The sequence below is a fragment of the Andrographis paniculata genome, unplaced genomic scaffold (genome assembly GCF_009805555.1).
Source record: "Andrographis paniculata isolate CXL003 unplaced genomic scaffold, ASM980555v1 Contig55END, whole genome shotgun sequence".
Classification (NCBI taxonomy): Eukaryota; Viridiplantae; Streptophyta; class Magnoliopsida; order Lamiales; family Acanthaceae; genus Andrographis; species Andrographis paniculata.
Window position 1 is genome coordinate 1,129,976 of NW_026137590.1, and position 69,463 is coordinate 1,199,438.

General features: G+C 34.3%; 10 protein-coding genes and 1 long non-coding RNA gene across 22 annotated transcripts; 5 read left to right on the forward strand and 6 right to left on the reverse strand.

The window, feature by feature from the left end:
- The first annotated feature begins 1,178 nt into the window (after positions 1-1,178).
- Positions 1,179-5,122, forward strand: LOC127256050 (homeobox-leucine zipper protein ROC5-like). The gene is made up of 9 exons (XM_051281881.1): positions 1,179-1,406; positions 1,514-1,713; positions 1,824-1,941; positions 2,049-2,759; positions 2,853-2,954; positions 3,040-3,252; positions 4,011-4,176; positions 4,263-4,618; positions 4,769-5,122. Exons 1-9 carry the CDS (start codon positions 1,179-1,181, stop codon positions 5,120-5,122), a joined length of 2,448 nt encoding a protein of 815 aa, XP_051137838.1.
- A 6,437-nt stretch (positions 5,123-11,559) lies between these two features.
- Positions 11,560-14,837, forward strand: LOC127256316 (E3 ubiquitin-protein ligase XBAT33-like). The gene is made up of 11 exons (XM_051282276.1): positions 11,560-11,775; positions 11,847-12,089; positions 12,188-12,247; positions 12,418-12,489; positions 12,637-12,809; positions 12,934-13,094; positions 13,188-13,246; positions 13,444-13,490; positions 13,582-13,725; positions 13,821-13,912; positions 13,992-14,837. The coding sequence occupies exons 2-11, from the start codon at positions 11,913-11,915 to the stop codon at positions 14,531-14,533; spliced, it is 1,527 nt and encodes a 508-aa protein (XP_051138233.1). The 5' UTR covers positions 11,560-11,775; positions 11,847-11,912; the 3' UTR covers positions 14,534-14,837.
- A 32-nt stretch (positions 14,838-14,869) lies between these two features.
- Positions 14,870-16,962, reverse strand: LOC127256317 (CEN-like protein 1). Its single transcript, XM_051282277.1, has 4 exons — positions 16,690-16,962; positions 16,540-16,601; positions 16,416-16,456; positions 14,870-15,221 (listed from the first exon to the last, which is right to left on the reverse strand). The coding sequence occupies exons 1-4, from the start codon at positions 16,876-16,878 to the stop codon at positions 15,004-15,006; spliced, it is 510 nt and encodes a 169-aa protein (XP_051138234.1). The 5' UTR covers positions 16,879-16,962; the 3' UTR covers positions 14,870-15,003.
- Positions 16,963-25,158: 8,196 nt separating this feature from the next.
- On the forward strand, positions 25,159-29,367 carry LOC127256385 (leucine-rich repeat receptor protein kinase EMS1). The gene has a single exon (XM_051282373.1). The coding sequence runs from the start codon at positions 25,223-25,225 to the stop codon at positions 29,210-29,212; it is 3,990 nt and encodes a 1,329-aa protein (XP_051138330.1). The 5' UTR covers positions 25,159-25,222; the 3' UTR covers positions 29,213-29,367.
- A 1,108-nt stretch (positions 29,368-30,475) lies between these two features.
- LOC127256375 (heat stress transcription factor B-2b-like) lies at positions 30,476-31,878 on the reverse strand. Its single transcript, XM_051282353.1, has 2 exons — positions 31,624-31,878; positions 30,476-31,533 (listed from the first exon to the last, which is right to left on the reverse strand). The coding sequence occupies exons 1-2, from the start codon at positions 31,876-31,878 to the stop codon at positions 30,757-30,759; spliced, it is 1,032 nt and encodes a 343-aa protein (XP_051138310.1). The 3' UTR covers positions 30,476-30,756.
- Positions 31,367-32,458, forward strand: LOC127256376 (uncharacterized). The gene is made up of 2 exons (XR_007839843.1): positions 31,367-31,514; positions 31,604-32,458. It is a non-coding gene; the product is annotated as an uncharacterized LOC127256376 (long non-coding RNA).
- Positions 32,459-41,240: 8,782 nt separating this feature from the next.
- Positions 41,241-44,349, forward strand: LOC127256480 (uncharacterized). 2 transcript variants are annotated; one of them, XM_051282510.1, is made up of 3 exons: positions 41,241-41,621; positions 43,503-43,567; positions 44,130-44,349. In XM_051282510.1, exons 1-3 carry the CDS (start codon positions 41,318-41,320, stop codon positions 44,205-44,207), a joined length of 447 nt encoding a protein of 148 aa, XP_051138467.1. In that variant the 5' UTR covers positions 41,241-41,317; the 3' UTR covers positions 44,208-44,349. The 2 variants fall into 2 exon arrangements, with proteins under 2 accessions (XP_051138467.1, XP_051138466.1); XM_051282509.1 differs by having other exon boundaries at positions 41,242-41,621; positions 43,494-43,567.
- Positions 44,350-44,860: 511 nt separating this feature from the next.
- LOC127256479 (protein phosphatase inhibitor 2) lies at positions 44,861-48,527 on the reverse strand. Of its 3 annotated transcripts, none has more exons than XM_051282506.1 (5): positions 48,443-48,527; positions 47,884-47,963; positions 47,090-47,211; positions 46,291-46,458; positions 44,861-45,407 (listed from the first exon to the last, which is right to left on the reverse strand). In XM_051282506.1, the coding sequence occupies exons 2-5, from the start codon at positions 47,889-47,891 to the stop codon at positions 45,118-45,120; spliced, it is 588 nt and encodes a 195-aa protein (XP_051138463.1). In that variant the 5' UTR covers positions 47,892-47,963; positions 48,443-48,527; the 3' UTR covers positions 44,861-45,117. The 3 variants fall into 3 exon arrangements, with proteins under 3 accessions (XP_051138463.1, XP_051138464.1, XP_051138465.1); XM_051282507.1 differs by having other exon boundaries at positions 47,884-48,000; positions 48,443-48,524; XM_051282508.1 differs by having other exon boundaries at positions 47,884-47,958; positions 48,443-48,502.
- A 1,566-nt stretch (positions 48,528-50,093) lies between these two features.
- LOC127256341 (uncharacterized) lies at positions 50,094-50,822 on the reverse strand. The gene is made up of 3 exons (XM_051282314.1): positions 50,673-50,822; positions 50,345-50,552; positions 50,094-50,239 (listed from the first exon to the last, which is right to left on the reverse strand). The coding sequence occupies exons 1-3, from the start codon at positions 50,820-50,822 to the stop codon at positions 50,178-50,180; spliced, it is 420 nt and encodes a 139-aa protein (XP_051138271.1). The 3' UTR covers positions 50,094-50,177.
- Positions 50,823-51,378: 556 nt separating this feature from the next.
- On the reverse strand, positions 51,379-60,319 carry LOC127256391 (uncharacterized). Of its 7 annotated transcripts, none has more exons than XM_051282378.1 (7): positions 59,910-60,319; positions 54,112-54,683; positions 53,334-53,438; positions 52,997-53,078; positions 52,800-52,913; positions 52,367-52,474; positions 51,379-52,247 (listed from the first exon to the last, which is right to left on the reverse strand). In XM_051282378.1, exons 2-7 carry the CDS (start codon positions 54,190-54,192, stop codon positions 51,583-51,585), a joined length of 1,155 nt encoding a protein of 384 aa, XP_051138335.1. In that variant the 5' UTR covers positions 54,193-54,683; positions 59,910-60,319; the 3' UTR covers positions 51,379-51,582. The 7 variants fall into 7 exon arrangements, with proteins under 7 accessions (XP_051138335.1, XP_051138342.1, XP_051138340.1 ...); XM_051282385.1 differs by having other exon boundaries at positions 52,818-52,913; positions 59,910-60,318; XM_051282383.1 differs by having other exon boundaries at positions 54,112-54,216; positions 60,029-60,046.
- LOC127256392 (uncharacterized) lies at positions 56,466-64,624 on the reverse strand. 3 transcript variants are annotated; one of them, XM_051282386.1, is made up of 6 exons: positions 63,655-64,624; positions 62,921-63,025; positions 62,614-62,677; positions 57,907-58,020; positions 57,420-57,527; positions 56,466-57,310 (listed from the first exon to the last, which is right to left on the reverse strand). In XM_051282386.1, exons 1-6 carry the CDS (start codon positions 63,733-63,735, stop codon positions 56,655-56,657), a joined length of 1,128 nt encoding a protein of 375 aa, XP_051138343.1. In that variant the 5' UTR covers positions 63,736-64,624; the 3' UTR covers positions 56,466-56,654. The 3 variants fall into 3 exon arrangements, with proteins under 3 accessions (XP_051138343.1, XP_051138345.1, XP_051138344.1); XM_051282388.1 differs by lacking the exons at positions 62,614-62,677; positions 62,921-63,025; positions 63,655-64,624 and adding exons at positions 58,105-58,159; positions 58,409-58,513; positions 59,349-59,914; XM_051282387.1 differs by lacking the exons at positions 56,466-57,310; positions 57,420-57,527; positions 57,907-58,020 and adding exons at positions 61,027-61,831; positions 61,942-62,049; positions 62,429-62,542 and having other exon boundaries at positions 63,655-64,623.
- Positions 64,625-69,463: the final 4,839 nt, after the last annotated feature.

The window sequence follows — 69,463 nt, forward strand, 5'->3', positions numbered from 1 at the left end:
TTTTTTCAAATAAAAATATTAATTTATATTTTGACTGTAGATTAAAAAACAATAATATTTTATTGATTAATAAAATTATATAAATATATTTTAACAATTTTTTTTTTATGTTTTGTGTATGTGTGTAATAATATATTTGTAATTTAAGTAAATATTAAATTTATTTAAATATTAGTGTATGATATTATAATAAAGAATATATACTTTTGATTATGACAAACAAAAATAGTAAAAATGATATTTTCAATTAAATCCAATCAACTCTATTCTAATATGAAATATTTTTTTAATTATTTTTGTCCGTCTTACTAAAAACTAATTATTTTCTATTTTAATTACATATCATTAATTTTTATCTCAATTATAAATATACATTTACACGTTACAATTAATTTATATATAAAATCAAAGAGTAAAAAGTCAAAATATTTTACCCATTTCTACTTACCAATAAAATATTATTCTATCTCTCTAACTCAATAATATCTCTTTTCTATTTATAAAAAATAATTATACACTAATACTAAGATATGATTTTATATTTATCTAAATTACAAACGTACTATTATTACTTTATACATAAAGTCAAATGACAAAAATATCAAAACCTTTTATATATTTTTATTAACCAATAAAATTATATTATTTCTTAATTTACTATCAAAATTTCTATTTCAATTGAGATAGAAAAAAATATTATTTTTTAATTTATTACAAAAATATTTTTTTTAAAAAAAACTAAAGAATATTAATTTTCACACAAATTATTATATCAAAAAATTATTTAAATCAAAATTCAAAAACAATAATTCTCAATTGTATAGGAAATATCGAAGAACAGTGAATTTTTACTGTTGCCGTGACGGGTTTAAACCTTTGCGTGTGTTCTCACTGCTCTTCCTCTCTCACTCTACCGGTTTCTCTCTCGGGGTGTTTTCCTCTTATTTATTACATCATAAATTTCGTATCTGGAGCGAGAGAGGGCTTTGTCAGGGCAGTTGAGGAAGGATAGAAAGAGAAAATTTTAGAGAGAGAAACTTTAGAGAGAGAGAGAAACCCTCCATTTGCATATATAAATAAGTAGGCGACGACATTTGGGAGAGTCAAGGGTTTGTTTGTTTGATTTTCCGCTCTCTCACTCTACCCCTCTCTCTCTCTAGCTATTTTCCGACGCGACCATGGACTTCGGAGAGTTCGCCGGCGGAGAAATGTCGACAGATGATCTGCTCAATTCTTACCTCCAAAACGATAATATCGACATCTTCAACGACAACAGCGTTGTCAATCTCATGACCGCCGCCGTCACCGCCGGCACCAGCGGCGGCGGCGGGGTTTTATCTCTGCCCCCGCCTCCGCCGCCGCCGCCGGTCCATTCTGCGCCGCTCCCTCTCCCTCCTCCTCCTCCTGTACGATGATTTTTCCCTCTCTCTTTCTAGATTTTTAATTTATCTGGTTTTTGCCACTAATCTGCGCCTGTTTGTTTGTTTGTTTTTTTTTTTTTTTTCTGAAACAGCCGATGATGGAGAATTTCGTCGGGATGAGCTACGCCGGAGAGAATTTCAGCCTTGGCAACCACTTCGACCCCTCCGCCTCCTCCTCCGCCGCCGCCGCCGTATTTTGTGACGATTCGAACGACAACGCCGCCGATACCAGATCCTCGAAACGGAAAAAATATAATCGTCATACGGGCATCCAAATCCAGGAATTGGAAGCGTAAGCTATACATACACCTATACATACATATATGCATACCACACGTGTATATATCTATCTGTACGGTCAGTTACCAATTAAAAAAAATTAATAAAAAATAATCTCCCCAGGGCTTTCAAGGAAAATCCCCACCCCGACGAGAAAACGAGGATCGAACTTGGCCAGAGATTAAGCCTGGAAGTTCGTCAGGTCAAGTTTTGGTTTCAGAACAGAAGAACACAGATGAAGGTAATTTTTAATTTTATTTATTTATTTATTTTTTTTTTAATTTTAATAATCTCTGTCAGTAACAAACCCTAATCTGAGAATTCCGACGAATATTTGAACCAATTCAGACACAGATAGAGCGCCATGAAAATTCAATTCTGAAGCAGGAGAACGACAAGCTCCGCCTGGAGAATCTAGCGATGAAGGAAGCCATGAGAAATCCGGTCTGCCAGACCTGCGGCGGTCCGGCGATTCTCGGCGACGTCCCGGCGGAGCACCACCAGCTTCTGATCGAAAACGCCCGCCTGAAGGACGAGCTGAGCCGCCTCGGCCTACTCGCCGGAAACTTCTTAAACAAGAGAGGCAGCACCTCCGCCTCCCAAAACTTCAATTCTCCGGCGGCCGGACTTCTACAGGCGGTGGTTCCGGCGGCCGGAATTCAACCGGAGATGGTTCCGGACGGCGGCGTGAACCCTACGCTTCCGCAATTGCCTCTCGAGTACGGCGACATTTCTACCGACGATTACTTTCAAGTCTTCACACCGGAAATTGGGCCAGCAGCGGCGCCGCCGCCGAATGTCGCCAGCAATTTTGACAAAACGTTGTTCTTGGAGCTTGCACTGACCGCCATGGATGAGTTATTGAAGCTGTCCGAAATGCACAACCTCTGGTATGATAGCTTCGAATTAAACGGCGAAACCTTAAACATCGACGAATATGTTAAGGCATTCACCCCCTGCATCGGCGCGAAGCCGGGGCATTTTGTGACGGATGGGACGAGAGGCACGTGTATGTCGATCTTCAAAGGCAGCGTGATTGCGAAGACTTTGATGGACTTGGTAATAAAATCCGATTCGATCTTTCTAAGGTTACTGCTCTGTTTTTTTCTAACGCTCGATTTAGTAATATGATCGACTCGATTGTTTTTGCAGAAGCAATGGACTCAAATGTTTCCTTGTACTATCGGGACAAACTCGGTTTTGGATGTGATCTCCCATGGAAATGGGGGCAACCTAGACGGCGCGCTGCAATTGGTACGTTAGATTCTTACACGGCGCGATCGATCATTCGATTGGATATGATTGTTGTTACTTAGGAAAGTTTGTCTTTTGTTGTTAGATTCAAGCTGAGTTTCAGGCGCTTTCGCCGATGATTCCTTTGCGACCAATGAAGTTTATTCGATTCTGTAAGAGATACCGAACTGACACATGGGCAATCGTCGATGTCTCCGTGGATACATTGTTTCATGACATGAGAGGAAACACGGCTCTCGTTTGTCGAAGGCTCCCTTCGGGCTGCATCGTGCAAGATATGCCAGATGGCGATTCTAAGGTAATTTCGACGCTGAAAACATTGGAAAGATTCGTGTTTGTTAATGTTGTCTTAACTTTCCACGCCTTTTATCCAACTTTTGCGACTTTAATTGATCGATTTCAATGCTTTGTCGTCGCTGTTGCCGTTTTTGCCGTTGTCTTTTTTGAGTAAGTTTGTCTTGAGAATCTGTGATCTGTGTCCTTTCCTTCTGGTATCGCCTTTTCGAACATTCATACTTGTTAGCGAACTTTAAGGTTCGACGCTGTTCCTTTTTTATTCGCAGTGTCTACACGTGTGTCTTTGTCTTTATGCAGCGTATAGAGTAAATGTTGCGTGTGCCTTGGTTTCGTATCGCCTTTTTGAACATTCATACTTGTTAGCGAACTTTAAGGTTCGACGTTGTTCTTTTTTTATTCGCGCTGTCTACACGTGTGTGTTTGTCTTTATGCGGCGTATAGAGTAAATGTTGCGTGTGCCTTTGTCTCGTATCGCCTTTTCTAAGATTCATACATGTTAGCAAACTTTAAGGTTCGATATTATTCCTTCCTTTTTCGCGAACTTTAAGGTTCTACGTTGTTCCTTCCTTTTTTCGCGCTATCTACACGTGTGTCTTTGTCTTGTATCGATCTTTTTGCTCTATTGGATCCCTCTCCTTCGCAGTCGCTGGTAAGAATTTATATCCAGAGTTAGTTACTGCATATCTTAACAGCGCAATCACTCTTTTTAAGGATTCTACATTCAAACATAAATGTAATAACAAACTTTCGTCGTATCAGGTAACCTGGATCGAGCACACAGAATACGACGAGGGGATCATCCATCATTTATTTCGACCGTTTGTCCGGTCAGGACTGGCCTTCGGCGCGCAAAAATGGGTGTCTTATCTCCAACGGCAATGCGAACAATTCAACGCCCTCATGTTCCCTATCGAAACTCCCCCAGGTACGAGGTTTCGGTTTCTACACACGATGCTACGTTTCTTACACAAAAACTGATCTAATTCCGCGCAAAATTCCCCGTTCTTGCAGCGTTCCCAGCAGACGGAAAAAAGAACATCATCAAGCTGGCACAGCGCATTGTCCGAAGCTTCTCCACGAGCGTCTGTGCCACCGGACATCCGTGGGAAGTGATCGAAATCTCGGACAGCGTCAAGCTGCTTGCTCGAGCGAGCCACGGGATCGACGGAGACCCACTAGGCGTAATCGTCTCCGCAACGACGACGGTTTGGCTACCCGTCGTGAACGAAACGCTCCTCGAGTTCTTACTAAAGGAAGAAACTCGCGAGCAATGGGACGTGCTAGCGCAAGACGGCCCAATGGAGCGGATCTTCCAATTCCCGAAGAGCTGCAAGCCCGGGAACTCCCTCGCCCTCCACCGAACTGCAGTAAGTTAAAATTACCGCGCACGAAAAATAAATCCCGCCGTCAATTAACACTACAAAAAATATCATTTTCATAACAATTTTTTTTTTTTAGCTACGTGAACTTTAGGGACATAATTACGTTACAAATATATATTTTCGATCGTCGTGCAGGTCCCCGCCGGCAACCCGAATCGCAAGGCCATGGTGGTTTTACAAGACATGTACACCGACGGGACGGGGTCGGTGATAGTCCACTCTGCTATCGAGGAGGATCGTGTAGTTGAGGTGATGGCGGGCGCGGATTCCTCCGCTATGGGGATTTTGCCGTCGGGATTTGCGATCATGCCCGATTGCATGAACCGTGCGGGGTCCGATGTGGAGTCGGGTACGTTTATGACGGTCGGGTTCCAAATTCTTGTGAACAACGTGCCTACGGGGGTCGTGCCGCCGCAGTCGATAGCCACCGTGAAGAATCTCATTGCACGGACGCTTCAGGGCGTGCGGAACGGGATTAATTGCCGTTGATGATTGGGCAGATCGGGAAGGGACGGGCGCGATTTTGCCGGAATTCGAGTCAAGAGCGAACCTATATATATTTTTTAGCTGAACGGAATGACGGCGGTTCGGGTATTGACTTGGATGAATGAGCCTTTAAGAGAGGTTTGGTCTCGTCTCTTCCTTTATATGATTGGATATGTTGTCTGAAGAATGAACAGTGTTTGGTTTTCTTTATATTATTTTACATGTGATTTGAACAATGAACAATCGTATTTTTCGAGACAAACTGTTTGCTTCTATTTCGAATGATATTTGAACCATTGTGATTTGAGAAGAATATATGTTTGTTGGATTTGCTTGATGTTTGTTTCTTTCGATAATTTGATCTTATGTCTTTATATTGTTTTATTTTGTTTATTTTTATCTTTTTATTGCATATCAATTTATGATCGTTATTTTTTTTAATGTTTATCTAGAAAAATTTTAAAAATACAACTATGTTGGTTTGATAAATCACATAGTATAAGTCTTGAATGACATATTCCATTGATAAAGCATGATAGAGTTAAGAGTTCTAGTAAATTTGAAAATTTTATTAATATATTTTAAATTCTTTTTATTTAGTTATTTTGAAGTTTTAGTTGTTTCAATATATATATATAAAAAAATAGTGAAAAATATATTCAAAAAAATTGTAGTAGATTTAAAATTTTCTTATTACTTTTTAAAATTAGGATAATTATTTTGAACTTTTATATGCTAATATAGAGCAAATTTTATTGTTGGTCATATTAATTCTTTTTTTCCTTTTCCATAGAAATTTTCTTTATCAAAATTAGGCCATTTAGATTTTTTTATTTTTTTAATCATCATTTTTAGTTGTTCCATTAACACCGTAATAAAACTTGCTGATATAAATGTAATGGAAGTAGATTAGACAATAGACTTGGATTGAACATGGACATGTAAATTAAAATATTTTCATGTCGGCGGGACTATTATTTGTGGTCTATGTTAGAACATGCCGGTATTCGTAATACAATACGCTAGTGTTAAAGTTGTGCCAAATAAAGATTTCTTTTTATGTCTACCGTATGTATGTGTTCTAAGTTACACATTTTGTATTTCTATATTTGTATTTTTTATTTTTTTTTCGCACTTTTAGTTTTATTACTAGTGTTTATATACTTGTATCTATATGTTTATTGAAAACATATCGGATATGTTTTTTGGTTGTGTTCATGTATTCCCAAACTTGTTCTTTTACAAAAATTAAAATATTGGACAGGAATTTAAAGAAAGTAATACAACTATCAACAATTTCCGTCTTCTTATTCATGGTCAAACTCTTCTTCATCATGTACATTTAAAATAAGGATAGACTATTTTTATTTTTTTTAATTTCTGCACCTGACTCTATTATTATTTTAGAATTTTAAATGGATCAGGTCTCAAAACTATTTTTTTTTGCACAAATGATCCTCCATCACCCGAATCGTCATGTTGTCGCTGCATAGGCTCGTCGGTGCTAATTTGGTATTGACACGGTTGATCTATTAACACCATATGGGCGACAAGTGGATTTTTTTAATTTATTTTTATCTTTTATGCAATTCTTTTTTAAAAAAATCATTTGTCGCCTTAAAAAAAATTCACTTGTCACCCACATTGCGTTGACAAATCAACCAAGTCATTGTCAAATCAGCACTAGCAAACCTACTTAACGACAACGTGGCGATTTCGGTGACGGAAGACCATTTGTGTGAAGTTTTTTTTTGTTATGAGATAATTTACATACAAGGTCCATTTAGAATTCTAAAATGATAATAGATGTCACGTACGAGACTAAAAAAATAATTTATCCTTAAAATAATTATTTATTTGTTGATGTTGGTTAGGTCTTTACTTAGTCTTTAGTAATCAATTGTTGCACGTTCTTTATTTTCTTACATTTTATTTACAGGTCGATTTTCTTTAAAATTGAATCAATTTGTCGAAGCAAATATTCGCTTTTTGTTCTTTCGTCCAATACTTTGTCTACATCAATTTTGAGTTATCAATGGTAACAAAGTCCACACTTCCTTATTTTGCTATGTATGGAGCATTACATAACTTTGTTCAACCAGCCATCCATAAATTTGATCAATATTATGGCCACATGAGTATGTTGGCGAGAAAATGAAAGACATGATTGTCATTGGAAAAATTCTTACAATCAATGACATAGAGTTTAATTTTGTAATGTGCTCAATCAAAAAATAAAAATACTTAGGCACTCTATCCCTTAATAATTTACAAAGTTCATTTTTTGTTCACGAGAAAAAAATTACTCATCTAAAGAAAGAAAAACATATCTTGAAAATATCCATATGTAACTGCACCAATATATTCTATCAAGGATTTGAAGATCTTGCCATCAAGATTTGCAATCATGCCCGACTTTATGAACCACTCGGCAAGCGATATGTAGTCGGGTTTGTTGATGATTGTCGGGTTTCAAATTCTTGTGAACAACGTGCCTATTGGGATGATGTCGTTGTGATACTTTTAGAGTTGGGCCGGTGCTAGGTCAACTCATGTGTATGGAAGAGCTCGTATTAGACCATCCGAGAGTGAATAGAAATTAAGTGGATTTAATAGATTACTCATGTCAACAATGTGCATATTTCTTTTCGGAAGCACTATTAAAAAAACTATAGAGTTAAACGTTCTTACCCTACAGAATTTGATGATGGGTAACCCTCTAGAAAGTCTCTGAGAGTGCGTATGAGTGAGAAAAAAAAAAGTGCACTCGAAAGACTTGTGTTAACTTGCGGGACCGGTCTACGATCTCGACACGTTCAATTTTGCGTGACTTGCGAGTCAGGATGTCACAGTCACTGCATTCGACAGCCACCGTGAAGAATCTTGTTGTTCGCACTCTTCACGGCACGTAAACCGGACTTAAGTGCCACTAATGGTGATAACTCCAAATAGGAGCATATTCTTAGCTTGACAAAACTGTATATTACTCGAATTTTTGTATAAAAACCATCACAATGAATCATCAATGGCATACATTATTGATATATATCGCTTGGCATGATCCAGAATTCGTTGTTGAGATTATTAACGATTTTTGCCTTTTTAAGCGGTAATCTGGTGCCAGAAAAGCTAAGGCAGATGTCGCAAGCGACAGCCACCTCCGCTCACAAGCGCCCAGAATACATCATGAAAATAGTAAGGCATGAGAGGCAAGCGACAGCCACCCGCAAGCGACAGCCTCTCCCGCTTGCAAGCGACAACCCAGACACCCACCGCTGCAGATTATCACCAGATTCCAATTAAGTGTTCCAACTGCAGCGGTATAGTCATTCTATTTACAGCCAGCACAAGCGAGCCTAGCTGCGCTGATGCCCTCCAGCCCTTCGGCAAGCGTGGAATATCTGCGCCCCTACAGTTCAGTGCAATCAAAGCAAGCACCCTGGGAGTTATGGTCAGCAACTGCATCAACAGAATAACTACCAGTAACCGCCTAACTGCCTAGCGGTTGGAACTGCCCAACAACTCCCGTTTCACCTGCTATAAATAGGGTCAGATATCTTTATGTAAAGGAGATCAATACTTCGATTGAAACACTCTTAGCAAGTACTTCTCAGCAATTCGTCTTCTTGTTTTAGATAGCTCCAACCTTGTAAGAGAGTTCTCCACGTGAATGGTCAAGGGGGTAGGAGTTTTCCTTCTCCCTTGGCCAAGTCTTTACAGCTTTCTTAGATTAGAATTACTGCTTTCGTTTACAGCTTTGTAGCGTTAGTCTTTTTCATGCTTTCGTAGTAGATAATGAAATATCATTCAGTTATTCATCCTAAATTCTTCCACCAATTTTACACACTTATATAAAGTTTGAATTTGGAGAATTTCATTTCACTGGTTTAGAGCTAAAGAGAATTGATTATTTGAGCATTGTTACGCGCCAAAAGCAGTCTCAAGGTAGTTCAATGTAGTTAAGTACGCGGGAGCCCTGTCGACCTGCTTAACTGCTGTTCTGAATTCAATTTTGATTAAAAAGAGGTAACAGAAGGGTAAAGCCACTAATAAGGCAGATTTTGGGAAAATTAATTGGACATAGGCGGTGGTCTATTAGGTCGCAGAGATTTCTAGTAACAGTAGGGTTTCTTTCTTATAATATCTTGAATTTGGGTGTCATTGAAGTCTTTTTGTAAATCCCCTTGAGGTCAAAAATTCCAGTGTTATGAATTCTTTATATTCAATTTATATAATTACACTACTTCATTCTCACCGCTTCTGTAAAATACATATATTTCCGATAACACAAATGCATCGCTCGTTCATTGCCTCAAGGGAAATCTATCCATTTAGTAACGCACAGTTCAGACACAACATCTCTCTTTCACTCTCGGTCGCTCATTTAGATATATATATGTATACATATAATGTGCCGCTCGCTCATGTCCCGTTCACTCGGTAACCGCCATTCATCCATGTCCCGTTCATCTGGTTCCCATTTCTGCGCATGTCCCGATCATCTGATTACCGCTGGCACTTCATCTTCCGCCTTCGCTTCGTTCACTCCTGCTCACTCCATCTTTATCGCTTTACTTACCGCTTTTTATAGTCTAGCTATTGGATCCGCCGTAAGCGGATCCCTTCTTGTATTTTCGTCGTTTTTTTCAAGATCTTCACCGTTGAAATTCATGACTTAAAATCCTTGTGTTCGACCTAGAAACTCACCAGTAAAAAGAGTATAAATAATTGTGATGACTACTCAGGGTCTACAACCACAAAAATTGCTATATCCGGTCGTTTTCTATAACTTCAACTCACTCATTTTCAAATATAAATTCCCTGTGAATTGTGTAAACACGCGCACATTCTTAGCCGTCATCAAATGGCCAGGAAAAGACAAGGCGCAATTTTTTCGAGATTTAAGTCACGAGCAGACCTGTGTATATTTATTAAGCTGAGGAGAACGGCGGTGGTTTAGGCTTGGATAAATGTATCGTTATTTTATATTACTCAATATATATTGCATTTTTTTATTTATAGAGTCGTACCATTTAAAATAAATTTGATGAACGAACCCTTTTGTTTGTATAATTTTTACTATTTCTAAATGTTTTTTCCTAGCTGATAGAGTTTGTTTGTTTTGTGTTTTGATTGGAAAGAATTTTTTTTTTTTCTATATGAGATATAAAAATTGTATAAATAATATAAAAATAACGAATCCGTATAATATATTATTTTTAAAAAAAAAGTATAATATTTTTTACAAAACAAACACAGCCCTATAATCGAATATTTCTTTAAAATTTTATATATTATACTAAAACTAGTTTAAATTAAAAATATTAATCAACATCAATTTATATAAGGTGAATTAAATAATACTATATACATATTTTTTATAAATGTATAAATTATTTTCTTTTTATTTATTTCATAAAATCTTTTTTATATTATGCAAAAAAATAATACTAAAATCGTTTAAATATTATCTTTGAATAAAATAAATAAAAAATTAATCAGCATTTCATTTCACAACTCATACAAATAAAGTTAATATTTATTTTACACACAGTGAGAAGAAAATTAACTATTAATTAATTATTTATTTAATTCAAATAATAATATTTAAGATATTTTATTTAATTTATTTACATAATGCTTGATATGTATTTATAAAAAGAGTTAGCTTTTGGAGAGAAAAAAACATTTTATGCTCCTTATTTTTATATAACACAAGTAAAATTTATGTAATAAATAAAAATTAAAATACTCCTTCCTTCCTGCGCAACATTGTAGTTTACTTTTTTTTTAATATTAATATTATAATAGATTGTAGTAAAAAAGACAAAAATATCCTATTACTATTGTGTAATATAAAAGTAATATAATGTAATATATTATTTTATGTAACCTTTGTGTAATATAAGTGTAAGTTGGAAAGATATTTATTATGTTATATAGATAGTACAATTACTAAATTAGAAAATACTCCCTCTGTCCCAAACACCTGCAACATTTCCTTTTTGGTATGTCCCAAATAGCCTGCAACATTTCTAAAATAGGAAATAATTAATTATACTTAATTTCTACTCCACACTTTATCCGCTCACATCATCCAAATAAAAAAAACAAAATATATATTTGTCTGTCCATCACATCACTTAATTTCTAAATTATCCTACTTAATACTACCTCACTTAAAAACTCGTGCAAAAAACAAATGTTGCATTTTATTTGGAACAGAGAGAGTAATAATTTTATTTTTGAAAGGGGAGAAAATAGAAAATGACAAGTTTTCTACCGGAACGAGGAAGTATTTTATATATTTATAGTAAAAATATATCATAATACAATTTACTCATTTATATATTAAATAATTGTTGTAATTTAAAATTTAATATATTATTTAAAAACGTAGCCAAAGCCAAAATTAAAGCCCCCAACCCCGACCCTACTTGAACATACTCCTAAAGGAATTTGGACAACAAATTCCCAATGCAGGAAGCCCAATTCTTGGGATTTTCAATTGTATGTTTTTGCGATTTGAAGAGTGCTGCTGTTGATTCGATTGGGTGATTTGATTGGGAAATGCTTCGATTAAGATATTTACCATTGTTGGAAATTCTTGCTTCCCGACTGTTGACCTAATTTCGTTTTCTTCCCCTTTTTTTATGGTGTGTGATAGATACTTCCCGACTTGCATTTCACGCGCAATCCAATCATATATATATTTGTTTACGGTCAGGTCTGGGCAATGATTTAGAGTGAGAAAAAAAAGCAGGAGAAAATTGAAGAAATTCTGTTCGAGAAAATGGGGAATTCGTTTGGATGCTCTGCGTCGGGTGAGAGATTGGTATCGGCTGCAAGAGATGGTGATTTTGTTGAGGCAAAGATGCTGTTGGACTGCAATCCCTGCCTTGCGAAGTACTCTACTTTTGGTGGATTGAATTCTCCTCTTCACTTCGCCGCTGCTAAAGGCCACAATGAGGTATTGGGAAAACGAAATAAACCCTAATTTTTCTTCATATTCGAAAAAAATTGTGCGTTTTTTGCTTTTTGATGATTTCTGGAAATTCTGAGTTTTAGATTGTGGCATTGTTGCTGGAGAATGGAGCTGATGTGAATTCAAGGAATTACTGTGGGCAGGTACAGGAAAATTGGAAATTTTAGGGTTTGAAGTTTGTGTTCTTTGGGGAATGTTGTATCAGTCTTGTTCTCTGTTTGTTTACTTTGAATTCCTTTGTTAATAATTCCCCAATTTTCCGGGAAGATCGGATTGAGTTTTGATTTGAATTTGTGCATATTAACCTTTGCAGACAGCGTTGATGCAAGCTTGTCGATATGGCCATTGGGAAGTTGTTCAGACACTTCTCCTATTCAGATGCAATGTACGTTTATGGTTTCATCTTTCTTGTTTGAATTCGATACGAATCTTGTTTAGAACATGATTTAGTTTTAGATCTTCTCTTGGATTGTTCTTGACCTGTTATAGGTTCAAATATGTGTTCGAAAGCCATGTTCTTGTTATGTTTCAGGTTACCAGAGCTGATTATCTTAACGGGAGGACTGCTCTTCATTTTGCTGCCGTCCATGGACACATCCGTTGTATGAGATTAGTCGTTGCAGATTTTGTTTTGTGTGTGCCAAACGAATCTATAAATTCCCAAACATCGAGTGACAGAAATGATGGATCTCAATCTAAAGCAAGGTAAAACTTGTACCAAATTTGTGTTCTAATTGGGATTTTAAATGAGGATCTTATGCAAAAAGCTTTCTGCCGAAGTTTCAATTTCTTTATCATTTGTTTAATTGTAAATTTCCTTCGACTACAGCGCACTCTCCAAGCTCATAAACAAGGCTGCCGATGGTGGAATTACTGCCCTTCACATGGCTGCGTTGAACGGATACTTCGACTGCGTGCAGCTCCTGCTTGACCTTAAGGCAAATGTATCAGTTGCCACATTCCATTACGGAACATCCATGGATTTGATAGGTTCTTCAGTTAAATTAACTACAGATTATACATCTTCAAGATTCCTTTCATTTATTTATTGCTTAAGCTATCCCGGTTTTTATTCTCTTGCAGGTGCCGGAAGTAACCCTTTGCATTATGCTGCTTGTGGAGGAAATTTAAAGTGCTGCCAGGTCAGGTTTATTTCATGCTCATGGGATTTTATACTCCATCCGCAAGGAATAGATGCATTTATTTACGTGATTGTTTGTAGGCTCCCTAGATAGCAAACTATGTCTATTGTTAGCGGATGGATGGAATTTTTTTTACATATTCTGTGTGTTTTTCATTATCCGGAATCTATAATAACACCTCTTTCCCGCATCTGCAGATCCTTCTTGCAAGAGGTGCTAGTCGTTTGGCATTGAACTGCAATGGGTAAAAAATGCTCTATACCTATATTTCTTTGAAGTTTCGATTGCCTTACATGCCTTTGTATTACGTATGACTAATTTGTGCATTGCGTTAGATGGCTTCCGGTTGATGTTGCAAGGATGTGGGGTCGTCATTGGCTTGAGCCCTTATTGGATCCAAATTCAAATTTATCCATTCCAACATTTCCACTCTCTAATTATCTATCGTTGCCGCTCATAAGTGTGCTAAACATCGCACGGTAGTACATTAAATTCCGTCACCTTTCTATATCTATCTATCTATATATATATATATATTGCTTGAGTATTGGTCATTTACGGTGCTTTGCTGCAGAGAGTGTGGATTGCAGCATACACCTAGCGCGCCGGATGATGCTGAAATCTGTGCTGTATGTTTGGAAAGAGTATGCACAGTAGCTGCGGAAGGTGTGCCATCTCATTCGTATCGAATTACTATTTCCCGAGATCTTATTGTACTAATTCTGCTACATAATTCGGCACACAGGGTGTTCACATGAACTCTGCGTCAGGTGCGCTCTCTACCTATGCTCGACTAGCAGCATCCCGTCAGAATCATCAATCCCGCCTGGCTCCATTCCTTGTCCACTCTGTCGACATGGGATTACATCTTTTACCAAATTGCCCGGGTCCTCATCAAAGGAGATGAAACTACCTTTATCTCTTAGCTTATGCACACCGTGCGTTCTCCACCCGAGAGAACAGGATACATCTGAAGCTGCAGGTTCTCCCGATATGAGAAAGAGACACGTCAGTTCTGTATCGTCGGATATTTTCTGCCCCATCACCTGCACACCATTTCCTTCCATGACCATCCCGTTGTGCACGTGCAACGAAGGCCCGTGCCCTAAATTTGATTCTGGAGAAGCCGATCCCAATGAAGAGTCCCCTCAGCACTCACAAACTTTGCCGGATGAACATGAAAAGATGGAAGCGATGAGATTGGAGAAAACCACCTGTTCGAATATGTTTTGGGGTCGAAGAAGCTGCAGCAGAGAGAATCAGTGCAATGCCGAAATCAACACATGAGCCGGCACAAGAAAGGTCAAAATTTCACTCTTTCTTTTTTTTTTTTCCCTTGGCACGGTATCAATTCTAGATTAGTCGAGATTTTAGGGTTTTCGATTTGGTATCTGTGTGCCTTGGAATTGGATTTGCTTGCTTCTGCTTTCTTACACTGTAGTTTGATACGTATACATCTGCTCGATTGATTACATCATTCTGTACGTGAAGAAAATGATCTATTATATCCGAACACTATCTTCATGTCGAACTTGTGTTCCACTGTAATCGATTTGTTTTACAATGAGAGTAGTAGCATTCTTCCCCTGTTTCTCTAAATTGTAAGCTATGCTTTTAGTGATCTTGCGAAAGAAAATGCCATGTTATTACATCGAATTTAGTCTCAGTTACATTTACCATCATGAGACAAATCGAATATGAAAAGATAACATTAAACATCTTGAAAGGCATGCTGTTTCTGCACATCTCGTTTTCTCTTATCTTCTTCTGCAGGCAGTCTCTCTTTGTGCATTAAAGTACATCGCAGCCACCGGAAGCCCTAATCCATTCTCCTCCGCAAATCTCCTGGTTTCGAAATGATCCCGCGAAGCAGGTGCCGTCACAGTATGCCTCGACCGCTGCTTGAACAATACAAAAACGTATCTATGGATACCGATCACTGGCTTCGGAGGCTCGTAGCTTGCAATCTCCCTCCCTGATTCAGGTAACTTATCTTCAATCAATTGCTCCATATTTTTTATAAATTTTCGAATACGTGTGTTTAGATATGGTTTAGAAGTATTTCGAGATTTTGAGTAGGTTTGGTAACAGTAAAAATTGAATAGAAGATACGGTTATAGTTAATATGTCCTAGAAGTGTTTTAGAGTTTTCGAGAGTTATGAGCTAGTAAAAAGGTTGAATAAATAATAGATATTTGATGTGATATAAGATTTTAAATGAAACATAGTTATATGATATGCTTCTTTTTTTTCCGAGAAAGCGGACTATTGATAAACAGTAGAGCTGTAGACGAGCCGAACAGAACCAAGCTTGTCATGTTTGAGTTCGGCTCGTTAAGGATTCGAGCTCGGCCCGTGTTCGTTCGTTAAGAGATACGAGTTAAATTTTTTTTTAGTTCGACCCATTTAGCAATTTTTTTGTTCATATTCGGCTCAGCTCAACTCGTTAAGAGAAATTTTATTTTATTTATTTAAATTTTTTTAAAAAAATAAATTCAATTAATAATAATTATAAAATTTATTAATAAATTTAAATAAAAATAAAATGAAATATAATATTTATAAAGATATATATACTTATTAATTTAATTTTTTAAATAAATATTGTCGAATGTTCGCGTACAAGCTCGAGCTCATTCATGAACAGCCCAGGCCAAAATTTATGTTCATGTTTGGCTCGTTTAGCTTAACGAACGAGGTTTTAGCAAGCTCAAACGAGCCGAACTGACCCAAGTTCGCGAACTGTTCATTTGTTTTATAACTGTGATGAACAGTGCCAAAATTGATTTGAAACCATATGTAGATAGAGCCCAAGTATAAATAGGCATTTTGTTACTTGTTCAGATGTTTTGAATAACAAAAAAATATTCATATATGTTAAACAAAAAACATGTATTAAATATGATATTTTTAGAGAAAAAATTATGAATAATGCGGAAACAATTTTGAAAACACAAGTATACAGAGTCGTAGAATCTATTTAGATATAGAGTTTTGAAGTTTTGAAAAAAATTTAAAATAGTAAAAAGTTCTTATTTGACATAATGTTTTGTAAAAAAAGAAATATATTAGACGTAGTATTTTTGAAAATTTTATTACAGATGAATAGTGTCACAAGTTCTAAAACTGTTTATAAATAGAGCCGTAGTTTCTTGTAACAGAGACTGACCAAACGATGCATCGGTGGTGCCTGGAATGTCTGTAACAATCCTGCAAAAAAAATTGTCAACTATTTAAATACATTTTTTTTTCCTCCATATGTTAGATTATTTATTCAAATCGACGATACCAACCAGTGGAGATGCTCCCGCAAGTATGGATCGCTGGGGCCGGGAACATCAGGATCGGTCATCACCTACAACGACCGAAGTAAAAAGAACACGGTAAGAACACTAATCATGCTCGAACGAATCCCACATTATTATTTTACACGAAACTCTTACAAGAGTATATGCACCCCTCATGTCGTCTCCGCCTATTTCGACCCGCGGCTTAGCTGTAATAACCGCGGGCATGAGCTCGCGCCCGTTGGACACTTGTTTGTTGATGTTGTAGGTGATCCTGAGTTTGACGCTCGGGACAAAGCTGTCGACGACCTCCCCGATAACTCCTCCGACGGACAGCGTCGACATTTTTAAATCGGACGGCTGAGGAACGGACAGAGCCCGATGAGGTAATGTAGTGAGTTTTATTGTGTGTATGTCTTTCGACGTTTGGGGGATTTTATAGAGGGAGGATTTTGGGGGGAAGGGATGGACGGGTGGGATTGATTCTCAGATGGATGATCGAACGGACTGTGTGTAGTGTCTAAATGCAGTGCAAAATAGTGTTGAACGTTGATGAATTGGGAATCGTTGGGTAATTATTGCTGTGGGGGTTGTAATGAAATTGAGGGGACACGTGTCGTGGGGGGATTGGGTTGGGGAGAATGTAAGAATAGAGGCTTCTTTTCATCGTGGGGATTGAGGAATTCCGCATTGACATGTTTTCTTAGGGAATCTTGACACGTGGAAAGTGTTCGAAGATCGAAAAGGGTCGTGCAAATGAATGCCCTCGTTTCCTGATGTAGTATGAGGAGGATGCTCTTAGTTACCTCTTCTAATGTGGGCTGCTTATGGTGTCAAATCATAATATCATATAGATGATCTTTAAATACTCCATCCGTCCACTTACTGTATACACGGGGATCTAGAATCTAATTAGTAGATAATTAAAAATGTATTAGTAAAAATAATTATTCTATAATATAAATAATTATAAATTAAAATTAAGATAACTAATTAATTTAATTAAAATTAAAAAAATAAATTTAAAATGAAATTAAAGTGTATAATTATTTTTCAAAAAAAGAAAAGTGATATGGTACGTGGGACGGACAGAAACGGCAATGTGGACATGGTATCTGGGACGGAAGGAGTATTTATTCTGGCGTCCAATTATGTACTTATTTGATCTAATATGATAAAATCGATAAAAATAAAAAAAATTTATTTCCTCCGTTCCAATAGAGTTGTTTTGTTTTTCTATTTTCGTTCGTTTCAAAATAATTGTTTTGTTTTTCTATTTTCGTTCGTTTCAAAACAATTGTTTTGTTTTTTTATTTAGTAACGGTGGTCTCTATATTATAACAAAATTATTCCTATTTTTTCAAGTTTTCATTAATTATTACTCTAACTTATCCCATGTCCATTCCAAATAAGACATATTTTATGGGACGAGGGAGTATTTTTTAAGATAAAGAAAAAGTAGAAAAAATGTGATATTTTTACTAAAAAATGAACATAAATTTATTAGAAAACAAAATAATAATTAGGGCAGAACTGATAATCACTTAAAAATTTCATATCCAAATGATCATTTAGGCACTTACTGATCTTATTAATTATTTTTATATTTTTACCTATTTAAAAGCATGTCATCAATATAGATTAATAAGAAATGTTGACTACTCTTTTAAAATACAAATAGCCATATTTTCTTTTAAAATTTACAGATTTTATATGCTCATTAAACTTTAAATTTCATCATGTAGGTGATTGCTTTAAATCATAAGAAGATTTTTTTAAGTAAGTTTTTTTATCCACAAAACTCTCGGGTTGATTCATATATATATACATATATGTTCATCTAAATCACCAAGTAAAAAAAAAAAAGAAAAAAACTTTTTTACATCAATTTGTTTATATTTTTAACCAAGATGTGTCACCAAGCAAACATAACATGAACGGTATAAAATTTAACAATCGGATAAAATATTTCATTATAATTAATATATCTTTTTGTATAAATATTTTTTTACTAATCTTGTTTTAAATCTAATATTTATTTTTTTTTGTCATTTTTAATCTTAAATAGCTATTTGCAATCAATGACAAAACACTGGTTTTGGGATTAATTTTCAAATTTTATTCACTTTTAAAGAGTTTATATTTTTTTTAGACATTTCATTTACACAAGGACCAACGCTAGTTTCACACACTTAAATCACTAGGTTTATTTTAACATTATTATTTTTAGTAGGAATAGACTGTGGATTAATTTCACTACTCTGAAAATAAATAAATAATTTCTTTAAATCATAAAAACTAACAGAATATTACCAAAGTCTACAATATTTGAACTGGTATTACCATCATTAATATTTTTATTTAAACATAATGTTAGAACTTATCAAGAATTTAACATAAGCTTAGAATCTATAGTGTTAAAATAATTGAGATAAGAAAATAAAGCTAATTAGATCTAACTTTATTCCATTAACATAGTCGAATTCAAATCTGCAAACAATGGAGGGTTTTGTGTTCTTTAAGTCTATGGCGCAACCCCTTTTGAGAAAATCGCTAGTGTTTCTGCCGTTACTCCCACGATGAGATATGGAACGTAATGGATATTGCGTCTGGATCACAACCCTATTTATATCCCTTTGTATTGATTGGCTTCATCATCCAATTAATAAGTTATCGGGTTTTTGTACATTGGAGGCCCGCATTTACTAAACATATTTAACCCCAATAAATTAATAGATACTTAATCTGACTGATAGCCAAGGGTGTGTTTGTTTGGGGGTTTGGATTTTGAGTTGGGACTTGAATAGTAAAAATTTTGAATTTGAATAGTTGTATGATGTGATATAAATAGGTGTTGATGTGATGTTTTGAATGTAAAATTGATTTTTAGTATAATATAAAAAATGAAAAATAAGTGTTTGATTTGATGTTTTTGGGGGAAAAAAATTGGATGAATAGTGTAAATTCAATCCAATCCCCCAAACAAACACAATTTTTAATCCAACACATAACATATCTTATTTTAAGTGAATTATATGTATATAAATATATTATAAATTTAGTTAAATTGATTTATATTGGTTAAATATATTTAAAATGAATAAATTTATTAAAAATAAAAAAAGTAATTTTTATCTTTTATTATACGGATTAAAAAAAAAAAGAAAAAGAATCATGTGTGTGACTAAACGAAAATAATACGTTGACCAACTTGGTCGCTCTCGTGGGCCACATTATTATTACTATGTTGTTGACACGTAAGCAAGTTGTAAAAGAAATTGCCCTTTCTAATTGGAATTGGTCACATTCAATCAAAAATTTCATTCCTTATGCTTAATGCATCTCTCTTTGCAACGTGTAACCTTGACAAAATTTAGAATATATATATATATATATATCTTTTAAAAATTAATAATACTATATAAGATATTTTATGAAAAAAATACATAGTGACGTGTGATAATTGCTAAAATCTATGAAAAAAATACATAGTGACGTGTGATAATTGCTAAAATCACTAAAACAAAAATTTATAATTTGGTTGGTTATAGTTGGAAATATATTAAAATGTATTCTAAATTGCATTTTATATGCGTACAATAGATTTATATATAATATACTGCTTCATAATATATTACTCTCTTTGTCCCGTATAAAGACTAATATTTATTTTTTACATATGGATTTCTCAATACTAGTATTATATTGAATTATAGTTAAAAAGATAAATTATCTTTATTAGTATTATGTAATATAAAAGTTGTGGTATTTGTGTAATATATTGTAAGTTGAAAGGGTATTTAGTACAATTACTAAATTAAAAAAATAGTACATTTGATTTGGGACTGACGAAAATAAAAAATAGACCCTTCTTATGGGACGGAGGAAGTATAGTTAAAAATAAATTATATATAATTATATTGTTTAATGATAAAAAATTATACTACTAATTAATTAATTAAGTACACGATTCACTTTTATCAGTACAATATTGATTATATTTGATTAACACTATATTTGCTGTCAATACTAAAACACGCCTAAAAATGGCCTACAATTTTGTGGGGTGTAATTATAACCGGTAAAAATAAGCACGATTCAAAAATTTCGATCCGAATTCGGCATGGAAAAAAAAAAAAAAAAAGTGTTTGGATCTAAAAAGATAGACCCGAAATTATCGGACCATACTTAGCCTAGCACGATAATAAACTGGTAGTGCCTAGGCCCTCAAGATCGGGCCCTGCCTAGCCCGGCCCAATTTTTAATTTCAATATATTTAAATTAAATAATTTTATAAATATATAAACAAATAAGTATATATCAAAAATTGAAGTATAGTTTAATGGTTCCATGTTTTATATTTATCATTCAAGATTTTATTAATTTTTTTATTAAAAAAATATTAATTGAAAAATAAAAAATATTAAAATCGGCTAGCCCGGCACGGTTTTGACTCGGGCCATGTCCGGGGCTGGATTTCTAGGCCCGATATAATACCAAAGTGGGCTTGACCTGACCTAAAATAAATCAAATCGAGCCAAGCCGGGCTGAGCCGGATCGAAACGAAAAAATCGGATTGGCCCGATATTGTCACCTCTGGTGTCATTAAAATCCTTAAAACATCCTAAATAAAGGTTGTTAAGTATTAGCATACATAAGTGGTTGTGTAGTAAATAACCAACCCATAATTAAAAAACAACTAAATAATTTTTACAGTAGTATTTAATTATAAGTAGTAGGGGCCATCACACTGAACAAGAGTCGTTGCTTATTATTATTATTATTATTATTATTATTGTTATGCTTCAAACCATCCTCAATTAACGAAAACTGATGGAGTATTATTATTGCTGCACACCTGTGACAATTAAATCAATCTTAATAATACAGATATACTGGAGTTTGTCCGCGAAAATATTAATTACTTCCTCAGTCCAAAAAGTATAGTCTTATTGTATTGGATATGAGATTTAAGAAATATTGATATTACATTGATAGTTGATAAAAAGTAAAGATAAATAACTTTTTTGTCATTGTGAGTATATTAGTGTAAAAAGTAATGGCAATTGTGTAATAATAATGAAAAGTAGGGACAATTTTATAGTGATATGATTATTTATGGAAATGAAACTATTATTTTGGGACGGACAAAAATGGTAAACAAGACTATATTGTATTGGAACAGATGGAGTATTTTTTGTTTTTTTTTTATATACATTTTAAATTAACTTCTTTTTATTCTTTTATGACGTTGTGATTTCTTTCTATTTTGTAATAAATTTATCAATTTTAAACATATTTATTAATTAATAAATTTAAGTAAAGTTCTAGAACCATCAAAATTTCTTTATTTTTATATATGTTCAATTAACAAGTACTATTTTCGTCTCATAACAATGTATTCATTTTTTTATTTTAGACTGTCACATAACTAAATATTCATTTCATTTTTTAGTAATTATATTATCTGACTAACATTACAAATACCCTTACAACTTACAATATATTACACAAATACCATTACATTTATATCACACCATACTAATAATATTATTTTAGTCGTTTTTACTTTATTCCTACTACATCCGAATATAATACTAATATTTATAAAATTACATGCAAAAAGCAAACGGATACCTAATTATGATACAAATAGAGTATAATTTTGTATATATTTATTGAGATATAATGATAAATTTCTTTTAATTACTAAATATCTCATCTTCTAACTAAATAGCTAATCTATTCTATCAACTTATCGTGCCTAAACAAAAGACATTATCTTTTGCGTGAATTTAGAAGGTAATATTTTATATATGAAGTACAATAGATAGATTAATATACAATTTTATATTTTTTGATATTTTTTATATAACTAAATTATATTGACGGAATTGTTATATACTTTCTCATTCGTAGCTAAATCAGTATTTTTTATATTACATATAAACTTTTTTATTTTACTGATATTATTATAATAATATATTAAATAAATATTAAACAATACATAATTATTATTGACACAAAGAGAATAATATGCATGTTTTTTTTTTTAAAAAAAATGAAAATCATAATAATCTCAAGTCATAATAAGATATTTTACATAGTGAAATTTATTAACAATTTTATAAAACAATACACAAAAATTCATGGATTATTTAAATTCATAAATTGTTGAATACATAATTTTTTTTACAAATTTTTTAAAATTTAGATTGAATACATGCAAATTTTGAAAAACTTTTAAAAATTTAAATTGCATGTATTCATATTTTAAAAGATTTAAAATTTTTTAAATTGAATACATCTAAATTTTGAATCAAATAAACTCTACTGAATACATTCACAATGGGTGTTTAGACCATCTCCAACACATAATTCCATTTTTGCAGCGTCTACGGTATATTTTTTCATTTTTACTGGTTTAAAAAATATTCTCTTTATATTTTATTTTACATAATTTTTAAAATTACAAATAAAATTTAATATTTTATTATTTTTTATACATTTAAGTTATAATTGTATTTTTAATTAATATTTTAAATATTATACCGATAAAAATATAAAAAAAATTAATGCAATTTTTTATTTTGTTGATGATATTTAAAAAATTTAAAATTAAATAAATATAAAAAAGAAATAGATAACTACATAAATAAATAGATAATATTTTAAAAAAAGTAGATAATTATATAAATAAATAGATAATATTACTCCCTCCGTCCCAAAAGAAGTGGTTTATTGAGAGTTGACTAAAATGTGTTTGTTTTTTTAAGGATTTTAAAGAGTATGTTAGAGTAATAATTATGGGTAGTATGTAAAAGTATGAATAATTTTGTTATAAAATGGGGACTACGGCTACTAAATAAGAAAACAAGACAATTGTTTTTGGACGGACGAAAATAGAAAAATAAGATAAATCTTTTGGGATGGAGGGAGTATTAATTTAAAACGAAGCCAAATATCCCGGGACCTCATCGCCAGAATAATCGCCACCGTCCATCATACTATGGAACAGCGTGTTTGTTTACTCGTGGTTTACGCAAAAGTGGAACAAATAATTGAACTGTTTCAGTGACAAAATTGAAGTGAAGGCAAACGAGGCCGACGGCAATCATGAAGTGAAAATCTATTAATGCCAAGGTAAAGAAATGATGCAAAAGTTTCAGAAGTAGTCTTTGTTTGTTTGTTTCCTGTGCAGAGACACCTGAAATCTGGGGCTCTTTTCACTTTCCCATTCCCATTTTTATGCACCACCGTCCCATCCAATATCTTTTTTACATCCAAACAAGTCACGGTAGTTATCTAGTGCTTCAAGAGACCCCGGGAGTTCAGAACCTGATTCGCATCTGTGCCGTCAACTGCGGAATCTCATTTTCATCAAGGGTACAGATGTGTCTGCCTTTTGCTCCAGGACCTTCCAATATATCTACCTAATCCACTATACTTTTTTACTAAAAGTAGAAAATTAATTTAATACTCCATAGCTAATACAGTACGCATTTTTAATTTGGAATGTTAATTCTTATTTTACATCAATTTTTTTTTTTTTATTTTTATATATATATAAAATATATATAATTACATTATTTTTAACTATACACTATAATTAGAATATTATTATTTTTTAAAATTACTTCTCAATTGGACTGATGGAGTACTTAGTTTATTACTATCCCTTTGCACTTAATTTGTCAATTATTTTTATTTTCGTATGTCTATAATTTGTCATTATTGGATATATAATTATACACTTTAATTCATATTTTAAAATTTATAATTTATAATTTTTAAAATTTTAATTAAATTATTTAATCATTTTAATTTATAATTATTTTTATTAATATAATTTTTAACTATTTATTAATTATACAATATTTAAAATTTCGTGTCTAATCAAAATGGGATAATTTAAGTGAGACAAATATAGTATATTTTAACGCGATTTTCCTTTATTTTTAAGTTTACACTTTTATAATATATAAATATTGCTATTAATTTTTATTAATTATGACAATTGCTAACTGATTTTAAATTGGAGTTAAAGTTTATATTTGGGTCAAGAAAACTTTTTTGACTAAAATTATTTCTGCATTCATTGGCAGTGGGTTTTAACTTAAATTTGCATTTATTATGATATTTAATAGTACAAATTAATGTTCTTGTAAAATTGCACGTTCATAATAAAATAATAATAATCACAAAATTACAAATCCAAGCAAATCCACGAAGGGTAGTATGGTCAATTCACTTCTGGCCCAAGAGAATCAATATCATCATGAAAACTGAAAGACTGATGAGTTTATAGGGAACAGTCTGACACTCCTACGACGCTTTCCGTATGATTATTTTAGCAAGATCCAAGGACCACAGATCCACACCATATCTGTGCCGTTAAATAGTTGGAACTTACAGAATAAACGGCGAAAATGAGCGGGATCTGAGGTCCTGACTCCAAGAAAGCAACATCTTTGAGATTCTCAGCTGAAACGACGCCGTTTCGCGCTCATCTTCTTGTACGGCTGATAAAATAAATCGAAAATAAAAAAAGATTTCGAATTTTGTACCTTCGCCTCCATCTTCATGCCCCCCAACAAACTGCGTACCCTCCCTCTCTCTCTCTCTCTCTCTCTCTCTCTCTCTCTTCAAGCTTTCTCTCTCTAGACTACATTATGAGGAGGAGTGTGCAATGCGATTGCAGCATTATATGAAGAAATTGGAAAGGGGGAAAGGGTTTTTAATTTTACTTCTGCAAAAATTTCAGAGCACTATGAGGACGACAATGGCGTCCAATCTATTCGTCTTCTTCAATTTGTTCATCACTGTTATTCAACCTTTCTTCTTCAATGTCGATTCTGTGCAGACAACGGAAATGTCCGATAGGGACAATCTTCTCTCGTTCAAAAACTCCCTCGAAAACCCCGAAATTCTCCTCTCATGGCAGCCATCGATTCCCCACTGCAATTGGACCGGCGTTTCCTGCACCGACGACCGTGTCACGTCGCTCGTTCTCTCGACTCAGTCTCTCGCTGGTCCTCTCTCTCCGGCGGTGTTCGCCGTCGCCGGCCTCGTCGTTCTCGATCTTTCTGCAAATCAGTTAAACGGCGTCGTTTCGGCTGAAATAGCTACTCTGAAAAGGCTTAGGGTTTTGGATTTGGGGCATAACCGCCTCAGCGGTGAGTTACCGAGTCAGATTGGCGAGTTGACTCAGCTGCAGACTCTCAGACTTGGGCCTAATTTCTTCGCCGGAAAAATCCCGCCGGAGCTCGGAATGCTGTCGAACCTCCAATCCCTCGACCTGTCGGGAAATTCCTTCTCCGGCGATGTCCCTCCCCATATTGGAAACTTATCACAGATTCAAATTCTGGCCATTGGGAATAACTTTCTTACAGGTTCGTTACCTCTGAATCTTTTATCAAAGCTTCGATTTCTGTCTTCATTCGACGTCTCGAACAACTCCATCTCCGGCGAAATCCCGCCGGAAATTGGACAGCTCACCTCTTTAATCGAGCTCTACATTGGCGAGAACCATTTTTCCGGCAGGTTTCCGGCGGAGATCGGCGAATTGTCGAAGCTCGAAATCCTGTCGGCGCCATCCTGTTTGTTGAAAGGCCCTTTGCCGGAGACATTCTCGAAGCTCAAATCGTTGAGCAAACTCGACCTCTCTTACAACCCGTTGCAATGTCCGATCCCCAAAATCGTCGGAGATATGCAAAACTTGACTGTAATGAATCTCGTTTATTCCGAGCTTAACGGCAGCATCCCGTCAGAGATCGGAAAATGTAAGAACTTGAAGGTTTTGCTGCTGTCGTTCAATTCCCTGGCCGGAGCTTTGCCGGAGGAGCTTTCCGACCTCAATTTGATGACGTTTTCGGCTGAAAAGAATCAGTTTTCCGGGGCATTGCCTTCGTGGATCGGGAAATGGACGGAAATCGATTCGATTTTGCTTTCGAACAATCGATTTTCCGGCAAAATCCCACCGGAAATCGGGAATTGTTCGATGCTGACTCACATTAGTTTGGGGAGTAATTTGCTTACAGGAGAGATCCCTAAGGAGCTCTGTAATGCCGTTATGCTTTCGGAGATCGAATTCGATCACAATTTCCTGTCCGGCAGCATCAACGAAACGTTCGTCGATTGTCGCAATTTGACGCAGCTTGTTTTGCTTGATAATCATATCGTTGGATCGATTCCGGGCTACTTCGCCGAGCTTCCATTGATGCTTCTAGAATTGGATTCGAATAACTTCACGGGATCAATCCCGGTTAGCTTTTGGAGATCGTCGAATTTGATCGAGTTTTCCGCTGCGAATAATCAGCTGGACGGGTTTCTCCCCGCCGAGATCGGAGACGCCGCTTCGCTTCAAAGCATCGTTCTTTCGAACAATCATATTCGCGGTCGAATCCCGGGGGATATTGGGAAGTTGAATTCGCTCTCGGTGCTGAATCTGAATTCAAATTTTCTCGAAGGGAACATTCCGGCGGAGATCGCTAATTGCACGGCGCTTACGACGTTGGATTTGGGGAACAATCGTCTCGACGGTCCGATCCCGGATGGAATTGTCGATCTGCCACAGCTGCAGTGTCTTGTACTTTCGTCAAACAATCTGTCCGGCGCAATTCCTTATAAGGATTCGAAGTATTTCCAGCAGGTTTCGGTGATTCCCGACTCGATCTACTTCCAGCACCATGGCGTCTATGATCTTTCGAACAACAGATTGAGTGGCGAAATACCTGAAGAGCTCGGGAGCTGCGTCGTTATCGTCGATCTTTTGCTGAACCACAATTTGCTGTCCGGGAGGATACCGAAATCGTTGGCGAACTTGTCGAATCTCACGACGTTAGACCTATCCGAGAATCGGTTGACAGGAAGTATTCCTCGCGAGCTCGGTGATTCGGTTAAGTTGCAGGGATTGTATCTCGGGAATAACCTGATAACAGGATCGATACCCGAAGGTCTCGGCCGGTTGCTCAGATTGGTTAAACTTAACCTTTCGAATAACGTTTTGTCGGGTTCGGTGCCTCCGAGTTTCGGCGATTTGAATGCGCTCACCCATTTGGATTTGAGTCGGAATTTGTTGACCGGCGAGCTTCCGGCGACGCTCTCGAAAATGATGAATCTCGTGGGTTTCTACGTTCAGCAGAACCGTCTCTTGGGACGTCTAATCGAGCTTTTCAAGAACTCGATAAATTGGAGAGTCGAGATCGTGAACTTAAGTCGGAATTCATTCTCCGGCGACTTGCCGAGGTCTTTGGGAAACTTATCATACTTAACGATCTTCGATGTACATGGAAACAGCTTCACCGGAGAACTTCCGTCGGAGCTCGGAAATCTTGCGCAGCTCGAGTATCTCGATGTTTCAGAAAACCAGTTGGTCGGAGAGATCTCCGGCGACGTCTGTGGCCTTTCGAATCTCGAATTCTTAAATCTTGCGAAGAACGATCTGCGCGGCGAAATTCCGCGACAGGGAATCTGTCGAAATTCGTCGAAAGTATTCGTATCCGGGAACGAAAACCTCTGCGGCGAAATCACGGGGCTAATATGTCCGGCAACGACGAGCGTTGCTCGAAAGTCGTCATTTCCTTTGAATGTCTGGGGGCTTTCGTCAGTCGTGTTGGGATCAATCTTCGCAGTAATTTCCGTTATTGTCGTGGTTCGACTCCGGGCGAGCCGGAACGATCCGGAAGACATGCACGATGGCAAGACAAACATCGCCGACGAACAGAATCTCTATTTCCTCAGCAGCAGCCGATCGAAGGAGCCGTTGAGCATCAACGTCGCGATGTTCGAGCAGCCCCTGTTGAAATTGACACTCGTTGACATTCTCGAAGCTACTGACAACTTCTGCAAGGCGAACGTAATCGGCGACGGCGGGTTCGGGACGGTGTACAAGGCGACGCTCCCTGACGGGAAAATCGTCGCCGTGAAAAAACTCAGCCAAACAAAAACCCAGGGCCAGCGCGAGTTCCTCGCCGAGATGGAGACGCTTGGGAAAGTGAAGCATCGAAACCTCGTCCCGTTGCTCGGCTACTGCTCGTACGGCGACGAGAAGGTGCTTGTCTACGAGTACATGGCGAACGGCAGCCTCGACAGCTGGCTGGCGAATCCGACGGGGACGCTCCCTGTCCTCGACTGGGCGACGCGGCTGAAAATCGCGACGGGAGCGGCGCGTGGGCTCGCGTTCCTCCACCACGGGTTCATCCCGCATGTGATCCACCGCGACGTGAAATCGAGCAACATTTTGCTCGACGACGGGTTTGAGGCACGGGTCGCGGATTTCGGGCTGGCGAGGCTGATCAGTGCATGTGAGACGCACGTGAGTACGGATATTGCCGGGACGTTCGGGTACATTCCGCCAGAGTACGGGCAGAGCTGGAAGTCGACGACGAGGGGGGATGTGTATAGTTTTGGGGTCATTTTGGTGGAGTTGGCGACAGGGAAGGAGGCGACAGGGCCGGAGTTTAAGGGGGTCGAGGGCGGGAACTTGGCGGGGTGGGTGGTGATGAAGATGAGGGGGGGCCGGGCGGCGGACGCGCTCGATCCGAAGATACTCGACGCGGATACGAAGCCGATGATGCTGAGGATGCTGCAGATCGCCGGCGTTTGCCTGTCAGAGAATCCGGCGAGCCGGCCGACGATGCTGACTGTGCTTAAGTTCTTGAAGGGAATTGGTGAGTAAGATTACACGGAGGTTATATATAGATCTATATCTATATATTATATATATATATATGTGTGTTTGTAGTAGGTATTTGTTGTTTCGGGTGTGTTTTTTTTGTTATTATTGAAGGTAATGAATGTATTTTGATTTTGTTATGTGGTATAGTATGGTAAAGGTGGTATTGAAGTTTGTACGGTGGAAATTTATTACATGTTGCTGTGGGATTTGACGGTAAATTAAGATGTTCTGGAATTTAGTATGTTTTAGGTAAATTTTTGATCGGATTTAATAATTTACAAGTTTTGCTGGTAAGGTAAATCTTACGATAAAATAATTGATTTTTATCAAAAACAATACTAGTTAAAACATAATTATTTTGAAATTGAAATTAGATGCTTGGTCAATTTAATTCAAGTTTCAAATACTCTTCCGTCCGTTTCAATTTCATTCCACTTTATATCGTATTTATCTTGAGTACTTAATAAAATCATTATATTTATATAATTTTTATATAAATATTTTTTATTAATATTATAATATGTTAATGAAAATATTTTTTAAATTTATTTTTTAATTTATATTATATTTTTATATAATAATTAATATTTAAAAATTAGCAAGCAAAGTATAAACACTCTTATAAACAGACGAAGAAAGTACGGTTTACTAATACTATTGCAGTCAATGGTTCAGCTGATCAAACGTGCTATCGTTCATTTCATCAATTCATTCTTCGTCGCAATATTAAATTTTATTATCTAATACAATTCTAGTAATTACTCACTCTGTTCCACATATCATGTTCATATTATCATTTCTGTCCGTCTCACGTACTATGTCATTTTTCTTTTTTAAAAATAATTACATACTTTAATTTTATTTTAAACTTTTTAATTTTATTTTTTTAAAATTTTAATTAAACTAATTAATTATCTTAATTTTAATTTATAATTATTTATATTATCGAATAATTATTTTCACTAATATATTTTTAATTATCTACTAATTAGATCCCTTCTAAAATACCGAATCTACATTGTAGCAGACAAGACACGGTACGTGAAACTGAAGGAGTAATATTTAATTTTAAATGAAATAAAAAAACTATAAAACTGGTAAAAAATTTTAAAATAAAAAAAATGAAAGTATCTTTTAATCCCTGATTATAATTAACCCTATCAAAATTAAGTAAAACTTTAAAAATTATACAAATAAAAATAAATCCTATATATTATAAAAAAAGAAAGGCACTTCTAATTTCTACCCACACACAAAAAGAGATACAATTATAATGCGCGGTATAAATATTATTCCCACTTCGAACAATTTAAAACTTAAAAATAAAAATAAATAAAAAACGACAACACGCTCCACTTAAATTAAGAACCTTCGTGAAAGGACGCCTATAGGAAAAAAGGCTGTCGTGACACGTGTCCCAGCCTCGCACGTGTCAAGTTCCAGACTACCTTTCTGCCGCCCCCGCACAGCCTTCTACACTGTTCTACACACATTCCATTTCCCCCTGGTTTTAATCGCCTACATTAATCCCCACCGTACGTGCGTCAATTGCACACCCTTTGATTTCTAGAGCTGCTCCGATCGAACCACGATGACCGTTGATCTTCATCTACGTTATCTTCATCCATCGGCTCAGATTTAATCTCGCCTCCCGGCTGCTGCAGCTGCAAATCCATCTCCGATTCAGAGCAACCGGCGCCGCCGTCGCCTTCCCGGCCGCGCTTCAGGCACAGCGGAACTCCGAACAGTCTCGCCGTCATCTCCTCCGCTGCTGATCTGATGTTGCTGGCTTCGCCAGACGCGGCGGCGCCGGATTTCTGCAACTCTTCGCAGAATCTCGTCATCGGTAACAGATCCAGCGGCTTCAGGATGTTTTCCTGTAGATTTAATTTGCAGCTGCGGATTTGGCGGTCTTCACCGGCGGCGGTGGCGGAGGTTGCGTAATTGGACATTAGAGAGTATATATTGCTGCATAGGCTTTTCATTTGAGTCAATTCCTTGTTGAGCTGCACGTTTTCTTTTCTCAGCCTCTCGTTTTCTCCGATTAGCTCCACGGTGGTGCCGCTGAACTCCGGTACGGCGGTGAGGGAATTGGAGGAAGAAATTACCTGTTCCTCGCCGGAGTCCGATGGAGACACCGTTCTCAGCGGCAGAGCTGGACACGGCTGCACCGTTACCGCTATAGCAGCTTGAGTAGCCACCGCGACCGGCGCCGCCGTCAAAACTTTCCGGCGATGAATATCGCAGAGAAGCTTTTTCTCGCCTCTCCGAAAGCATTCATTTGAAAATTCCCACCGATCAGGTACGACTTTTCTGAATCCCTGCGAATGTTCATTTCTACCAAATCAATCAACAGCAACAAGTATTGGAAAATTTCTCCCAAACTTACAGATAGATGATCAAAATCTTACGTAAGTGTTGAGCTGCCGGACGAAACTGGAGAAATTGTTGTGCTTAAAATACTTAGGCAGCAAATCTCGAGCAAACTCTGTCGGATTCCAAACGATGAAAGCAGATCCGTCTTCGTTCCAGGAGATGACTTCATCAATGGCGTGGTCTTCTACAAGCTGATAAGTTTTAGTCAAAAACGGCGTCGGAAGAGATCTCGCCGCATCACCGGCCGTCGATTCGCCGCCGCCGCTGCGATCCACCGGTGGCGGAGCCATACAGCTTCCCCTAACCGTAACCTACATCAATCGAAAGATAATGAAAATCTACACATCAAAAACAACATCAATTCACCAAACAACAGCAAAATCCACACTTACAGACGTCAATTCAGCTGATCAATTCCTCGAGAGATCCAACTGAGAGCGCAGAGAAAGTCGTCTAGAAGGTTCCGAGTATGAATAAATACATTTAAGAGAGAGAAATGAGAGAGCAAAAGAAGAAACTTTTGGATCGAGAGACCGTCAAAGACCAAAAAGAAGAAAAAAAAAATGAGAAAAGAAAGGACGAAAAGCAAAAGGGTAAGGAAATAACAAAGGAAAGAACGAGAAGCTTCGTCTGACGTGGCGGGTTCTGATTGGCGGGAGCGTACAGCTAAGTAATTCTGGATTTGGCGGAACGGAACTGAACAGAACAGAAACGGAAATAGCGTGTGTTGAAAATTCTAAAAGCGTGTTCTGGTGCGCAGACTTTATTATATTAACCTTTACTTAATAATATACTACAAACTTGATCGGTTACTAATTTTAATAAAATGACTCAAAATGAAAATTTTTTAAAGTAAAAAAATATAGAAAAGTGATATTTTATCAAAATAAAAAAATATATATAATTCATTTATTTTTTTTATTTTTTTTGATAAGGTAGGAATTCGAAAGTATTTTTTTTAATTTATCTGTATATTTTATTTCAAAAGATAAAATTGTAAAAATTATTATACATAGTCTATTTTATTAATAAAATTGTATATAAAAGAAAAAGTAAGTGGATTTTATTATGATGGAGGGGGTACTTTTTCATAAATTTATAGTTATTTGAATTGAATATAATATACTAATATTTTTTTTATTTATGATATAAAGTATAAATATTTTAAAAAATATATAAATTAATTAATAAAATAGAAGAATTTTTTAATAAATTCAATGTGCAATTAGTAGTGATGTATTTATAAGTAAATATAATAATATAGATTAAAGAGTAATAACGAATTGTTTGTTTTGATAAAAAATTTTAATATATATCTTTTAAAAATATAAGTTATTATATATATTTATTACTTTTATATTATTTATATATTTTTTTATATGTTATATAAAAGGAATTCTTTAGACCAATATATAAAATAAACAAACCCTAAGTATGTTTGTTTTGTTTTAAAGAAAAATATTGTTCATCATTTATTGTTTTCAATAAAAACTGTCCAGTAAATTTTATATTATTTTGTTTTGCAAAATTATAAATAAAGTGCCATATTTTCATAAATAACTAAATTTAAATTATTATTTTAATTTTAAATTAGAATCAAACAAGTCCATAGCAATAAATAATAAGCTTAAGTCTTAAAACCAAACAAACACAAGGGTATAAATAAAACAGAAAATTAATCGTAGACTTGGTGGGTAGAAAGAATATAATATATAGTAATCGGAAGGTAAAAATATTGAAATCTTTGACCATAAAACAAAAATGGAAAATTATAATCGGTCTTGTTGAATAATTGAATAATGTTCCTAAATTTCTTTCAAATTTAATAGAATAAAATAATAGTGGATAATTTTTTTTTAAGTTAAAAATAATATATATACTTTTTTTTTTTGTTTAGATTCAAAGTTTTTACTATTTTCTTTTTCATTCTACTAAAAAAATATTATTATTTTTATTTTAATAAAAATAATTATATATTAATATCAAAATATCATTATAAAATAATTAAGTTATATGAAAAAAATAGTCAATTTTGATTTAAAACTAAAGACAAGCAAATGGGTTGGGATCGATGCTGAAGTCAAGTAAGCATTATGATGATAATATTTAAAATTAATATATCCTATTTTATAATATAATATATATTGAGATATATATAAGTTACCATATAATATATATTAATTCTGTAAAATCAGTACAATGTTTATTTAGTCGGATCAATACATGATCTGTCGCTCAAACAAATTCTCCAATTTTTTAAAAATATTAGTCATTGATGTGTTCATTTTGTATATTTTTATGAATGTATTTTTTGTGTGAATTACAAAAAATTATATTAATAATATTAAAAATAATATTTTGTACTAAATTATTAATTTTTATGAATAAATAGCGCATACATATTATATTATATTTTTTGTACTTTTTTTCATCGGTCATATTTAGTCATTTTAGGTTCTAAGATTTCAAAAATAAATATTTTACTTACTCCGTTCTACAAGTAAAATAAAATAGAAATAACTAAAATAACTTTATTAGTACGTGTAATATAAAGGTAATGACATTTGTGTAATATATTGTAAGTTGTAAGGGTATTTGTAATATTAGGTAAACAGTACAGTTACTAAAAAGGAATAGATATTTTGTTATGGGACGGACTAAAATGAAAAAATGGATACTTTGTTATGGGATGGAGAGAATATTAAAATTTTGGAAAAGATAAAAAGATAATCAAAGGTATTTTTAATTTCTAATTAATAATTAAGGATATTAGAGAGAGAATATAATAAAGTTATTAACATTTGTTATAAATAAGTGTTGAATGAAGTGTAATAATTAAATATTAATTTTTTTTTTTTACTTTTATCAAATATCGTACTAAGATGTACAGAAAAAATTAAGAATAAATTTGAGATATAAAAATAATTTTCTTTAAAAAAATCCCATAATTAAAAAATTATTATTATTATTATTATTATTAATGCTATATATATATATATATATGTATGTATATACTATATTTTTGTAAATACAATAATCAACAATAATTTTAGAAGGTTGCATGGAAATGCAAGTGAGAAAGGGTTTTCTTTTCTTGTGGTTGAGAAAGAAATCTGATCCAAATATAGATCATGTCATGGTCCACTTCTATACTTTATTTGTATTTTTATTAGTTTGTTTTTATTATTATTTTAGTTTGTTTGGTCGAGATTTGAAATAAAGTGTTGATTTAAATGTTTATTTAAATAGTAATTTAATATAATATTTTATGAGAAAAATAATATTTTTATTGAAAATTGTATGAGGTGAGCAATAACGAATTATGTTTGAAATTGTAGTCAGACATAATTTGGAATCAATAGCTTTGTTCTCGTAACATTAATTTTAAATTAAAATTTCTCCAAAAATAATATTCATTATGTCCCAATATAAAAGTCTTGTTTATTATTTTTATCCGTCCTAAAATAATAGTATTATTTTTATAAATAATCATATCACTCTAAAACTACTCATATTTTTTCATTTTTATTACACAATTACCACTCTTTTTTACTTTAATATACTCACAAGGACAAAAATGTCTTTTATCCATACTTTTTACCAACTATTGATATAATATCAATATTTTTTAAATCTCATGTCTAACACAATTAAAATTATATTTATGGGACGGAGGGAGTAATAAAAAACATACAATATTTTATACAAAAATAAAAAATCAAAATACTCGTTATAAAAAGTCAAAAAATTATTACATCAAGTCAAGTATTCAATATCTCATACCATACACATAGGGTGTGTTTGTTTGAAGGATTTTGGTGGATTTCCACTATTCATCCAATTTTTTCCCCCAAAAAATATCAAATCAAACACCTATTTTTTATTTTTTATATTATACTAAAAAAATCAATTTTACATTCAAAACATCACATCAAACCCTATTTATATCACATCATACAACTATTTAAATTCAAAATTTTTACTATTCAAATCCCAACTCAAAATCCAAACCCCCAAACAAACACACCCTTAAAATACTTCATCTAAAAACGTCGTGTGAATTGAACTAATGTATTTATTTATTTATTTTTCGCATTTGGATTTTACGATATTAATATTATATATTTAGTATAATAAATATGTGAATTAACAATTCTATCTTTGAGTGGGTTAAAATAAGTGATGATATTATTTAATCATAATTAAAATATACATAATTTTAGCACATTTGTAGTTGGATTAGACATATACATGTTCGTTTCTTTAATTAATCTTTTTTTTTTTTAATTTTATTATTTAGATTCTATATTTTTAAAAAAAATATTTTTTTTTTCTCATAAAATATTTAATTAAATATTATTTTAATATCAAACTTAAACCAAAAAAACACACACCGTAACCATATTTATTTGCATTGAATAGGAAAAACACATTTGTTTTTAGATGATGGGTGTAGGACCATATTTGTTTGCCAATTATTTCGACTGATCTTCTAGAAGGGGAAAAATGATTCTTCACAATAATTAATTATTTTTCACTTTGAATAAAATGCGCTTGTTTGACCTGAAATACTATGTCTCATTTAAATATTTTTACTTTTTATTTAAATTTGTTTATTCTTTCATTACATTTATTTTTGTGTCATTATATTTAATATTAAAAATTATCTTTTATATACACGTATAATTATGTGTCATTATAGTCAATATTAAAATTATCTTTTATATGCACGTATAATTATGATAGTTAATATTAAAAAATCAACATAGAAAAAATAAATATGGCGTTAGAGCATAACAGAAATGTGGAATATACAACAGTTATTTTTTGAGTGCGCTTCGGATAATTTTCAGTTAAACTTAATAGCTTGCAAAATAAATTCGACAAAATAAATAATATTAGACAAACTATGTATAAAGACATGACCCAGAGTTTCTTCTCGTAAATATTTTCACTAAACCTATTTTTATTCTTTATTATTTGGATTGTAAAAATAATTTTGTTATTGTAAAATATCATATTAAATATTATTTAAATCTAATAAAAAAAACACACCATATAGAAATTCTGATTTTAGCACTATATTTTTTAGAAATTACAAAAAGAATACTCTTTTCCTCCAATAAAATAAGCACACTTGAATTCGATATGAATATTAAAAACATATATATAATATTGAAAAAGTGATACAAATAAAATGATAGTTGAAAATACTTTTGAAAATTTAATTATAAATTAAATAAAATGAAAAAAAAAATAATAATAAAAAATAGTCATATTTGTTATAAATAAATATTGAATTGAATGTAATAGTTAAATATTGACTTTGTCAAAATTAATACTTCATCCGTCATACAAAAGTGTACTTATTTGACCAAATATGCGTTTTAATAAAGTGAATAATAATTATTACTTTTTTATTTCATAGTAAAATATATATATAAGTGTAATATTATTTTTTTATTTAAAAGAAAAAACGAGCATTTTTTTAATGATAACCCATAGAAAAAAAAAACAAAAAAGTAAACCTAAATTTGCATGATTAATAGAGTAATAGAATAAATTTACGGATGAATTAAAATGAACAAGAATAAATTTGACGGCAAATAGAGAGAGTATTAAAATATTATATCTTTTTTAAATTTTTATGCCCAAAAATTTTATATTTTTATGAGAGAAAAAAAAAAAAGAGTATTATTTATGATATAAGTATAAATTTGTCAAATAGATTTAAAGAAAAAAATAATAATTATATGTACTTTCTTTTCTTTTTGTTTGCTGATATGGCTGATTTAAATGGGCCGAACAAATTGGGCTAATGGCCCGAATGGTTATATCAATAATTTAAAATTAAATTAATTTAAATATATATTAGCGAAATGAGTTGGGTCCGAATATAATAAAGTCCAATTCAAGTCATGAATTCAACAATATATATTTGGTTTGAAACAAATGAAATTTTAATAGAAAATAAATATAATGTAACAAATATGTATTGAGCATAGTATTTTAAATAAAAAAATATAAATTTTGATTTAATATTTTAAATAAACAATTATTTTAGAAATTATGCCGGGTTTTGATTTTGGGTTATCGACATGATTTTTATATTTAATATTTAATTTCAGGCTATCAGGTCAATCTAAAATCCGACCTGATTCAATCAAATTTTTTTTTTTTTTTTCGTTTCAGGTTCGAACTGATCTAATTTTTTAAAAATCTAAAACATCTAAATCCGAACTTAACATGTGGATGATCAATTAATACAAAATAAATACTCATTTCATCCAAACATTCTGTAATATTTTTTTTGGTTTGTCCAAACATTTTGTAACATTTTTAAATAAAAAATAATTAAATATATTTAATCTTTGTCCTACACTAAATTTATCATATTATTTAATTTTAAAATTATCATGTTTAATACTACTAGTCTAATTTTCTATGTCAGAAAATAAATATTGTATCATGTTTGAAAAAGAAAGAATACTTCATTTTTATCAGTTAAATAAACACACTTTTTTTCTAACAAATATAATAGTATTATATTTTTTAATTTATTACAAAATTCATTTGTAATTATTTAGATGAGACAAAGAAAATATATTCTCATTTTGTTGTCAAATATATGCCTTCTTTTTCTTTTTTCTTTTTTTTTTCTTTTTTTTTTTAATATTTATCCACAACAATTTACGTGTTCTAATTACAACGAAAGACTCTTTAATACTCCTTAAGTTATATATTTTTATATTACATTTATTTACAAATATGCTATAATTTAATTCATCTATTTTTTTTTTCATTTTATCAATTTATTTATATACTTTTTAAAATATTTTATTTTATGGCACATTTAATCAATATAATACTCTATCCATCCCAAAAGAAGTGTCTGGTTGAAGGTTGGCACAGGAATTAAGGAATAATAGTATTTAATTGAAAATGTGTCTTACTTTTTGAAGAATTTTAAAAAGTAAGTTAGAATAATAATTATGGATAATTTGAAAAAATATGAATAATTTTGTTATAAAGTGGGACCACGATTATTAAATAAGGAAATAGGACAATTATTTTGATACAGACAAAAATAAAAAAACAAGAAAATTCTTTTGGAACGGAGGGAGGGAGTATTATACTTCTTCTGTCTGGATTAGTTATGTCACAATCTTCGAACGCCGGCGCTAAAAGACTAATAGGATTTTAATATAAATTTGAGATAAGTAAAAAATAAAGGGTGTGTTTGATTTTTATTTTGGTTTGAATTTTATTTCAATGTAAAATATTCATTTTTATTTTAAAAAATATTAATTATATATTAATATCAAAATACTCTTAATTTTTATTTAAAATATAAATATATATTACACATACAATTATATTATACATATGACAAAAATATTAAAATATCTTACATATATTTACTAATTAATAAAATTTTACTCCCTCCGTCCCACATATACAGTGTATTTTAGAAAGGATATAATTAGTAGATAATTAAAAATGTATCAGTGAAAATAATTATCATATAATATAAATAATTACAAATTAAGATTAAGATAACTAATTAGTTAAATTAAAATTAAAAAATAAATTAAAAAGGTTAAAATAAAATTAAAGTGTGTAATCATTTAAAAAAAAATGATATGAAATATAGAACAAACAGAAACGACAATATAAATATAATATATGAGACGGAGAGTATTATTTTTTAATCAATTACAAAATTCTAAAAAACCCCTTTACTAATAATCCTGATAGCTAGCCATGGCTTGACAATGATAATACGAAAATAAAAATGCAAAATAAATGTGAGTGGATAAGCCATCAGGCTTTCGTAAAGAAAGGTGACAGATATTTTCTGGTTAATGAATAACATAAATAATAATAATAATAATACTATCTCTATTCCACGTATCATTTTTGCTACACTGTAAACACGAAATTTTATAAAGAGTGGAATTAGTAGATAATTAAGAATATATTAGTGAAAATAATTATCTTATAATATAAATAATTATAAATTAAGATTAAGATAACTAATTAATTTAATTAAAATTAAAATTAAAATGAAATTTAAAAATTTAAAATAAAATTAAAGTGTATAATTATTTTTTTTTTTAACAAAATAATATGATATGTGAGACGAACATAAATCGCAATGTGGACAGTATATATGGGACGAAGGGAGTAATATAATACCTATATTTTATTTTTAAATAAAAAAATAAATAAAGGTAAAAGTGCACTATAGTTTTCGTATGTTGTGAGGAATAATAATTCAAATCTGTCTGTCTGTCTGTCACACACCACAACAAAATATCCATCTCCAGATATTTTCACCGCCCCGTCATCTCTCCCCACTCGCATACGTCAACGCGTCTCTCTCACGCGCTGTCTCTTCTCTAATAAATTCTCACTGTACTGTAATATTTTGTATCTGGTTATTTTATTTTATATTTTTATCTTAATATTCATCGTTTTACTTACAAAATATATATTTTATTTATTTTTTAAATAAATATTTATTTATTTTTTACGGGAAGTTAAAAGTATATTATTATTATATTAATATGTAAATAAATTAAAAAAAATATTAAAATAATTTTATTAATATTATTCCATATAAAAATAATGATATTTATAGATAACAGGATTATCATTTGTTTTAAATTATTGACTATTTTGACATTATTATATCGTCATATATAATTCATTTTTTTTTTGTTTGTCTCACATGAGATGAGAGGATCATTTTCCTTTTTGATAAATTTAATAATTTTAAATATATTTAATAAATATAAATTAATTTAATTAAATTTTAAATATTTCATACATAAAACTTATTCAAAATTCATTTATTTATATTTTTATCCTTAAACAAATATTTTTGATTATATTTAAAACTCTTCGTTTTTTATAATATTACTTTATGTTAATTATCGATAAATAAATATATATTTTTTATTTATTTATATTATATAAAATTTTATTATTTAAAAAATGATATCTATATTATATAAAATTTTATTGACATATAGCATTTAAAATATTTAAATACCTTTTTTAAATTTTTTTCTAATCATATATATTAGTTTTATTTTAAAAACGATAACACTATTTATATAAATAAAAAAAATAATATTATAACTACAATAATTAACTTATTAAATTACATTACTTAAAATACCGTGTTCTAACCAAATAAATTATCTTACCCGACATGGAAGCATGGCGCTGAATGTTTTCATTCAAGCGCCTGATTCTAACCAATTTTTTATACTTATCATAAAAAATATTTTATCAGTCTACACATAAAATATACTATTACTTTTAGCACGGTGTTTAAAAATAATAATATTTTAATTATAGTGCATAGTTAAAAGTAATGTAATAATATTTGTCTTATTTTTTAGTGTAAAAATAATAATATAATGTAAAATAGGACTATTTGTAAAAAAAGTAAAATATTTAATAAAATACTTATTTTGTAGACTAAAAATAATTATATTTTTTAGTTGGATTGAGAGTATATTAATTCAAAAATATAAAGGGAACTAAACATATATAATGACGTGGCCACTTAACACGTGGCAGACGGTGAGAGCGAGTGGGTATAGAATTGAAGTCATAATAGAAAAGGCCAAAGTTCATTTTGGAACTTAGGAGTTGCAATTGATAATTCGGTGTAAGTGTAACTGCACCATAAATTCACGTAGAGAATAATTTAAAATGCCGCCGAAAAAGGCGCAATCGTCCGCCGGAAACCACCACACATCGGCGGCGACGCCAGCCAGGAGAGCCGTCAACGGTGGCGGATCGATTTGGCATTGGACGAATGAGCGGCACGTGCGTTTCCTCAACAACATGGAGGCTTCCTTCGTCGAGTCGATGTTCGGCGGCGGAGGAAACGGTGGCGCCGCCGCCGCCGTTGCGCCGCCGCCGCCGCTCGACCGTTATTTGCCGGACACGGCGGAGTCCACTCAGGATTTGGCTAAGGAAAGGCGGACAAGGCACTGCACAGCCTCAGCCTCAGGTAAAATAATTTTATTTAAAATAAATAAATACATGAAAAAACGTTGAGCACCAAAAATATGTATGTGGAAATTGTTTTTAGTATTTAAAATAATTATTTAACAAATACTAAGTTATTTGAAATTAAATATTTTTTTATTTATATATCAGTCTCAACTTAAAAGTATTATTTTTATCATTATTTATTTTTTATTTTAATAAAAATAATTATACACCAGTACCAAAATATTCTTAACTTTGACCAAAATTAGAAACATATTATTACACATGCAATTACGTAAGATAAAAATATCAAAATTTTTTATACATTTCCACTAATTAATAAAAAATATTATTATTTTTTAATCTACTGCAAAATCTCAAATGACCTCTTTGGACCGGGAGGGAGTATTTATTTGGTAATATTTTTTTGGGTCTTCTTGTTTAATAAGTAGTTTAGATGTAATATCTATAGGGTTTAGATAGTAAAAAAAAAATGCTTTCGGATTGATCGAGGGAATCAGTTTTATTTAATAAAAAAAGACAGTACATGTTAAACAATACATATCCTGACAAGATGTGATATAATTTTACATAATATAACATATTAATTGATTTTAACACAATAAATTTATTTATACACAAAACAACAAAAATTTCTGTGTTACACAATATATTTATACCTCTATATTATATATTATTATTTTCAATAAATTAATATAAATATTCCCTCCGTCCCGGTCAAGATGACCTTTTTACTTAAGGATACATATTTTAGGTAGCGCAGATTAGTAAGTTATTAATAATAAATTATGATATTATTTTATTATTTTTATATGAGTAGTGTTGTCGATATTTTAAATATTTTTAGCATTATATATCAATAAAACATATATAATATGGATATTATTTTATAAAGAATAAAATTTTATATAATAAAAATAAATAAAAAAGTTAATTTATTTATTTATAATCAACTTAAAACTAAGTTTATTAAAAATAAAAATTTTTAAATATAGATAAAAATATTTATTTATTGAGGAGAAAGATATAAATAGAGAGATTTTGAATTGGTCATATGTGTAAAAGGTTAGAAATTTAATTAAATTGATTTATATTTGTTAAATATGTTTAAGATGAATAAATTTATTAAAAATAGAAAAATATCATCTTTACTGAGACATATAAAAGGGGAAAAGGGATCATCTTTGTCGCGGGACGCGACGGAGAAAGTATTTGATAAAATGATTTTGAAAGAAAAGAAAAAAAGGAATTATAGTGAATAGTTTGGAAATTTAAACAAACACATATTTACATATTTGTTGTTGTCAAGTTTGATTTGAACTCGTAAGTTTTCCGATTAATACTACAAAAAAGAATACTATAATACTATACACACTTATCTCTACAATATACTTATAATATAGTACTCTCTTGGTCCATAAATATAGTTTTAATTGGGTTGAGCACGAGATTTAAGAAATATTGATATTAATATTGATAGTGGATAAAAAATATGAATAAAGACTTTTTTGTCTTTACGAGTGTATTAATGTAAAAAGTAATGGCAATTGTGTAATAAAAATGAAAAAATAGAGATAGTTTTACGATGATATGATTATTTATAAAAATAAAACTATTGTTTTGAAATAGAACTATTGTATTGGAACGGAGGAAATATATTATTCACTTATAAAAAAACAAAAAGATTAACACTAAATATTATTTTTTGTATTTTCAACAAAACTTTCAAAATATATATATATATATATAAAACTTAAAAATAAGAATACTAAACAAACACATCCAAATACATACCTCTTTTAAAGTAACAGGAATTTTAAATAGAATATATATATATATATATATGATATTTTATTTTAAATTTTTGTAGATATTGCAGGGTCAAGAGGGAGGATGGACAAGAAGACGAGAAATTTTTCTTGCCAAAAATCTTCACAGGATCAGGTTTGTCATAGCACACATACATTTATGATTTATATGATAATATTTTTATTTTATTTTTTTATATGATAATATTTATGTATGTAGAATTTTGGTCCCATTCACTCCGTCTTTTTAGTTTTTTTCTTTTTTAAAAATTAATGTGATAGGTTTTTTTTTTTTTTTTTTTAAAAAAATTATCAATAAATAGTTTTAAAGACTTTCAAAGAAAAGAATGTATGTGTAATAATATATTTGTAATTTAAGTAAATAATAATAATATTTTGGTATTAATGTATGATTATTATTACAAGAATTAAAAATGAATACTAGAGGGACACGAAAATGATAAAAAAAAATACGTTGACTTGTAACTAGCGAACTATCATTTTTATTGCAAATGTCGCCTCAAATCTGAGTATCCAAAAATTTAGGAAATTTATTGCAAATACGGTGTCGGAATGCACATGTCTTATTATTATTTCAGTAAAATAATAATTCAGTTAATATATTATTTTCAATAATGTTTATCTAATATATATATATATATATGCATTGGAAAATTATTTGGCATTTTGTGTCTCAGGTGGTCCCACAAGTTGACATCAGAAGAAATGATGATAAAGATAATGACGATGAAGTTCATTGGCAAGGAAATAAATAATTCGATTTTTATTTGGATAGACTTTTATTATTATTATTATTATTATTATAATTTGTATTGGTAGGTTTTGGTATCAATCTGTATTTGTTAATGTTATTTGCAAATGTTTGTATTTTCTCGACTAATTTATTTTACAAATTCCGATGTTGAATGTTTTAAATTTTCTATTAAATCATATTTAAAAAATTGTTAAAATATATACACATTAAAAATAAAATAGTGCTCGTCCTTTCCAAAAATATAGTGTAATATTTGTTTTCGACATAAGAATTTCAGTAGATAGTATTAAATATAATAATTTGAAAATTGAATGATACGATAAGAAAAAATATATATATATATTTGAATAATATGATAGGATAAATTGTGAAGCAAAAATTAAATATATTTAATTATTTTATATTTTAGAAAATAGAAAATAATTAGCATATATTTAGTCTAAATCATATACCCCATTAAATATGTTGACAAATGATAAGCATTGGAACTTAACACAATTCGATTTCAAACTTTAATCTAACTTTAACTTAACAAAAATATATTATTTTCCCGAACAAAACATCACAACCAAAAATCATTTCACTAAAAAACTAACTAGAGAAAACTCAACCAAAAAGTATAACAATCCAACTCTTTTAAGAGAATCAAGACACTAAAGTTACAAGCCATAAATAGTAAAATCCAAGAAGTTTTAAGGTAGTTTATTGAGCAGCAAGCAGGCAAAACAGGAAAGTTTTCGGCATAGTTCGACGAGCATGTCCGCAACGGGGAACGAAAAGCATCGAAAATATATTTGTTACGGATATATATATATATATATACAAGTTAAAGAAGCGATACACAAGCAACAAGAAAAGAGTGTAGTCGAGCTGACCTGGATGGCGCGACGGAATGTCCTGGAATTCGGGTACTAAGACTTGTTCGGAGGCTGTGAGGTTTCATCATCGATGTCGATGTCTTTGATGCTGGGCTGGAGTGAGGTTTCGTCGTCGATCTCGATGTCTTTGACGCCTGCGGCTATTGATGTTGGGGATGGTTCGATCGGAACTCCAACTTTCTTCCGGATGTTTCCGGCGGCATCCTCGTCCGACTCTTCCTCGAGATAAGAACCGGTGCGGAGAAGTTCTTTCACTTTGTGGAACTCGTCGTAGTGCGCTTTCCTGTGCTCCCTGAAGCTCCTCCGCCTCTCGGCATCTCCGCCTGAAGGGTTGCATGGTAAAAAAAAAAAAAAAAAGGGATCAAGATTATTTACGACTAGAATGGTAAATACTACATATGTGTATGTAAGATATAGTACTCATTCCGTCCGGAAGAAATATAACGATTTTATCACATTTGGTAGTCCGGCACAAATGTACCTATTTTCTTTTTTATCCATCTCCTATAAATAATACCCTTACAATTCAATGTATCTCAACAATACCACTCGATAAATTTTATAATTATAATCATAAGTTAAGTAGTACGTCTTTCTGTTCAACACAACTATTTTTACACATAATATACTATTATACTTCAAACTCCAAATAAAAAACAAATATACTTCAAACTCCAAATAAAAAACAAACAAATACTTTTTGACCATACGGATGGAGATGCATATAATACATTGTGTAAATTTTATAAAAAATGTGTGTTGATATAGAGATTCTATGCATAATTTGGTTAACATAAAAATTAAAAGGTAGATTATGCAATAAAATTTATACATAATATTTTATGTGTACAAATTAAAATAAAGGTGATGTAGATATAGGGTGTGTTCGTTTGGCAAACTTCACCTGGATTTTTACTATTCATTTATTTATTTTTTTCAAATTAAATACTTATTTTTATTTTCTATATTATTAAAAAAACTAATTTTATATTTAAAATATTACATCAACGTCTATTTATATCACATAATATAACTACACAAATTCAAAATTTTTACTATTTAAATCTCAACTCAAAATCCTAACTCCCAAACAAACACACCCATAATTTATCCTATGGTTATGGCATAGCACACATACATTTTCAATAGAATGACCGATCTATCGAGCTAAGACATGAATGGAAAAGCTGAAGGGAAGAGACAAACCTTCTTCATCTTCTTCCATGGCATCTGCCTCGTCTTCAGATGACGTCCAGCCAGACTTGGGTTTGCTAGAGGATGCCACATCATTCAGTGCTGAACGGATATCATCTGCATTCACTCCATCATCGAAACCATTATCAAAGCTTCCTCCTCTAGCAGGTGATAGTGATCCTACATTCGGGAATGGACAGGATTACCACTTCTATATGCATTTTAATACCATTTCATGACCAATTAAACCCTAAAAAATTGGCGTGGAGCATGTAGACACATAAGTAGAGATATCAACAGCAGCTAGAACAGTTAAGAGAGATCGAAATGACACAAGTTGGAACGAGGGATAATATCTATGCGACCTAATGTAACACTTCCCCCGAACCTCACAACCAAAACTAATTTCCAATAAGGCAAAACTGAGCATTCAGCCGTGAAATCTATGGATCAACATAGCTATTGGTGCAGTAAATTTGTTGATCATGGAATAAGGATGGGCTTTATAAGTAGTAGTTTAACAATGTCCAGACAAAATGCTTATAAAGCTCGTTAAATCACCATAAGTGCTATTTTTTTCAGACAAAAATCCAACTAGCGCCCACGGGCCACAGTAATCTAATTTCACCAAACACATTGTCTAGAATAATTAACACCACAGTTTGTGAACACACAATTCAATTTAGATATAACATGAGAAGATTATGCAATTGCGACAAAACTGAAAGAAGCAACTATGGTGCAAAGCCAAAAGGATTGGAGATTTTCCAGGGCATTATTGACGACGGATAGAAATAATTGCAAAGTGTACCATCATCATTGTCATCATCAATCATGGGATGATATGGTGTCTTTGGTTCGGTTATTTTCTGCCTCACAGGTTTATGCGCCTCAATGTACCCCAAATTAGCTTCATCCCATTTCACTCTTCCCCTGCCACCCCCGAAAATATTAACAATATCAGTATAACTTCAACAATTCATCGCAACAGAATAAAATGACTATGAAATAACATTGTGCAATAGAAAGGGTTACTTTAGGTGATGTTACCATGAACTACAAAACTCCTAAAATGGATATATTTATGTCGCTCCAAATATTTTAAAGTCTTAAAAAGCTATTTGGAACAATTAGTGACCATGCCCTACACTACGAGATGCATACTCTAAAAGCTCACCATTAATCAACATAACTTAATAGTGTAAAACCATATCGTAAGCTCACATTGTCAAATTGGTAAGATTATATCAAACATAATTATAAAATACATAAAACCGTAGGTAAATGGATACATCAATGCCGTTTTAAATATTTTTAACTCTTCTCTGGCAGTGATTAGTTTTCATGCCCTACATTATGAGATGAACTCTCGAAAAGTCACCAATAATTGACACAACTTAATCATATGAAAACATAGTAAGCTCCCATCACAAAATTGGATAAACTATATCATATATATATATAACTATAACATACATAAATCCATAATATAAAATATCTTGATTCCCCTCTTTCTTATGGCAACCAAAATTTGAACAGAAAACTCAAATGCATAGTCAAATACTGACAAAAGAACGGAGATAAACGACGTGGGAATGAAATTACTTCTTCATCTCGTTAATCTAATGATCCTCCGATCTCACAATCACCAATCACAGTCAGAGACCCAAAGCTGGAGCACTACTCTGTCAAAAGGATATGCATTTCATCAATTCGTGGAGCCTAAGAAAACAATCGCATAATAACAGGAATTAATTAAACAAGGACCGAAAAATAAATTTTAAAAAAAAAAAGAAAGCGCAAGTCTATTTGTCTCCTCAAAATATACCATATATGAATCTCGTCCTGCCATTTTCAACACAGAAAGCACGACGAAACCGGCGTAAGGAAAAGAAAAGGAACCAAAGAAGCTCTTCGATTGAACAAATATCCAAATCGACAATATACATAACATCCACTAACCAATTAACAACCAAATAAAATCAAATTAATCCAATTGAATCGAATAGCAAATTCTAGGTCACGAAAAAAGGCATTCATTCTTTCGAAATCAACAACACCAGAAACCCAAACCAAAAGGAGATTCTAAAGCCTACAAACTTTGAATCGGAGAAAATCATCAGATCGCGTAAGCCAAAAGGCAATTGAAAGATGAATTTGATACCTGCAGATAGGTTTTTCAGTTCCTCCTATCGTGCCTCTCGGGAGCTTGTAAAGTTGTGAAATGACGAGCTCATTCCTCCCTTCGGCTATGGTTCAAAAATATCAAACGTGAACCGTCGGTTCGAACCGCCGGTTTTCGCGGTTCAGCCTTCATTATAGTATATTTTTTGAAAAAAAGAAAGAAAAACAAATGAAAGATGAATAAGAGTTGTGTAGTAAGGGTATTGTATTTTTATACAAATAATATATTTATAAAAAAAATATTATAGAATATTACTACATTTACTTTTTATAGGTTAGATATTTAAATATTAATTATTATATTAAAAAATAATATAAATTACAAAAAATTACAAAAATATTTTTATTATACTAATACAATAATATTTGTATAATTTTACTTTTTTTTTAATGTTAATACAAAGAAATAATAGTAATACTAAAGTAGTTACTAGTGTAAAAAAAAAATAATGATTTAGGTTAGATCTTAAAAAATGGCTAGTCCTTTCCTTCCCTATCTAACTTGTCTATGGAATTTCAACTATTCTGGTTTCATTTAGATTCGTGACAGCTCAATTTTTACTAACGCAGTTAATTACAGTACTAAATTTTAAATTTAATATTGGTTTAACAGCAAACAATTTACACATTTTGAAGGGTAAATTTTATCTAAGTTGGACTTTGACCTTGTCCAGCGAGGAGCTGCCGGAGCGCAATCTCCGGCTCAGACAGAGAACCACGCCGGTAGAAGGCGCCCTTGAAGGCGAGACTTGATTAGGTGATGCCAGAGGTGATGTCGGACTGATGCTCGAATTAGGACCATAGCCCCCTTAACATCGTCATCATCATAATCATTGATATTTATCCTTTAACATCGAATCATCTGTGGTTCTAATTGCCCTAATCTCATGTTCTTCAAGTTTTCCACGTCTCACATTGCAATTAAACCACAAAAAACAGAGCTAAACAGGCATATTCAAACCCCCGACGCTTCCAGATCACCTGTCATGTGTGTTGGTCTAGTGTAACTTGTCTATCGAACCTAGTTTGTAAGGTATTAAGTTCGGCTAAAAATTTACCCGGTATGCACTTTCGGATAACAGTTGCGGATTCATACATTATCAAAAAAAAAAAAAAAAAAAAAGCATATTCAAGGCCGACAAACACCAAATACTCAATCTATTGCAAAATTAAAAAATGAACAAGCCAAGAAACCAGAAGTCCTATCAACCACAAACACATCAAAAATCATTGAAACAAAACACAGAGAAATCATTGAAACAAAAACCCAAATCTCAACTGCAACAAGTTTATCAAATTTGATCATCTTCAACACAATTCCTCACCTTTTCTTTCTTCCCACGCTGAGCCTTCACTATAACTTTCCATCCTCAATTTTCACTCAAATTAACCCTAAATCCAACTCCACAGATCACAAAAACTCACCCAACAACAAAAGGGACAAACACTAGAATCAAGCCATTTTGCTATTCTCCACCAGCATCGAGATTTGTGAGATTAGAAAACTGAAGATGAAAGGGGCTAAACAGTTGCATGGGTTAATGGGAGATGGTGTTAAATGGTGAGAGGTAATCGCACAGAAGTTTATCTAAGATCACAGTACTTTCAAAAACATAATCAACAATCCCATGTAAAGATAAGGATTCTTTATTGTTCACCACCACCAAATGTTAACAGTGTAAACAAGGGATCTACTGTATACATTGATCTGTTCATCAGGGCCTGTCCATGGCGGAAATGGCTGCACTGACTTTTTCTCTTACAGCAGGTTGAACCTCTGGAAGGAATCAAACATCAAAGATCAATCGCAAAGAAAGGAGACACGACGAAGAATATCTTGATTTGTGAGGGTAAGAGACTATCATAATTCTTTTATCCTTACTGGAAATTAGAGCTTTAGGCCTGGTTTTGAACAATATCTTGTGACGAATAATTCCGACCACATCCAACTCCACTCCGGCAGGATTCGCATCGTCTTCAACTCGCTCGACGTTCTGAAGCTTGATCTTCTTCAACACCAAAAGCGGCTTCTTCAGATTCACTTTCGTACCTGACAGCTCATGGTATCCTACCGTGAATGTGTAGGTTTCCTGAAATTGAAGACAAGGATGAGATGGAAAGTGAAACAACTATGGCTGCCTTCGATTTCGACGAACATTTTCTAATTTATCAGCGGTTCGTTTGCGGACAAATTGAAAATTGCCGAGAACCTGAGAAGACGGGCGGCAGAGCACGCCGATCTGGAGGTTCTGGAGGCGGTTCTGTACGGAGGGTTGGGCTTCGACCATTCCTTGAAGCTCCACAATCGCCCATTCTGCACAGTTGTCGTCTCCACAGCTACACTTCACCTGGATCTGCATTGCTTCTTCTCGGTTTCAATTTTACGTATCGACGATTAAGATTTCTATCAATATCGACCTGCCAATTTGGGGGAATTTTGAAATTAGGGTTCTTAACAATTGGGAGCGTTGAAGGTTAGCAGTCAGATGGAAAGTTTTTGCGCGAGTGCGGAGTCGAGCCTTTCTTTTAAAATTAAGGCTGTGCTTGTTTAACGTTTTCGTACAATTTCAACGATTACAGAAAATTAACAACATTAACTTTAATTATTTTGTTTAATTTTTTTATATTATAATAAAATTAATTTTATATTAAGACAAAAATGATAGTTTTGATTATATCAAAATTGATGAATTTTAGTTATATTGAAACAAATATAATTTGTTCTTTTATATTATATCAAATAATTATTTAAATTAAAAAAATTATTATTATAAAAATTTTATTTTAATATTCAAATTTTCAAACCAACATACCAATATTTTTGTTTTATTTTTACTAATATAATTTTTAATTATTTATTAATTAAACAATATTTAAAATTCAGAGTCTAGACTTAAATGAAACAGAATAGTCGAGACAGACATAGTATTTCAATATATGCCAAAAATTTTAATGTACATACAATACTATACCAAAAATTGGATATTTTTCAAATAGAGTATGTACCTCCATAATACTACTACCCATCAATTCTCCGCATTGGCATTACATCCAATCTTTGTTACCAATGAATTCAAATTTAAGTGAAAAAATAAAAATAAAAATAAAAATCAATTATTACTACTGTAAATCCTTTCCCTTTCCCTGTCCCTGATCATCTCCAAGGCCTGGTGGTGATTGTGAATGTGAGTTCACAGCATCACCACCACCTTTAGTGAAATTCTCGACGGGTATTTCGCCGGTGAGAATCTTCACGGCGAAGGCGATGCAGGGATCATCCATAACAATTTGTCGCAGCTTTTCGTCGCTGTTCTTGCCGCCATCGTCCTCCTCTTTATTGCCATCGAGCCAAGGCAGATTGACTTCATTGTCATCCAGATTTTGCCCGTCATCAGTTTTCCGTTGAGTGTCGATCTGGGGCATTTTCTGTTCATCATTGTTCGCAGTGTTGGTCCCTTTGGAGTCAATCGCGGGCATTTTCTCATCATCGTCCTCTGGCTCCCTCGATGCCGCCACAGCTTCGCGACTAAGTTTGGCAGGCCTAAGATATGCTTCTATGTCGACTTTGATACCCGCCAGTCTTTTCGAAGTTCTCCGGGGCAGGTCGCTTGCCCACTTTCTTTTAGAGCCCCTCCTCTTTTGCACAGAGTGACTCGAATCCGGCTGACCATCCACCGAACCCTGCTCATGTTCTGTTGGTAATGGCCTTTTCATCGTCTCAGGCACGGTGGTGGTGGTGGTGGCGGCGGCGGCAGTGGTGATAGCGATCTTCTCAACAGCACCTCCTAAGTTTACAAGCAGACACACAGACAGCATAAGACAACGTTTTAAGGTCACGATAAATACTACGGGATTCTAAGAACATGCATAAAAAGCATCAGTGTTCAATTGACAGCTTATGTACCTGTTTGGAACGACGACGGATTTCTACTTGCGCCATCCTTCAATTTATTGGCTGCCAATCTCGGGCTCCGTCTTCTCTCTCCTGTTCTAAGTAAAGCTGCTTTCGAGCCTACAATTTAAAATCCAAACACAACCGACATCAGCCAATTAGAGGAACGACAGAAAAAATGCATCCCGTCAATAAATGGAACGCAATGCAAACTAAACATAATGCAAAATAATGTGCCAGTGTCTGGAGAAGAACAGACACTACCGCGAATAATTTTTCAGCATTATATTTTTATCGTTGTGCTTGTTTATTTTCCAGCTGCGGATTGCTAGAAAGCTTAATTTATGATCGCTTGGTTTTGTTGCAGAACATAGCAAGTTTCAGAACTAAATGCAATAAAAAAACACATAATTCAGACAACCGCACGTTAGAACAGCCGTATTACCTGACTTTCCAATCTTACCTGACTTTCCAATCTTGTTGCACGACAAACTTACATCCTCTTTTTGGCTTATTGGCATTTTTCCTTTACCCACGTTTGTGGCATCAAGTTTCAGACCTAAATGCGTAGCATTGTTCAGGAAAAAAGCACACGTTCGGTCAACGAAACATAAATGCCTTTAAGACAAGCCTAATTAATACCTGACTTTCCCATATCATCGGACAATAAACTTTCATCCACATCATTGGCGATTGAAATTTGTCCTTCAGCCTCGGCGCACAACTGGGAAAAAACAACAAAGCACTATAACTTCTAAGAAGCTTCCACAACAATTTTTCTATCTGAAGTTGATCCAAATAATAACGGCCAAGCTAAGAAGTATATATATATTTTTTAAAACGCCGACTAAATGTGGGCCACCATAGCTTTGCTTTTGATGGGTCCCAAAGCAGTATAAACCATAAATAACGACATAAATATCTTTTCCTTCATGTCCGAAAAGCGACAACCATAATGTAAGCATATGTACAAACATACCTTATTTTGATCATTGGGGTTATCATCCTTTATAGAACTTTCTAGATAACGAAGCACCTCCAGCTTCGAGCTGAATTCGAGGCCATTGGTGGGATTGAGATAACACTGGAGCAAATCCAAAGAACAGAATTTATTACAAAACAAAATCTAGAAAACTCTAAAAGCGGAAGACTCAGATTCGCTGTAATCATGCCATTTGTAAATAAAATCTAGCGAAACTACAAAGGCAGAAGATTCGGCATAGTAATGCCATTTTTTTCCACTTTAGTAAGTGCAGAATGGCAAAGTAAAGATCAAACAAAACACAGAATCCAATTCACGACAATCTAAAAACAGTTCATGCTCAGTCGAACTAAGATCGAATCAAAATTGGCAAAATCAAAATCTCTCTAACCCTAACTTCAACATTAGCAACAATTCCTCTACACACCAATTCAATCCAAATCTACGAAGACAGCAGAAACAATAGCCAAAACCTGATCATCATCATCTACATCATTTGTGGTTCCAATTGCCCTAATCTAAAGTTCTTCAGGTTTTCCACAATTCACATTTAGATTCAACCACAGAAAACAGAACTAAACAAACATTTTCATGTCCTAGAAACACCAATTTCTCAATCTATCGCAAAATCAAAGAATCCATAAAACAGGCTTTGAGATTAAAAAAAAATCCATAAAACAGGCAAACCGTACAGAAGTTCAATCCTCAAAACTAAAACCCTAATCCCAACCAACAAGTTCATCAATTTTGATCATCTTCCAACACAATTACTTACCCGATCTTTCTTCCCACTTCTTTGAGCCTTCACTTCAACTTTCCAATCCGCAGGCAGCCATTCAGGGTGCTCGCAGCCCATCTCCAAAATTCACTCCAATTAACCCTAAATTCAACTCCACAAATCACGAAAACTACACAACAACAACAACAACAAAAGGGCACACACCGAAATCAAGCAATTCCCCTATTCTCCACCCCAATCGAGACTTGAGCGATTCGCAAACTGAAGAGTAAAGCAAGTAATCGCCCGAAAACAAATATATAAAGAGAGAATCAAGGGAGATATGCAGTAGCAAGGCTGGTGTGAAAATGGTGGGAGGGATGCAGAAAGAGACAACCACGTGTCGGAAACTTTCTGTAGCACGCCGAGAGAGCCGCCAAAACGGTTCATTAAATAGGGGCGCCATGGTTTCAATTTGCCTGAATTTTCCCAATCCCTAATTTCGTTTCTTCTTCTGTTTGCTCTGGATTTTGCACAATCTCTGTGAATTTAACTACCCTATCTGCCCAGATTGCATCGCCCCTTTGTAGACTCAAGAAATTAAAGAGAGTATATGTACAGCAAAATTACTAAATCTTTCTTTTCTTTCTTTTTTGGGTTTCGACACAACTATGGCTGCCATAAATTTGGACCAAAAATGTATAATTTATCAGCAGATCGTTAACGGACAAAATGAAAATGCCGAGAACCTGAGAAGAAGGGCAGGCAGAGCACGCTGCTCTGGAGGCGGCTCTGTATGGAAGGTTGGGCCTCGGCCATTCCTTGGAGCTCCGGAATTGCCCATTGTGCAGAGTTGCCCTCTCCACAGCTGCACTTCACCTGGAGCTGCATTGCTTCTTCCCGATTTCTATTTATGTATCGACGGTTAAGACCTGCAATTTGGGGAAATTGTGAAATTAGGGTTCTCAAAAAATTGGGGAAATTTTTTGTTTGTTTTTTTTTTTTTTTTTTTCATTAACTGGGGGAGTCGAAGGCTTGCAGGCTGCAGCCACGTTGATGATTTGGCGGGAAACATTGAGTTGAAAGTTAAACTTTTTTTTTTTTTTTCCTTTTTTTTTTTTCTCATTTTTTTTTTCCTTTTTTGTTTTTTTTTTTTTACCTCATCTTCTATTATTCAATTTATAATCTTTTCATCTGTTTATTTCAGTAGATCATCGTAGCACACAATTTTACTCGATTTTTTTTTTTTTTAAAAAAAAACAAAATTATATCATTAAACATATTAAATATTTAAAATAAAAATAAGACAATATTAAAATTAATAAAATAATATTAGTAAAAAAGATAAATATATATATATACAAATAATACAAATATATATATATAAGCATATAAATTTATTAGTACACAACCCAAAAAAAAGAAAATACTAAAATAAAGATAAAAGAATAAAATAATCAATTAGTAGAAAAAAAAAAAAAATTGTTAGATAATTTTACAATATTTTCATAAAACATTTAAGTTTAAAATTTTTAAAATAAAAAAAATAATGATTAGATGATTAATTGAACAAAAGTCTTTGTCTCTATTGAGGAGCTAATAGGAGCTAGGTGTCGTCAATACTCGCTCAAGTTTAAAAAAGAATTCAATTTTATCGTCAAAAGTTTAAAATCAAACTGCGCAAATAACTACCCATAAAGTTTAATTTTGAGTTGCTCCCATCGAGTAAGTTAAAAAGTGGGATGGGGTCTAATCACACTAGTTGCTTTACGGAGTTGATAGTAAAATACACATTTTTTTATAGTAAGATATGTTTTTTTTTTTTTGTATCAAAATTAAAATTAAAGAATTAATAGTACTTAAACTATGATTGGTGGTATTTGTGTATAAATTCTTTTTATGTTTTAATTATATATAATTATATTGACATAAGCAATATAAATTTAAAAATATTTATAATATATAATATGATCAAATTTATTTTTAAAAAGTAAAATAAAAGAAGATAAAAAAAATACATATTTTATACGTGTGAATATTTTTCCCTAAAGAATTCAATTCATCCGTATCAATCTACACTGTATGCAAACAATGTTATGCCAAATAAGTAAGAGTCATTTTATTTGAACAATTTAACATTATCATACAGATTTGGGGTGTGTTTGTTTGGGGTATTTTCTCCTAATTATATTATTTGATTCATATAAAATTAAATACGCCTATTTATATCACAATGCTTGACTGCATGGTAATAATAATAATAATAATAATAATAATCTTATATATATATATATATATTCCTAAAATACTGACAAATCATTAAAAATAGCCCAAATTTATATTTTTTCATGGGCACAAGATGTAATGCATTTTGTTTCTAATAAAAAGCTACAAAACAAGTGAGAAGAATAGATAATTTTCAGCGCTTAAAATTAATACACTCAGCTGCAATAATAGTAATTGTGCATGCAATCCAATTCTACCAATATATATCCAATTTTACCAAACAATTCAAATTAAAGTTCAATTTTTATCCTGCCTACTCCCAGATAGCAGCTGCAGTTACCACGTCGTAATAAATAAAAAATAATCAATTTTTACTACTGTGTCCTACCCTGTCCTTGATCATCCCCAACGGCTGGTGATTGTGATTGTGATTTCACAGCATCACCACCATCTTTAGTGAAAGTGAAATTCTCGACCGGGATTTCGCCGGTGAGAATCTTGACGGCGAAGGCGATGCACGGATCCTCCATCAGAATTTGCTGCAGCTTTTCGTTGCTGTTCTTGCCGCCATCGCCCTCCTCCTCTTTATTGCCATCAATCCAAGGCAGATTCGGTTGATTATCATCCAGATTTTGCCCATCATCGGTTTCCCATTTGGTGTTGATCGGGGGCATTTTCTGTTCATCATTGTTCGCAATGTTGGTCCTTTCGGAGTCAATCGGGGGCATTTTCTGATTATCAATGCTTTCCCGTTCAGCGTCGTGATCTGGCTCGTTCGATGCCACAGCTTTGCGATTGACTCTGGCAGGCTTAAGATCTGCTTCAATGTCGACTTTGATACCAGCGAGTCTTTTCGAAGTTCTCCGAGGCAAGTCGCTTGCCCACTTTCTTTTAGAGCCCCTCGTCTTTCTCTCAGAAAGACTCAAATCCTGCTGAATGTCCACCGAAATCTGTTTGTTTTCTGTTGGTAATGGCCTTTTCATCGTCTCAGGCACAGCCGTGGTGGCGGCGATCTTCTCAACAGCACCTCCTAAGTTTACAGGCAGCATACAACAACAATTTAAGATCACGATAAATATTATGGGATTCTAGAAAACATGCATAAAATGCATTGGATATTAAATCGACATCTTATGTACCTGTTTGGAACAATGACGGATCTCTACTTGCGCCATCCTTCAATTTATTCGCTGCCAATCTCGGACTTCGTCTCCTTTCTCCGATTTTGAGTAAAGCCGCTTTCGAGCCTACAGTTTAAAATCCAAATGCAATGACATCAACCAATTAGAGGAATAACGGAAAAATGCATCTCATCCATAAATGGAACTCAATGCACACTACACATAATGCAAAATGATGTGCCAATTTCTGGTGAAGAACAGACACGGACGCTACCGTGCCTGGTGTTACTCTATCCTAATTTTTTTCTATCATGTTCGTCAAATTATTAGTTTGCACTTTATATTTTATCGCTGTGCTTGTCTATTTTCCAGTTGCGGGTTGTCAGAAAGCTTAATTTATGATCGCCTGGTTTTGTTGCAGAACATTTTAAATTCGTAGCAAGTTTCAAACTAAAAGCAATAAAAAAGCGCTTCAGAAAACCGCATGTTAGGACAACCGTATTACCTGACTTTCCCATCTCGTTGCACGACAAACTTTCATCTTCTTTCTGGCTTACTGGCATTTGTCCTTTAGCCACATTTGTCGCATCGCAATTAACGTAGGTGGCAAGTTTCAGACCTAAATGAAGGAGTATTGTTCAGTAAAAAAGCACAAGTTCGGGCAACAACACATAAATGCCGTTAAGACATGCCTAATTAATACCTGAGTTTCCCATCTCATCGGTGATTGACATTTGTCATTTAGCCTCGGCACACTACTGGGAAAAAACAACAAAGCACTATAAGTTCTAAGAAGCTTCCACAACAATTATTTCTATCTGATACTGTACCAAATGACGGCGCAAGAAAATTCTAAGAAGTTTAAATTTTTTAAAACGCCGAATTAATGTGCGCCGCCATAGTTCGATGGGTCCCAAATCAGTATAAACCATAAATAATGACATAAATATCTTTTCCTTCATGTCCGAAAAGTGACAACCATAATGTAAGCATATGTACAAACAGACCTTATTTGGATCATTGGGGTTATCATCCTTTACAGAACTTTCTAGATAATGAAGCACCTCCAGCTTCGAGCTGAATTCGAGGCCATTGGCGGGATTGACATAATACTAGAGCAAATCCAAAGAACATAACTTATTACAAAACAAAATCTAGAAAACTATAAAAATGAAGGATTCAAATTCACTGTAATCATGCCATTTGTGAATAAAAATCTAGCAAAATTAATACAAAGACAGACAATATGCTGTAATAATGCCATTTGCGGATCAGTTCTATTTTAGTAAGCGATGAATGGCAAAGTAAAGATTAAAAAATAAAACAATATACAATTCAAGACAATCTACAAACAGTTCATACTTATTCTAGCTAAGATCAAATTGAAATTAGCAAAATCTCTCTAGATTAAGCTTTAGAAACAATTCAAGACAATCTAGGAAAACTACAAACACTGAAGATTCGCAATAATAATGCCATTGGCGGATCAGTTCCCTTTTAGTAGCGATGAATGGCAAAATAAAGATCAAACAAAGCACAAGATCAAATTCAAGACAATCTACAAACAGTTCATGTTCATTTGAACTAAGATTGAATCAAAATTAGCAAAATCATTCTAACTTCAACATAAACAACAATCCTCTACACACAAATTCAACCCTAATCTACACAGGCTGCAGATACAATAGCCATGTTTTCATTGTCTTCATTATCTGTTGTTCCAATTGCCCTAATCTAAAGTTCAAGTTTCCACATTTCGCTTCAACCACAGAAAACAAAACTAAAAAAAAGTTTTCAAGCCCTACAAAAACCAAATTCTCAATCTATCGCAGAATCAAAGAATCCATAAAACAGTCAAAGCGTACAGAAGTTCAATCATCAAAATAAAACCCTAACTCTCAACAACAACAAGTTCATCAAATTTCGATCTTCAACACAATTACTTACCGTATCTTTCTTCCCAGAGCTTCGAGCCTTCACTCGAACTTTCCAAGCCGCAGGCAGCCATTCAGGGTGTTCGCAGCCCATCCCCAAATTTCACTCCAATTAACCCTAAATTCAACTCCACAAATCACGAAAACTCCACAACAACAACAACAAAAGGGCAAACACCGAAATCAAGCAATTCCCCTATTCTCCACCCCAATAGCGAGACTTGAGCGATTCGCAAACTGAAGAGTAAATCAAGTAATCGCCCGAAAACAAATATATAAAGCGAGAATCGAAGGGGCTATGCAGTAGCAAGGCCGGTGTGAAATTGGTGGGAGGGATGCAGAAAGAGACAACCACGTGTCGGAAACTTTCTGTAGCACGCCGAGAGAGCCGCCAAAACGGTCCGTTAAATAGGGGCGCCATGGTTTCAATCTGCTTGAATTTTCCCAATCCCTAATTTCCTTTCTTCTTCTGTTCGCTCTGGATTTTGCACAATCTCTGTGAATTTAATTACCCTATCTGCCCAGATTGCATCGACCCTTTGTAGATTCAAGAAATTAAAGAGAGCATATGTACATAAATCTTTCTTTCTTTCTCTTTTGGGATTCGAAACAACTATGGCTGCCTTAAATTTGGACAAAAAATGCATAATTTATCAGCGGATCGTTAACGGGCAAAATGAAGAATGCGAGAACCTGAGAAGAAGGGCAGGCAGAGCACGCTGCTCTGGAAGTAATGGAGGCGGTTCTGTATGGAAGGTTGGGCCTCGGCCATTCCTTGGACCTCCAGAATTGCCCATTCTGCACAGTTGCCCTCACCACAGCTGCACTTCGCCTGGATCACAATTGCTTCGTCGAGATTTCAATTTATGTATCGACGATGAAGATTTCTATCACTTTCGACCTGCAATTTGGGGGAATTGTGAAATTAGGGTTCATAATTGGGGGAGTTAGGCTAGCAGCCACATCATTGATATATTTTGGCGGGAAAACAATGAGTTAAAAAGTAATGGGGCGAATCGAAGCGAAGTAGGGAATCGAGTTGTTTGCTTAGAACGTAAGGCTTGTTTGTTTGGAGTTTTATATATATATATATATATATATTTCTTATTATTAACATATTTTTTAAAAAAACCAAATTAAATATTTATTTTTTAAAAATTATACTTAAAAAATTATATTAAAATTGCTGTTTTTTCTATATATTTATATTATATTTTTTTAAAAAATAATTAAAAAAGTCTATTTAAGTATTAAACTTAAAAAACTCAAAAGCTTCAAACAACATCCTAATTTTATTTTATAATAGTCCTACTTTTTTATTTTTAATTGTAAAAAATAAAGTTTACATAATCTTCTATGCTCATCCTGTGGTAATCTATAAGATACTTATTTTCTTTTTTCTTTCACTAAAATACATGGTAATAAAGAAAAATGGGCATGTAGATTTTTGAATTTGTAATTTAAAGGACAAAAATATCTCTATGTAATATAAAAATAATGAATATAGCGTAATAGGTAATGCCATTATTAAATTAAAAATTACGGATGGTTTCATGGGACATGGAGTATATTCTTTTCATCCAGACAAGCTGTAATGCATTTTCTTTTTGATAAAAAACTACCAAACAAGTAAGAAGAAGAAATAATTTACCGCGCTTGAAATTACAGTGACAGCAGCAATAGTAATAGTAATTGTGCACGCAATGCATGCATTCAATCCAATTCTACAGATATATATATATATATGAATATATCCAATTTCACCATACAATTCTACACATCAATTCTCTGCTTCAGCATTGCATCCAATGTTACCAATCAATTCAAATTAAAGTTGAAAAAATAAATAATAATAAAAAAATAAATAAATAATCAATTTTTACTACTGTAAATCCTTTCTTTGTCCCTGTCCCTGTCCTTGATCCCCGACGGCTGGTGACTGTGAATGTGATTTCACAGCATCACCACCAGCTTTAATGAAATTCTCGACGGGGATTTCGCCGGTGAGAATCTTGACGGCGAAGGCAATGCAGGGATCCTTCATCAGAACTTGCTGCAGCTTTTCGTCGTTGTTCTTGCCGCAATTGCCCTCCTCTTTATTGCCATCATCGGTTTTCTGTTCGGTGTCGATCTGGGGCATTTTCTGTTCATTGTTGTTCGCCGCTTCAGAGACAATTGATGGCATTTTCTGATCATCATTGTCGATTCTTTCACTGTTCAGCTTCAGCTCATTCGATGCCATCACAGCTTTGCAAGTAGCTTTGGCGGGCCTAAGAAGACATGCTTCCATATTGACTTTCACACCAGCGAGTCTTTTCGAAGTTCTCCGAGGAAAGTCGCTCGTCAATTTTCTTTTAGAGCCCTTCGACTTCCTGCTTTGCGCTGAAAGACTCGAACCCTCGTGACCTTCCGCAGAAATCTGTTCATTTTCTGTTGCTATTGACCTGTTCGTCATCGGAGGTGCAGTGGTGGTGGAGGTGTTCTGGACAGCATTTCCTGAGTTTGCAGACAGACAGCATTTGACGACAACTTTTAAAGGTTACGAAAAATATCGATATGGGATTCTAAAAAGACTCGTAAAATACATCAATAGACATCTTATGTACCTGTTTGGGATGACGACGAGCCTTCAATGGCATGATCTTTCAATTTATTCGCAGCCAATCTTGGACTCCGTCTTCTTTCTCCTGTTCTAAGTAACGCCGCTTTTGAGCCTACAGTTTAAAATCCAAACGCAACGACATCAGCCAATTAGAGGAATGACGAGAAAAAATGCATCTTGTCAATGAATGGAACTCAATACATACTAAACATAATGCAAAATAGTGTGCCGATTTCTGGTGAAGAACAAACACCTGAAATTTTATCTACTTTCTAGTTTGCCAATTTATTAGTATTCTCATTATATTTTATCGGTGTGCTTGTCTATTTTTCGGTTGCGGGTTGTCAGGAAGCTTAATTTATGATCACCTGGTTTGGTTGCAGAATATTTTAGATAAGTAGCAAGATTCAGACCTAAATGCAATAAAAACGGGCAAATGCATCTAGGAGCATAAATCAGACAATCACAGCGTTATGACAGGTGTATTTTACCTGACTTAACCATCTCGTTGCACAACAAACTTTTATCCTCTTTCTGGTTTATTGGCATTTGTCCTTTAGCCACATTTGTCGCATCGCATTTAACGTCAGTGGCAAGTTTCAGACCTAAATGCAGGAGCATTGTTCAGTAAAAAAGCACACGTTCGGGCAACAAAACATAAATGCCTAATTAATACCTGACTTTCCCAGCTCATCTACATTGTCGTTGATTGACAGTTGACCTTCAGCCTCGGCACACAACTGTGTAAGAAGCACAAATCAAGATGAGTTGTAAGAAGCTTTCACAACATTTATTTTTATCTGATATAGATCCAAACGGCCAATAAAGATCAAAGAATTATTCACTTTTTTAAAATGCCGAATTAATGAGCACCCACCGAACCTTCGATGGATACCAAATAAGTATAAACCATAAAGAATGACATAAATATACTTCATATTCGAAAAGCGACAACCATAATGTAAGCATATGTACAAACATACCATATTTGGATCATTGGGATTATCATTCTTTACCGAACTCTCTAGATAATGAAGCACCTCTAGCTTCGAGCTGAATTTGAGGCTATTGGCAGGATTGATGTAATACTATAGCAAATCCAAAGAACAGAACTTATTAAAAAACAAAATCTAGCAAACTACCATGACGAAATATTCAGATTCACTGTAGTCATGCCATTTGTGAATTAAATCTAGCAAAACTACAAAGACAGAAGTTTCGAAGTAATAACACCATTTGTGGATCAGTTCCATTTTAGAAAGAGATGAATGGCAAAGCACAGATCAAACAACACACATAATCCAAATCAAGATAATCTACAAACAGTTCATGCTCATTTGAACTAAGATTAGAATAAGCAAAATCAAAATCCCCATAAGTTCAACATTACCAACAATTCCTCAACACACAAATTCCATCCAAATCTACAAAGGCAGCACAAACAGTAGCCAAAACCCAATCTTCATCATCTGTTGTTCCAATTGCCCTGATCTAAAGTTCTTCAAGTTTTCCACATTTCACATTTCGATTCAAACACAGAACAGAACCAAACAAGCATTTTCAAGCCCTACAAACACCAAATTCTCAATCCATTGCAAAATCAAAGAATCCATAAAACAGGCAAAGCATACAGATCTTCAATCCTCAAAATTAAACCCTAAATCTAAACCACAACAAGGTCATCAAATTTAGATCACCTTCCAACACAATTACTTACCTTATCTTTCTTCCCAGAGCTTCGAGCCTTCACTCTAACTTTCCAACCAGCAGGAAGCCATTCAGGGTGTTCGCCGCCCATCCCCAAATTTCACTCCAATAAACTCTAAATTCCAACTCCACAAACCACAAAAACTCACCCAACAACAACAACAGCAAGGGGCAAACGCTAGACTCAAGCAATTTCGCAATTCTCCACTCCAATCGAGACTTGCGCGATTCGAAAACTGAAGAGTAAAGCAAGTAATCGCCGAAAGGATATAAATAAAGACGGAAATGAAGGGGCTATGCAGTGGCGAGGGTGGTGTGAACAATGGAGGGAGGGCTCGCACAAAGCCGCAGAGTGGCGACGGCCACGTGTAGCTAGCACACCGGGAGAGCCGCCAAAACGGTTCCGACATGACTCCATCAAATAGGGACGTCATGGTTTCGATTTTCTTGAATTTTCTCAATCCCGAATTTCGTTTCTTCCTCTGTCTGCTCTGGATTTTGCACAATCTCGCTGAATTTAATTACTCTATCTGCCCAGATACCATCGACCCTTTGTCGATTCACGTAATTAAAGAAAGTATATGTGCAGCAAAATTAGATTTTCTTTCTTTCTTTCTTTCTTTTTTAGGTTTCGAGACAATATGGCTGCCTTCGATTTTGATCAACAATGTCTAATTTGTCAGAGGATCGTTAACGGACAAAATGAAAAATGCCGAGAACCTGAGAAGACGGGCGGCAAGAGCACGCCGAGTTGGAGGCATTTCTGTACGGAGGTTTGGGCTTCGCTTCGACCATTCCTGGGAGCTGCACTTCATCTGGATCTGCATTGCTTCTTCGCGATTTCAGTTTATGTAACGACGGTTATGATTTCGATCACTTCAACTTGCAATTCGGGGTAATTGTGAAGTTAGGGTTCTTAATAATAATTGGGGGAGACGAAGCAGCCACATACTTGATGTTTTGGCGGAAAACAGTGAAGGTGTTTGTTCGTGGGTTTGTGTTTTTAGTTTGAATTTTTTAATAATAAAAAATTGAATTTAATAGTTTTTTTTATTGATATAAATATATATTTATATAATATTTTAATATAAAATAAATTTATAATATAATACTCCATAAGTTTTAAAATTATAGTACGAGATATGTTTGACATTATAAATTAATATTATATTAGTGTGAATAAAAAATATGGATAAAATTTTTTTTTTTTTTTATTTTTGTAATATGTAAAAAATAGTGACAATTTTATAATAATAATAAAAAAATAAAAATAATTTTATAATAATATTATTATTTATTAAAATAAAACTATCATATTGAAATGGAGGAGGAAGTATATATTTTTTTTAAAAGAAAAAGAATCTGTATAATAAATTTGTGTGTCGAATCCCACGAAAGAAGACAATCAGAGTGTTTGATTAAAAATTTAAGGCAATGTTTGTTTGAAGTATTTTACAGGTTATTTATTTATATATTATGCTATATTAAAAATGGATTGATTTTATATTTAAATTATTATATACTTCATCCGTTTTAATACAATAGTTTTATTTATTATTTTTTTGTTCTAAAATAATAGTCTCATTCCCATAAATAATCATATTACTATAAAACTATTATTATTTTTTTATTATTATTACACAATTGCCACTACTTTTTACACTAATACACTCACACAAGGATAAAATTTTTTTATATGTACCTTTTACTCACTATTAATATAATATAAATATTTTTTAAATTCCGTACCCAACACAACCCAAACTGGGACGGAGGAAGTATTACTTATTCCGACCTATGTTTATTCTTTCCATATTCGTTCATTACTCATATAATTTGCCGCTTTTTAAAACACGAATAATTATATATTAAATCACATTTTAAATACTCCATACTTTATAATCTTTTAAATTTTATAATTATATATTTAAATTACATTTTAAAATTTTATAATTATATATTTAAATTACATTTTAAATATAATTTATAGAAGTAATTTTAAATTTTATTAAACTCGTAACAAGGATTCAATAGTTGAATTTCCGGAAAGATCATTGTCGATGTCTGTCCTGGCAGATAACAGCGAATTTGTGATGCGAAATACGAATGCCGGTCAGGCCGTCCATCGAAACAGAGTGGGCGTCCCAAAAAACTCCTGCGTGGTTTTTTGTAAATATGTGGGCAGTGAAAAGGGATTTCCTGCGATGCATGTCGCGGCCAAAAATTGCGAACGACGACTTTGTCTGCTTTTCACGGACTCGTCGTCCAGCCGTATATTGCGAACAAGGATTCGCGCACGGGCGCTGACGAACCCGTGTAAACGCGAGAAGTCCAGTCAGCCTTATCTTTTGGAGAAAAGAGAACTCGTAACAAAGATTCTGTAGTTGAACCTGCGAAAGGATCATTGTCGATGTCTGCCTCGGCAGACAACAGCGAATTCGTGACCCGACGTACGAATGCCGGTCAGGCCGTCCATCGAGACAGAGTGGGCGACCCAAAAAACTCCTGCGCGGATTTTTGCCAATATGTAGGCAGCCAAAATAGAATTCTTGCGAAGCACGTCGCGGCCAAAATTCGCGAACGACGACCTTGTCCGCCGGTCACGGACCCGTCGTCCAGCCGTATATTGCGAACGAGGATTCGCGCACGGGCGCTGACGAACCCGCGTCAACGCGGGAAGTCCAGTCGGCCTTCTCGCTTAGAGAAAAGAGAACTCGTAACAAGGATTCTGTAGTTGAACCTGCGAAAGGATCATTGTCGATGTGTGCCTCGGCAGACAACAGCAAATTCGTGACCCGACGTACGAATGCCGGTCAGGCCGTCCATCGAGACAGAGTGGGCGCCCAAAAATACTCCTGCGCGGATTTTTGCCAATATGTAGGCAGCCAAAATAGAATTCTTGCGAAGCACGTCGCGGCCAAAATTCGCGAACGACGACCTTGTCCGCCGGTCACGGACCCGTCGTCCAGCCGTATATTGCGAACGAGGATTCGCGCACGGGCGCTGACGAACCCGCGTCAACGCGAGAAGTCCAGTCGGCCTTCTCGCTTAGAGAAAAGAGAACTCGTAACAAAGATTCTGTAGTTGAACCTGCGTAAGGATCATTGTCGATGTGTGCCCCGGCAGACAACAGCGAATTCGTGACCCGACGTACGAATGCCGGTCAGGCCGTCCATCGAGACAGAGTGGGCGCCCAAAAAAACTCCTGCGCGGATTTTTGTGAATATGTAGGCAGCCAAAATAGAATTCTTACGAAGCACGTCGCGGCCAAAATTCGCGAACGACGACCTTGTCCGCCGGTCACGGACCCGTCGTCCAGCCGTATATTGCGAACGAGGATTCGCGCACGGGCGCTGACGAACCCGCGTCAACGCGGGAAGTCCAGTCGGCCTTCTCGCTTAGAGAAAAGAGAACTCGTAACAAGGATTATGTAGTTGAACCTGCGAAAGGATCATTGTCGATGTGTGCCCCGGCAGACAACAGCGAATTCGTGACCCGACGTACGAATGCCGGTCAGGCCGTCCATCGAGACAGAGTGGGCGCCCCAAAAAACTCGTGCGCGGATTTTTATGAATATGTAGGCAGCCAAAATAGAATTCCTGCGATGCACGTCGCGGCCAAAATTCGCGAACGACGACCTTGTCTGCCGGTCACGGACCCGTCGTCCAGCCGTATATTGCGAACGAGGATTCGTGCACAGGCGCTGACGATCCCGCGTCAACGCGGGAAGTCCAGTCAGCCTTATCGTTTAGAGAAAAGAGAACTCGTTACAAGGATTCTGTAGTTGAACCTGCGAAAGGATCATTGTCGATGTCTGCCCCGGCAGACAACAACGAATTCGTGACCCGACGTACGAATGCCGGTCAGGCCGTCCATCGAGACAGAGTGGGCGCCCCAAAAAACTCCTGCGTAGATTTTTGTGAATATGTAGGCAGCTAAAATAGAATTCCTGCGATGCACGTCGCGGCCAAAATTCGCGAACGACGACCTTGTCCGCCGGTCACGGACCCGTCGTCCAGCCGTATATTGCGAACGAGGATTCGCGCACGGGCGCTGACGAACCCGCGTCAACGCGAGAAGTCCAGTAAGCCTTATCTTTTGGAGAAAAGAGAACTCGTAACAAAGATTCTGTAGTTGAACCTGCGAAAGGATCATTGTCGATGTCTGCCCTGACAGACAACAGCGAATTCGTGACCCGACGTACGAATGCCGGTCAGGCCGTCCATCGAGACAGAGTGGGCGCCCCAAAAAACTCCTGCGCGGATTTTCGCCAATATGTAGGCAGCCAAAATAGAATTCCTGCGATGCACGTCGCGGCGAAAATTCGCGAACGACGACCTTGTCCGCCGGTCACGGACCCGTCGTCCAGCCGTATATTGCGAACGAGGATTCGCGCACGGGCGCTGACGAACCCGCGTCAACGAGGGAAGTCCAGTCAGCCTTCTCGTTTAGAGAAAAGAGAACTCGTAACAAGGATTATGTAGTTAAACCTGCGAAAGGATCATTGTCGATGTGTGCCCCGGCAGACAACAACGAATTCGTGACCCGACGTACGAATGCCGGTCAGGCCGTCCATCGAGACAGAGTGGGCGCCCCAAAACACTCCTGCGCGGATTTTCGTGAATATGTAGGCAGCCAAAATAGAATTCCTGCGATGCACGTCGCTGCCAAAATTCGCGAACGACGACCTTGTCCGCCGGTCACGGACCCGTCGTCCAGCCGTATATTGCGAACGAGGATTCGCGCACGGGCGCTGACGAACCCGCGTCAACGCGGGAAGTCCTGTCAGCCTTCTCGTTTAGAGAAAAGAGAACTCGTCACAAGGATTCTGTAGTTGAACCTGCGAAAGGATCATTGTCGATGTCTGCCCCGGCAGACAACAGCGAATTCGTGACCCGACGTACGAATGCCGGTCAGGCCGTCCATCGAGACAGAGTGGGCGCCCCAAAAAACTCCTGCGCGGATTTTCGCCAATATGTAGGCAGCCAAAATAGAATTCCTGCGATGCACGTCGCGGCGAAAATTCGCGAACGACGACCTTGTCCGCCGGTCACGGACCCGTCGTCCAGCCGTATATTGCGAACGAGGATTCGCGCACGGGCGCTGACGAACCCGCGTCAACGCGGGAAGTCCAGTCAGCCTTCTCGTTTAGAGAAAAGAGAACTCGTAACAAGGATTCTGTAGTTGAACCTGCGAAAGGATCATTGTCGATGTCTGCCCCGGCAGACAACAGCGAATTCGTGACCCGACGTACGAATGCCGGTCAGGCCGTCCATCGAGACAGAGTGGGCGCCCCAAAAAACTCCTGCGCGGATTTTCGCCAATATGTAGGCAGCCAAAATAGAATTCCTGCGATGCACGTCGCGGCGAAAATTCGCGAACGACGACCTTGTCCGCCGGTCACGGACCCGTCGTCCAGCCGTATATTGCGAACGAGGATTCGCGCACGGGCGCTGACGAACCCGCGTCAACGCGGGAAGTCCAGTCAGCCTTCTCGTTTAGAGAAAAGAGAACTCGTAACAAGGATTCTGTAGTTGAACCTGCGAAAGGATCATTGTCGATGTCTGCCCCGGCAGACAACAGCGAATTCGTGACCCGACGTACGAATGCCGGTCAGGCCGTCCATCGAGACAGAGTGGGCGCCCCAAAAAACTCCTGCGCGGATTTTCATGAATATGTAGGCAGCCAAAATAGAATTCCTGCGATGCACGTCGCGGCGAAAATTCGCGAACGACGACCTTGTCCGCCGGTCACGGACCCGTCGTCCAGCCGTATATTGCGAACGAGGATTCGCGCACGGGCGCTGACGAACCCGCGTC

Bases quoted from the DNA above. Each gene is read 5' to 3' on its own strand.
- LOC127256050 (XM_051281881.1), top strand. From the start codon at position 1,179: ATGGACTTCGGAGAGTTCGCCGGCGGAGAAATGTCGACAGATGATCTG. The intron at 2,955-3,039 runs GTACGTTAGATT...TTTTGTTGTTAG, and splicing joins TAGACGGCGCGCTGCAATTG to ATTCAAGCTGAGTTTCAGGC. The intron at 4,619-4,768 runs GTAAGTTAAAAT...ATCGTCGTGCAG, and splicing joins TCGCCCTCCACCGAACTGCA to GTCCCCGCCGGCAACCCGAA.
- LOC127256316 (XM_051282276.1), top strand. From the start codon at position 11,913: ATGGGGAATTCGTTTGGATGCTCTGCGTCGGGTGAGAGATTGGTATCG. The intron at 12,248-12,417 runs GTACAGGAAAAT...TAACCTTTGCAG, and splicing joins CAAGGAATTACTGTGGGCAG to ACAGCGTTGATGCAAGCTTG. The intron at 12,810-12,933 runs GTAAAACTTGTA...CTTCGACTACAG, and splicing joins GGATCTCAATCTAAAGCAAG to CGCACTCTCCAAGCTCATAA.
- LOC127256317 (XM_051282277.1), bottom strand. From the start codon at position 16,878: ATGTCGACGCTGTCCGTCGGAGGAGTTATCGGGGAGGTCGTCGACAGC. The intron at 16,602-16,689 runs GTAAGAGTTTCG...CGGTCGTTGTAG, and splicing joins TGAGGGGTGCATATACTCTT to GTGATGACCGATCCTGATGT. The intron at 16,457-16,539 runs GTTGGTATCGTC...TTTTTTTTGCAG, and splicing joins TTGCGGGAGCATCTCCACTG to GATTGTTACAGACATTCCAG.
- LOC127256385 (XM_051282373.1), top strand. From the start codon at position 25,223: ATGCGATTGCAGCATTATATGAAGAAATTGGAAAGGGGGAAAGGGTTT.
- LOC127256375 (XM_051282353.1), bottom strand. From the start codon at position 31,878: ATGGCTCCGCCACCGGTGGATCGCAGCGGCGGCGGCGAATCGACGGCC. The intron at 31,534-31,623 runs GTAAGATTTTGA...GAACATTCGCAG, and splicing joins TCCGGCAGCTCAACACTTAC to GGATTCAGAAAAGTCGTACC.
- LOC127256480 (XM_051282509.1), top strand. From the start codon at position 41,318: ATGCCGCCGAAAAAGGCGCAATCGTCCGCCGGAAACCACCACACATCG. The intron at 41,622-43,493 runs GTAAAATAATTT...AAATTTTTGTAG, and splicing joins CTGCACAGCCTCAGCCTCAG to ATATTGCAGGGTCAAGAGGG. The intron at 43,568-44,129 runs GTTTGTCATAGC...TTTGTGTCTCAG, and splicing joins AAAAATCTTCACAGGATCAG to GTGGTCCCACAAGTTGACAT.
- LOC127256479 (XM_051282506.1), bottom strand. The intron at 46,459-47,089 runs GTACACTTTGCA...TCCCGAATGTAG, and splicing joins TGATGATGACAATGATGATG to GATCACTATCACCTGCTAGA. The intron at 45,408-46,290 runs GTTTGTCTCTTC...GCAACCCTTCAG, and splicing joins CATGGAAGAAGATGAAGAAG to GCGGAGATGCCGAGAGGCGG.
- LOC127256341 (XM_051282314.1), bottom strand. From the start codon at position 50,822: ATGCAGATCCAGGTGAAGTGTAGCTGTGGAGACGACAACTGTGCAGAA. The intron at 50,553-50,672 runs GTTCTCGGCAAT...CTTCAATTTCAG, and splicing joins TCTGCCGCCCGTCTTCTCAG to GAAACCTACACATTCACGGT. The intron at 50,240-50,344 runs GTAAGGATAAAA...GATTCCTTCCAG, and splicing joins GCCTAAAGCTCTAATTTCCA to AGGTTCAACCTGCTGTAAGA.
- LOC127256391 (XM_051282378.1), bottom strand. From the start codon at position 54,192: ATGGGCTGCGAGCACCCTGAATGGCTGCCTGCGGATTGGAAAGTTGAA. The intron at 52,475-52,799 runs GTAATACGGCTG...TTTAAATTGTAG, and splicing joins AGGTAAGATTGGAAAGTCAG to GCTCGAAAGCAGCTTTACTT. The intron at 52,248-52,366 runs GTACATAAGCTG...TTGTAAACTTAG, and splicing joins TCCGTCGTCGTTCCAAACAG to GAGGTGCTGTTGAGAAGATC.
- LOC127256392 (XM_051282386.1), bottom strand. From the start codon at position 63,735: ATGGGCGGCGAACACCCTGAATGGCTTCCTGCTGGTTGGAAAGTTAGA. The intron at 62,678-62,920 runs GTATGTTTGTAC...CTTCTTACACAG, and splicing joins ATCCCAATGATCCAAATATG to TTGTGTGCCGAGGCTGAAGG. The intron at 57,311-57,419 runs GTACATAAGATG...CTGTAAACTTAG, and splicing joins TCCGTCATTGTTCCAAACAG to GAGGTGCTGTTGAGAAGATC.